The sequence below is a fragment of the Topomyia yanbarensis genome, chromosome 3, assembly GCF_030247195.1.
Source record: "Topomyia yanbarensis strain Yona2022 chromosome 3, ASM3024719v1, whole genome shotgun sequence".
NCBI lineage: Eukaryota > Metazoa > Arthropoda > Insecta > Diptera > Culicidae > Topomyia > Topomyia yanbarensis.
In genome coordinates, this window is record NC_080672.1 from 211,531,863 (window position 1) to 211,603,951 (window position 72,089).

General features: G+C 37.2%; 3 long non-coding RNA genes across 3 annotated transcripts; all 3 read left to right on the plus strand.

Moving 5' to 3' along the window:
* Positions 1-19,655: 19,655 nt before the first annotated feature.
* On the plus strand, positions 19,656-21,345 carry LOC131693711 (uncharacterized). Its single transcript, XR_009306304.1, has 3 exons — positions 19,656-19,780; positions 20,971-21,126; positions 21,184-21,345. It is a non-coding gene; the product is annotated as an uncharacterized LOC131693711 (long non-coding RNA).
* Positions 21,346-29,756: 8,411 nt separating this feature from the next.
* On the plus strand, positions 29,757-30,147 carry LOC131691632 (uncharacterized). The gene is made up of 3 exons (XR_009305820.1): positions 29,757-29,879; positions 29,939-30,020; positions 30,085-30,147. It is a non-coding gene; the product is annotated as an uncharacterized LOC131691632 (long non-coding RNA).
* A 6,281-nt stretch (positions 30,148-36,428) lies between these two features.
* LOC131691580 (uncharacterized) lies at positions 36,429-36,901 on the plus strand. The gene is made up of 3 exons (XR_009305809.1): positions 36,429-36,551; positions 36,611-36,692; positions 36,757-36,901. It is a non-coding gene; the product is annotated as an uncharacterized LOC131691580 (long non-coding RNA).
* Positions 36,902-72,089: the final 35,188 nt, after the last annotated feature.

Sequence of the window (72,089 nt, forward strand, 5' to 3'; positions counted from 1 at the left end):
TTCTGTTTGAGTAATACATCCTCTGTGTCTCTCTCAGCTTAGCCCTCTATATTAGAATATATATTTACTTTTGAGAGTGGTCGTACATTCTGAAAGGTAAAGGTTTGTAATACACTCAGGTTATCACCCAGTAAATGCCTGGGTGAAGTCTATTTCCAGAAACGTTAATTGTAATGCTCTGCGACTTTGGTAATTCTCAATTTTTTGGCCGAAAATTCGATAGTTACATGGGTCGACCTAATGTATATTATATATCAACAAAAGTATTTAAATGAAGAAAAATCCAGCAAAATCCAGGTTACACGACTCAACTGATTCGATACAGATATCGACACAGATTTTTCGAAGAATAAATACAGATGAAAAGATTTTTAAGGACAAAAATACAGATTTAATTTTGGCAACCCTGTTCGTCATAGCGGTCGTTCCGCTCCCATTAGGCAATCCATTAGACGTTTGTTTGACAATAAAGCGGTGGGTTCTGTCAACAAGTATACTCCTGCGAACAGAAAAACTCGTCCGACAAACAACTTTGTTAGTCCGATTCGTTTGATGTTGGATCGAATCAACGATATTGTCGGACGTCGCACCCCTCGGAGTAACGTCAGAATAAGTAAAGAAGAAATAATCAGCTGATCAGAAACGTCTCATGGATTGCCTAATTGAATCGTGTGACCGCTATGACGTCGACCCGTTGTGCTTCTGGATTGTTTACATATTTTTGGTTGCCAACACTAGCAAACCGTGTGTTCTGCCACACCAATATATACCTCATTGCATCAGGATAGGATACACGGAAACGAAAAACTACCTAAAATTGAGATCCTTTGACCCAATCTCGAGGTATCGTGGGGGAACCTAGGGGCAGATCACTTGTGATGCATTTTTAAAATCAGCAAAATTAAATGCATTTATTTCCATCAAAATAGAAATTCATAATGTATGTTGCGTTGCGTGCAATGTTGTTTGCGTTGCGTGTAAGACGTCAAAACCCTACAGAAAAACCTAAGAGAAGAGACGACAACAGGCTTCTTGCTCTTCTTAATTTTATCTACCAGGCCCTGTCGTAATTCCAAAGACAACCAGAATCCATCGTTGCCAGATTCTATTTGCATATTTTTCACAATTGCTGAAAATAATTGTACCTCAAATATCGACCCTCTGTCAGTATTATGAATTCACTAGCTGCATTTAAAAATTGAATTTTATGTTTATACGTGTCTTTCTTAACAATATACGTAGTTATATCACAGACTAACAGACATAACACTATGAGGGAATTCCTTCAAAAAACATCGATCCGACAATTTTCCCAGAACACTAGCTCCACCTTTTATTCACAGTCCCAAACACTCATTTACTGGTGGGTTATCCCTCAGGTTTGGGAATAATTTTTCACTAGTGATCTATCCCCCATATGCTTGTTCATATGTCAGTGGCGCCATAATTTCAAATGTGGCCACAGTCCCAACTATAAATATATTTAAAATGAACGTTAAAGCGGGCGAAGCTTTGTTTTTGAGTGTTATGTCTGTTAGTCTGTGGTTATATTGTCACACAGGGTATTTATTCAATTTGCATGAAATGTTCATGTGTATGAAAAGTAGCCAAAATAGATTCAGCAGCACTGTTTTCATCCCGTTTGAAAATATTATGTACGCTCTTGACTGGCAAAACGACCAATCAGAAGCTGGTTCAATATTGAGGTTAGGACTGGATCAAATTGGCTACGCGATTGTCTTCTCTTCTCTTAGAGAAAAACTAGCCCTATACATTTAACAAAACGTCGAACAAAGTGGATCAGTGTAGGACGTTTGTTAAACAAAGCTGATGCCAAAATGGAAATTAAATGCATTTTTTTTCAATTTGATGCAAATTTGTTATACATTCTTAGAGTGATCTGCCCCTAGGGGGGAACTCTAAGAGAAGAGACGACAACAGGCTTCCCACATTACCACGGCAGATGGATAGCTAACCGGAGGCGAGATGCCCCACCTGCCAACACCGATCGCCTCAATACATGCCGACCACAGTCTATAGAAAAAAAAGTTGCGCAAAGAGTGAAGTCCAAAAAAGCCTACCTATCGAGCACAATTGGAATCCATCTCTGATACCTCTGCAGCAAAGTTGGATTCTAATTGTGCTTGATAGGTAGACTTTTTTCGGCTTCACTTTATGCACGCTCTTTGTGTACCTTTATACTAGGGCCTTTAATGCCGACAAGTGACGGGCGAACGAAATGCAGGCTCAGATGCAACAACCAGGCGATGGCTGCGTTCTTTGCTATGAATATTAGCCCCGCCATTCGCATGCTTTTTGCCTGCCGTTCGCACGCCATCCGGTCGCCAGCATGCCTGCAGGCGGATGGTACCTTCGGGTGGGGCATCCCGCCTCCCATAGAGTAACAAATAATTCAAAGTTGTTCTAAATCGATGAAACGTGTAAAAGCTGTCTGTAAACGTCAAAATTTTCTAGTTGTTTAATTGTTTGATTTTTCAGTTGTACTTATTAACATTAGTAACAGTTATACAATGCTCTGCCAAGTGATGTTATGCAGCAAAGTTAGTGTGATGCAGCTTGGCCACACAGCTGAGGCCAAGTTTCCGATGGAGAACGTGTTTGTAAATCATCCGTCGGAAGTGCAATCAAATCTGTGATCCACTCGTTCGTCTGGTTTACTCAAACATGGTTTATGGCTAGTTTAAAGCTGACTAAGCGGCAGTGAAGATGGATAACGCACATAAATGCAATGTAACGTTGCTACGGATGTAGTACTTTGATATTTTGTATAAATGATATGCTTAGGCACAATCACAGTGCTTTTTTGTGGATACCAAGTTACTGCAGATCAAATCGATACCACTCAGTCGGCTTACCCGGTACCTGGTCAAACCATTCGCAATTTGGTTCGGAATCTTGAATGAATTCAATATGGAATCCAGTTGAAAGGCAACAACCGATTCCGAAACCTACTGAGTCAGAATAGGTTATTGCATTTGAGCTAAGTCGAAATCCTCATTGAATTAATTCAAGATACCGAACCGGTTTCGGAATCGGTTTGACTGAGTATATTTGAGTAAACCGAAGGCATTGGTACCCTCTAAGAACGGTTGGTTTCAAAATCGTCCAATAAAAGACGTTCGTTGGACCAATTTGTACAACGTCCAAATAACCGTTCAACAAACGTCCATCGTTGGACCCGTGTTGAACGATTTTACAACAATTTTTTGGACGTCTTAGTGGGTATAAAGGGGCGCAAAGAGTGTGCAGAGAGTGAAGCCAAAAAAGTCTACTTATCGAGCAAAATTGCTACAAAGACGGATTCCAATTGTGCACGATAGGTAGACTTTTTTGACTTCACTCTTTGCGCAATTGTTCTCTATAAACTGTGGAGTAAATCGGACAAATAAGTGAATCACAGGTTGGTTTGCACATCCGCCGGCGGGTTTGATAACACCTCTTCAGGTGGACCGTCAGCGGCTTTGTGCAGCTTGGTATCCTTCGCTGCGACTATGTGGTCCAGCCACACAACGCTAGCTTTGCTGCCTAACATCACTGGCAGAGCACTACGTCACTGTTACTAGTGTTATTAAGCACAACTGAGGAATGATAAATTCAATAATTTGTAAATTCAAAAACGGAACGAAATTCTAAAACAGGATAAATTATGTACATTATAAAAATCAGAAATACAAGACGTTGAGAGCGAAAAATTTATAGTTTTTTGAAAATAAATGACAAAAGTAACAAAAATATATAAATTGCTTGCTAAAAATATCTAACATTCAAGATATCTGTAATCAAAAATTTAAAAAAATTGAGATTAGAGTATTCCAATAACAACAACAAACATCCACAAAAATTAAAAAAAATGAATATTCCAAAATTAAACAATGTTATAATTAAAAAAGTCTAAAATTAAAAAAATCAAATCTTCAAAAATTCAGGAAAGTTGAAAAATTCAAATGTTAAAAATTATAAACTTCAAAAATCGAAATGTTCAAAAAGTAAGACCCAAAAATTCAGGAACACAATGATACAAAAATTCATGTAATGCAATTCAAGTAATACAAATCAATAGTTCTAAAATACAAAGATGCAAAAATTCCAAATCAAATTAATACAACCACAATAAAAATACAAATACAAAAAGAAAAAATTAAAAATACAGAATTACTAAAATTCAAAAGCACTAAAAATACAAAAAAAAAATAAAAACCCCTCTTAGCACAAAATTCTCAAATTCAAAAGATCAAAAATTGAAGACATCAAAAATTCAGAAATTCGAAAATTCAAGAATTCGAAGATTTTTAAAATCCAAAAATTTAAAAAAAAAATTAAAAAATCCGGTAATTCAAAGGTTCAGAAATTCAAAAACTCGAAAAATTAATGATTAAAACATGCAAAAATTTGAAAATTCTGGTTTCAAAAATACAAAAACTCCAATATTCAATTATTAAAAATTCCAAAATTCGAGGAACAAAGAATTCAAAAATTCTGTAATTCAGAAATTTAAATTCAAACATTCAAATATTAAAAAATATCAAGAATTCAGCAATTAAAAAATTCTTGCATTCTAACATTAAAAACTTCTGCAATTCAACGCAACAACACAAAAATTGCATTGTAAAATTGTAAAAATTGCGTTTGTAACGCAAAAACACAAAAATACAACAAAAACAAAATACAAAAATATATAAATGCAAAAATTCAAAGGATCAATAAATTAAAAATTCAAGATAACAGAATACTAATTATTCAGAAATTGAAAAAATCATAAATTCGAGCATTTAAAAGTTCAAAAAGTCAAAGATTCAAAAATTCAAGAAGATGAAAATTTTAGAAATTTCAATACCCAAAAATTCAATATTTCGAAAATTCAACCATTCAAAAATTCTAATGTTTAAAATTAAAAACCTCGAAAATTTATAAAAATCCGATATTGAAAAATTCTTAAGCTCAAAAATTCAAATTTCAGAAAAAAAACAAAATATATAAATCCAGAAATTCAAAAGCACAATAATGCAAACATACTAAAATACAGAAATACTAAAATTCTAAAAACATAAAAATTTCAAAAATACAAGAATCCATGAACACAAAAATATAAAAATACAGGGATAAAAAAATACAAACAGTACAAAAATGTTAAAAATACAAAATTATTGAAATACAGAAATACAACAATCCAACAATACAAAATTACTAAAATTCAAAAATGAAACAATACAGAAATACAAAAACCCATACAAAAATAGAAATAAAAAAATAGAAAAACTCAAAAATACCATAATACAAAATACTAAAACACAAAAATACAAAAGCACAAAAATACGAAAATGTAGAAATACAACAGATAGATAAATACTACAATATAAAAAAAATCAAAAATTGGAAAGTACGAAAATATTGTACTGAAAGCAAATATGTATTGTGCTGAAAGTAAGCGTTCGAATACAGGGGATGTGTGAATGGTGTCTGCTGTTTCGCGCTGTATGAGGTATTGAATCATTGCAATTCACATATATGTCTGTAGAAAAAGCAATACTTTCAAAATGCTTACAATGAAATTTAATGTGAACATAATTTATTTCCTAGAATAATGTTTTTATTGATAATGCTTCTCATAATTGCCGGTATTGTCATCCCCGTGCGGTAGAAGTCAAACCAAAACAATTGTCCCTCACTGGCGGCTGTTTCATTCATTTCGTATAGTCTAATTCATGCGTGGTTGTGTTAGTGCGACAGTTGAGGTTAAATGTTGTTGGACCTTGGGGGTTGAGGTTAAGTTAGCTGAAGGATAACATACTCATTCCACGCCTTTATGCATTATATCTGTGTGCAATTCACAGACAGTGAATGACTCGATTAATTTTTGACAAACTGGTTGACAATGAAGTGTCAGCGACTATTCTCGCGACTACTCGACCGAACGAATACTTTAACCGTCCGTGTTCAGATAGAGATTAAACGCACAATACAAAGATTCAAAAATACAGGAATACTAGAATACAAAAAATGCAAAATACAAAAATACAAGAATACTATACCACAAAAATACAAAAACACAACAATACAAAAACACAATAATATAAAAATACGAGAACACAAAAATACCAAAATACAAAAATACAAGAGCATAAAAATATAAAAATACAAAAAATTCAATGATACAAAAAACTAAAATACTAAAAATACAAGAATACAAAAATACTTAAATACAGAAATACAACAATCCAACAATACAAAAATACAAATATGTATAAATACGAAAGTGCCAAAATAGGCAAATACAAAAATTTTAAAATACATAAATAAGAAAATGCAAAAATACAAGAATGCAATAATAGAACACATACAAAAACACAAAGATACAAAATCACAAAAATATAAAAACTCTAAATCACAAAAATTCCAAAATACAAAAAACAAAAGAGTAAAAACAACGAAAATACAAATATACGAAAATACAAAAATGCGATATTACTAAAAATGCAAAAATACCAGAATACAAAAATACTGAAACACAAAAAAACGAAATGCAAAAATACGAAAATATGAAAATACAAAAATTCAATAATGCAAAAATACAAGATTACAACAATACAAAAATACTAAAAATCCAAGAATAAAATAATGCAAAAATACTCAAATACAGAAATACAACAACCCAACAATACATCAATTTAATAATATAAAAATAACAAAATACGAATATACTAAAATACAAAACTACGAATACGAAAATACAAAACTTAAAAAATACAAAAATACAAGAATAGAAAAATTCAACATACTGAAACCCAAAAATACAAGAACACAAAGATACAAAAACACAAGAATATAGAAACACAAAAGCACAAGACTATAAAACACAAAAATTCAAATAAACAAAAATGTATTTATGTAAACACAAAAATTCATAAATGCAAAAGTTCAAAGGATCAATAAATAAAAAATCAAGAGATGAAAATATCAAATATTCAAAAATCCATAAATTAAATTATTTAGGAATTCAAAAAGTTAGATTCAAAAATTTAATATTTCAAAAATTCCTGAATTTTAGAAATTTCAAAAATTCAACAATTCGAAAGTTCTAACATTCAATCATTTAAAAAATTAAATATAGAAAAATTTCAAAATTCAAAAATAAAAATTTCAGAAATTCACCATAATACAATACAATAGACCTTTCTCGTCCGACCTAACACCTGTTTTTCTTATTTTTAATCGAAAGATTACACATTTATAAGAACATTTCCGTAAAAATGAGATTTTTAGGAGCTATCATGATTTTTTAACGATTTTTTAAAATTTTAAATATGCAAGAATGTTGAATATTTTTTTCACCTCAGCAAGAATGGTGGGACTTAGAATGTGCGTTTGGGCAGCACTGCTTTGAATATTTTCACTTAAGTTCTTGGCAACGCGGTAAATGAAGTGGTGAATCGCGGTACAAAATTCATTAGCAATGTAAACAAACTAAAATGAACCTCTCGCTGTATGAACATTGGATGAAAATGTTTAACCTCACTTTTTTGACAGTTCGCAGAGCTTGTTTACATAGACTTTTTTGTACTCGACTACAGTATGAGAAACTTGATTTGGTTCGCTTTTAAATGCGAATATCTTGTATTAACAAGCTCGCTAGTCTTTCATTTTTATTTGACGTCATTAGGCAATGTTCCGTTAAATTTGGCATTTGGATTTTTCTTGTCCACGATTCGTTGAAGAAAGCGATTTTATTTGTTGCGATCAATTTAACTTTTGTTTTTTTTTTACTGAATTAGAAAGTTAGCCACGAAACATTTTGATGATCTCTGGTAAGTGCGTTGCAAATGTCCTTGAAATTATATACATCGCTTCATAGGTCCGCACCAATTGCAGCCGCTCCACCTCGCCGGAATCGAGCTAGCCGATGGTCCAGCCTGCGTTACACTCGGCTGTCGCTGCACCAATGGTAGCTCCCCACCAGGCATTTGGATTAATTGCTCAAATCGCAGCTACTGCTGGTAGTGTAGCGATCGGCTCCGTCGGTAATACCGTTGGACACACCCTCATCGGAATGTTCAGCGGTTCCGATTCACAAGAGGCAGCCTCGCTAGGACAGGCTGCCCCGGTATCGGGTAAGGCAAACACTCCGGCAGGACCATGCTCGTGAGAGATCAAGCAGTTATTATCTTGTACCCAAGGCCAGGCCGAGTGTGATTCGTAACAATTACCAAATTTAGAAGTCCATATACATAGTGTACACGTGATACTTTTTTTTAATAAAAATAGTACAAATGTTGGCAAAATCCTGCAGCACTAGGATCAAAGATAGAGTTTTAACACCAACTCACTGTGTTTTTTTTTTTGCAAACCATGGTCTATCAGGTCTATGTTTTTATTTAGTAAATGTTTTAATAAATATTAGTTCATTAGGAGTATGACTTATTTATATTTTGATGGCGCGGTGAAGGGGTGGTTAAAGTGCGAGTCGTATCTTGAAAATCGATCGATTGAAAGTAGTATAAATGATTATAAAATGCGACAACATAAACTCATAACCTTTCTAATGGTTATTTAGCCATAGGTAACGAGAAAATAGATATGTTTTATTCATGTACAACAAAAATTACTCAGCAATAATTTAATTTATTATTAATTGTTACGAGAGATTTTGTCTCCAGTGATTGGCCAAAATTGGTCGCTTTTAGAATCTGGTGCTCTAAGCATAACGGTCCCATATTAATAGCGAATCCCATAACAAATGGGACAGTATAGCGATCATACAGCTGTAACAGCGAATTTAGCGTTGACATCAATATCACCAGGTTGGTTCCAAGAAGAAAGAACAATACTCGCTGGCCTGCTAGCTGTTTGTGCTACTAATAACACTTGCAGTCTGTCAAATTAACATGATTCTATGATCTAGCTTCAATGACGATGGAATATAGCCGAATCCAAAGCCTAACCCATCAGCGCATTTGATCATGTAATGGATATTATCAACACTGAAAGAAATACATTTTATTGTTGTCTGTTTTTGAGATTAGAACTTAGAACTTTTATACTATTGTGAGAATGGTCCTCAGCAACTATCCTTCCAAATCAAAGACTCGTGCTAGCAATGGCTTTGTTCAGAGGCTGCTGCTGTACATTTGTTTTCTTTAGCTGGCCCATTACGATTCCCCGGACCGAACCACTTTTCCGCCGCCACAAGTGGGAAACGAACGATTCACATTTGATTTCCGTAGGCACAAATTACCGAACCACTGGTAGGTAGCATAATCTTCGGACTTAGTTGTGAATTGGAACAGTCAAGCCTGACTTCCCGAGCTACATTTCCAGTATTGTCGTCCCATACGACTAGTGAACCTAAATGTGTCCCACACACACATAGCACACCATCCTGGCAATGGCAACTAGATGCGCCCATCTCGGCCTGCTACAGGTCTATGAAAATACATGTGATAGGACGGTAAGGTGGAGATAGGTGAACGGTAAGTTGTTATGATATGCTTATTCCGCTTCATTAAATTAATATGCTTCGAAAATAAGTTAGATTTTTTGAGATCATAACCCGTTTTTCGGAGATTTTAATATATAAGAATGCTTTTTAGAAAGACAACACAGTCAACAAGTCCAGGTGACAATTTCACACATGCCACCGTACTGCAAACAACAACCTATGAGTGCGGAATGTGTGACCAATCATTCCCCAAGAAGAGACAGCTGGCAGTTCACAAGCGCGTACATGCCGGCACGCGACCGTACTCCTGTGATATTTGCGGTAAAGCATACACCAAGGGTATAAATCTAAGCCGGCACAAACGGATACATACAGGCGAACGACGGCACCGTTGTCGGATATGTGGCAGAGAATTTTTCGCTTCTGAGCAATTGGATCAGCACCGGCTTACCCATAAAGATCAGGCTTACATTTGCGATATCTGCAGTAGGAAGTTTACCGAAAACAGTAGTCTCACGCGACACAGACTTATCCATGCAGGTGAGAGATCGCACAAGTGCGATATTTGTGGCAAAGAATTCATAACTAGTGCTGAACTCACTCGCCACATGCGCATGCATACTGGCGAGCGTCCGTATAAGTGTGATACCTGTGGCAAAGGCTACGTAGAAAGCAGCAGTTTGAAACGTCATCAGCGTGTTTACATCGATATGAATCTTGCGGATCAAATATTTAGTTGCGACATCTGTGGTAGAAAGTGTCTTGAATCTAAAGAACTTACGCAGCACAAACTTATGCACAGCAAAGATCGAGAATACAGATGTGAAGTCTGTGGTGGCGGGTTTAAAAAATATTCTCACATGACTCGGCACATGCAAATCCATACAAACGAACGCCCGTACAAATGTGACCTCTGCGGGCAGGAGTTTCTTCGAAGAGCACATTTGACCCAGGCATGTTGGCGAACGACTCCATGGCTGTGAATAGTGTGGAAAAAGATTCGTTGAACGTAGGCATTTGATGGGACACAAGAAGCTGCACGAAAGGTCAAGTAATGGTAGCAGACGAAAAGGAAAAATTAAGGATTCTACCGTGACCGAAAGCATCCACGGGGGAAAATAGAAGAGGAAAAGCAAGTTCTAACATAAATTATCTGATTGAAAGCAATGTAAATAGAAGTCTTGTTTATTATCAAAATGTATTTAGTAATTTTCTATATTTAATTGCGGCGCCATTAAATGGCCCTGTTATCAACAATCGACACTATACAAATTATCCACTCCCTTACCAACGGCCTGCTGAACACTCTCGTAACCATGTTCTAGTTTAAGCCCCACACACATAGCACACCATCCTGGCGACCAGATGCGCCCATCTCGGCCTGCCACTGGTCTATGAAAATACATGTTACATCACCGAAATGGCCGTTTAGGTGGCTATCGAGTCGGAACACTTTAACAGTGTGGTCCTGGCTGCCAGTCATGACTGTACCGCCCGCCACTTCCAAACATGTCACCGGTAACCCTGCTGGTGAAACTCCAGAATACATCGAAGCTCCTCCTCGGATGCGTTATGTTGAGCTGGCAACGCTATGGACGGATTGCTGAAATAAACTAATGCTTCCTGCCGAACCGGTGCGTACATGGGCTAAAAAAGAATAAGAATTAAGGCACTTGATGGTATACTTATTGCAGACTGAAAATAAAATGACTTAGAATATACAGTATTTTAAAATAACAAATAAAATCTGTCTGTTCTGCGCCCTGCGTGAGCTTAAAAAATTGCTTGAAACATAGGACTTACTTCGCCCATATGCAGATGTAAACCCCAATCGATCTGACAACCTTGCGTGTACGTTTCTAGTCTCAGAGAATCGATTCGTCCACTCAACCGTGCGACTATCACTTTGTCACCGGCGAGCTTTATGTTAGTTACCCCATTGTTGTGGATGTTTTCGGCTTCATATATACCCTGCAATGAAACGTCCGTCAATAGTTGTAATAAAAAACAAGTGACTCCATACAATTTACCTTAAAGTTACCAGTCGTTCCCTCCCAGAATTCCAACCGCCCATCTGCACACCCAATCTCTATGAAATTATCAAAAAAAGTCCAGACACCAGATCGGCGATGTCTAGTAACATTTCTTCCGCGCTGAACCTCCTCCTCCAGGTGGCTGAGAACATTCGCCAGCGCTCATCTGCTGCCGGGGTGGGATGAAGGCGTATGATTGGACTTACTCTCCAACGCTGCTACATCATAGCCCTTGGTTGAATTATTCCACAAAAACCGGATTCGCAGATCCGCACAAATATGTACCTTTTGTACATACACGATTATCATTTGTAAAATGTTTCTCGTACTGAACGGTAAAATGAAAATATTTTCCTGCATCTCATTCTGATGATTGTGCCTAGTGAAGTTAAACTGTAGTTTTTTCTTCAGTTTGAAAGCAAAACTTGTCGGCGACCTCTCGGGAAACGGGAGACAGCTGATGTTTTTGGATTCTTTGGCAGGATGAAATACATGCACTGACGCAAATCTACTTAAGAATTCCATAAGTCGCAACTTATGAAGCTACACAATTTTGATTTCATTGAACGCTTATGCATTTCATAAGTTTGCCCCATGGAATTTATAGACGTATGTAAAGATGCTCATAATCGTATTATTGTGCAAATGTCATAATTTTACCATATGAAATCAATGGAAATAGGAAACATTTTTGGAAGTGAATGTTTTAAATTCGAATTTATTTTTTTTTCAAATTTGAGGAAATGAAATGTAAGTAAATATTCTTCGTTATTTTACATTACTTTCATAAGAAATGTATTGAATTTTCTCAAACTATCAAGACTTCTTTTCTATTCATTTGCAGCTTTTTAAAAATAACTAAAGACAAGTGCTCCTTATTCAGGCAAATTAATTCGTTTAAATAAAAAATATATGTTATAAAATGATGAATATGATGCTGAGTTAATATTTGCTCGAACTAGAGCTATATGATATATCTATGCATTTCATAACATCTCATATATTAAATTTATACTCAAGCATGATGATTTATTTAAGCACAATCGCATGAAAGGTATAAAGACGGCTTAAAAATTTCATTTTCTTGACTTATGAAAATTCTAAGTGACTCGATGGCCATTTTTTCCTGAGTCATAAGTCAAACTTATGATTTTCTTATGGGATACTTGTGGCGCCGAATCATAAGTGATTCTTATGGAATTCATTAGTTATTTTATCTCGGTGTAACAGATAGGTAGAGAAAACCAAAGAGAATAGTGAAAGAGACGCAGAGTGAAAATCAGTCAAAACGGCAACACTCCCTTTACGATGATTTCAACACTAGAATTTGGCAACCGTTTCCAAAGGCAGCACTTTAAATGACTCCTATTATATTTTGAAAACAAACCTTTTGTCGATCGTTGAATTTGTATATCAAACGATGTGCATTTCGAAACAAAGAGATGAAATAATTCTAAAACTTGTTTTTACTCATATATAGACTCTAGAATGCACCTTACAATCACGATTGCACTAAATTCTGACGAAAATTCAAATTTTTTTTTTGATAGATTTACAATACTTATCTCCTCCAACTCAGGCATGAGTAATGTTTATTTACATTGCACGATTGGTCTGCTCAATAAGGTATTTTTGGCTTCCCACTATTCGTCTCTTTTCCTATTCTCTTTGGAGAAAACCTAAGAGAAGAGACGACAACAGGCTTCTTGCTCTTCTTAATTTTCCCGACTGGGCCCTGCAGTAAATCTAAAGACAACAAACGTTCATCGTTGCCAGATTCCTTTTGTATGCTTTTCGCAATTGCTGAAAATAATTGTACCTCGAAAATCGCACCTCAACCAACAATTTACAATGCATAAGCTGCATTTAAAAATTTAATTTAATTTTTATTCGTGTCAGTATACGTAACTATATCGTCATTCATGACTTTTTTCAATTTGCATGAAATGTTGATGTGTATGAAAAGTAGCCAGAATAGATTCAGCAGCACTGATTTCCATCCCGTTGGTAAATATAATAAACGCTCATGATTAGCAAAACGACCAATCAGAAGCTGGTTTAATATTGAGGTTAGGACTGGATCAAATTGGCTACGCGATTGTCTTCTCTTCTCTTAGGAGAAAACAGGAAAAAAAAACAAAAAAAAGATGTCATCGATGTTTGAAGAGCATTTACCAATTTAGAGCAGCGTTGTCAGATGGTTTTGTATAAGTTTGTTCTAGTACACAGAAGTTGCTCCGGAGCAACAGAAGCAAAAAATGCTTACTTTTTACTCCAGCTTGCTAACGGAAGAAGAAAAAAGAGAAGAGAACATAGGAACGATTTTCTCTGTTTGCTCCGAAGTACTTCCACTTTCTACTGGTACTGGAACAAATCTAATATCGGTATAGTTCTAAATAAAAATAGGTATTTATCGGTGTGAAGATGTATGCCATGTATGCTAACCAAAAGTTACCAGCAAATAATTGGTTTTAAATAATAGATCATTCTAATGTTATGTAATCAAACCTACCGAGCTCAATCGATTTCAGAATCGGTTGTTGAGCTTCATTTGAAATTTTGATAGTAACCTGGCAGATTGCTGAATCAATTTCCGGATGATTTGATGTGGAAATGTGAGGACATTTTCTAAAAAGGCCCATACGTAATATTAATTGATCGTATTATATGAAAATCGTTATTTTTTGGCAAGAAAAAAGAAATCGGTATTTTAGTAACTTTATTGGTATTGAAATTAAAAATCGGTTTAGATATCGATGAATCGGTAAATTCTGCAACACTGTTTTGGGGTTCATCTACGTCAAAACAATGTTTTTGACAAATTGGAATGAACTCTTGGAGTTCATACCCAGTAAACAAAACGGCGAATAGCCAGATTAAAATAGATGCCGGCGAGCTGTAGGCTACTGGAACTTTGTTATAAGCTACCCGCCGTAACTTTATTTCATATTCCCCACACGAAGTTCATCCAAATGGTGTAAAAGTATGGAGAATCGAGGTAAAATAGGTCAGGGGAATACAGAGTAAAATGGGCAGTTCGAAGAATTTTTGATTTTTTCAATAGTTAGAGCCACCAAATTAACGTGACAGTATTCAGAATCGATCCAGCGATGAAAACGGAAGCTGTTCAGCATATAAAATTTTTTGACGAGAAAGGTCTATACAATACAATGAAAATAAAAATTCAAATTTGAAATGATTCAGAAATGCAGAAATAAAAAATACAAAAATATGAAGAAACAATAATACAAAAACACAAAAATGCTATAATACAGACAAAAAATCCAAAATTACAAAAATATTATAACAAAAATGCAATAATTCGGAAAGGTAGAAATACAGAAATACAAAATTTAAAAATACAAAAGTACGAAAACACAAAAATATAATAATACAAAAATAGGAAAACACAAAAATGCAATAAAACCCGTTTTAATCCACCTAGTGGTGTAATTGTGTCTTTCTCATTTATCAAAGCTGGTTACGTTCAGTATAACATTGAGGAAATGGCTATTACATTCTTATTACTCTTGGTAAGTATATATGAGTGCACGACTGCTACGAACCTGATGAGCAACATGTCGACTCTGACACACTTGAAACAAACAAAAATATAATATTTAATTAGCTTAACAGCGCGAGTTCAATGTTGTCTTCACTTTAACATATTTTGAAATGCGCAGTGGTGGGAAAGGGTAGGGGCATAATTAGTGGGAGGGGAGGATGCGTTAGGAAAAACCTAACATATTTGGGGTGAAGGGAATGCGGGTGTGAAGTTTGTCAAAGAGAGGGGGAGGGGGGTGAAGGTAAGAGAGTTGGAAAGGGGTGTGAGAGGAAGGAGGGGTAGATGGGGGGTGCAACTTCATACTATGCCTTCCATTTGAGACTAGGTTAGTGAAAATTGGTTCAGTCATCACCGAAGTGGCTTTAGTTCTGAAATATGTCCGGAACCCGGGACTTCCGGAATTATCGATAGTGGACAATATATTCCAAGAATCTAGGCCAGCGAATCGAAGTAATTTGATGTTCATTTCAATAGATTTTTAAACTATGAGGTGTTACGATTGTACCGGTTTATATGAGAAATTCCTTTGTAATCGCAATAACCAAACAGTAACTCCGGAACCAAAAATCAAGGCTGAATGAAATTCAATAGCAGTCAATGGAAGTATTATGTCTTTAATTTGAAATCAAGTTTGCAAAAATCGGTTAAGAGTTCGCTGGAAAATAGGGGGATATTAGCTTAGGAACTTGGCGGGGTATCAATAACCGTCATAGGTGGCCAATGTGGTCAAAACTACTTTGATTGGTTATTGATATAGAACCGCAAATCCAAGTAATGTTGAACCTATTTGAATATGTATTATATCACTCGGGCATCATGGTGTTACTACCAGTTTATAAGGGAATTTACTGTGTGACCGTACTCTTCAATTCGTAACTCCGGAACCGGACGTCGGATCAACTCAAATTTATATAGCAGCTTATGGGAGCATTATACCGTTTATTTGAAAGTTTATGTAAATCGGTTTAGCCATCTCTGAGAAAATTGAGTTAAATTATTTGACACACACATATATACACATACACAGTCATTTTGCTATCTCGAACTGAATCGAATGGTATAAGAGACTCGGCCCTGCTGGCCTCGTTTAATAGGTCTAAATTCCGACCGATTGCATAACCTTTCTATATAAGAAAAGCAAAAAGGTGCGAAATCAGCAAAGTTCCAAAAAGTCTATTTTTCTCAAAAACATTTTGAAGTAGAATACTTCTAACGTTTCAATACGGGGGTCCATTTTCAAAAATTTCTGCTGAGATATTTTCCCAATCTTCAAATGCGAATGACTTCCGTTGTATTGATCGAAATCGCTATATTTTTGCACTATCTGATCGGAAATATGTGCACGTATATTGTATTTGATCTCGTGAAATGTACGTCTATTATAGACTACGTTAATAATGTAATTTGTAAAGGTGGTAATTATCTGCGCTGATTGGCCCGTACAATTCAACCAAGCAGCGAGCGTTGTTAGGACTGCCTCTTTTTTATCAAATGAATTTCGCCAGGTATAAAAACGGCACATAAGAGAAAATTCGTCAGTTTGCTTTCTGACTTCGTAGTAGCTGCTACGTTTTGTGTCAGCTCAAACTCTTCAGTTGGAACATATTCAATGACTGCCGCCAGGTATCATTCCACCCAATGATGCACAGGTGTGGCGTGCATACAATGATCAGCGCACATCGCAGAAAAAGCAGAACGCTCTTTTTTCGGAGTTCAATATGCGGATTGCAAGTGTGCGCGTGCGAAAGGGTGGTTGAGTGCGAAAGACCCCACTTTCTTTCTCTTTAAATTATGCTTGGCGGGCTCAGATAAATTCATCATTTCCAGAAAAAAATTTCAATAGGACGTAAGCACAGAGAACAGACGTCCATCTTCAGCATTCAACTTGTGTAAAATCTCTAACGGTTTCGAAGGTAGTTTGGATATCTAAACCAGGTGCGCTACTGTCGTCATGAATTCCAGCTCAAATGCGTCAACCGATAGAGTCGGAATCGGTTGTTTTCTTTGAGCTAGATTCCATGCAGAATCCATCCAGGATTTCGAACCGGTTCCGGAATCGATTTGACGGATAGTTGGGATAGGTTGGTGTGGCGGCGCTGGTGTTTTTAGTATATTAATTCAAATGTTTACACACGTTTTTTAAATATTTTTGTTCGATCATGGATGTCTGTTCTCTGTGACGTAAGTAACAATGAGAGATTCTCTTTGGAGTCTTTCTCTTCTGTTCATTACTCGGCCATTTCAACATTTACTACTCTACTCTTTGCATAATATTCTAGTAAAAACCGTCGGCTTTCGATATGTACTGGAAAATTAGTGCAAAGTGTTGTAATGACGTCGTGATAAACGAAAGAGAAAGAAAACAAAGAGAGGCTCTCAATGTTACTTACGTCCTATTGAAAATTTTCTCTAGATTTGGTTAATTTTCTTTTGGCAAGCGGTAGTATTATTGACGATGACGATTTTAATAGCATTGGTTGTTATGTTGTGTGAAGGAGATGATGTTGGCTTATTAGATACTGATATAATATTTCTGCCGTTGATTTGATACTCGGGGCAAACTGGGATAACTTTTTACATATCATCTATGTATATGCTGTTATAAACACAGTTTAATTGTATAACTGCTACATGTATGACGGGATTTACAGACATGTCGGAATTCTACAGACTATTCAGCAAGTGAATGCATTTTGATCCCACTATACATATGTGTAATGAAATATTCAATAATCAGAGCCGGTGGGTAATATGAGTAGTAAAGGTAGTACTATCCAAGGTGCTTAGAGTAATAAGGTGATTCGTCTTTGGCAGTAACTAGGTGAGGAGTGAGGTAAGCGTGCAGCAAGCTGCGAAGTAGAAAAATGACGGCGAACAACTTTGTTTACATACTGAAATCCAAGCAAACATGCATGGGGATGTAGTAAACAATGTTGTTAGCTGTCGTTTCTAGAACCAAAATGGCTGATCGGCGATTTCGAGGATCGTATCACCTGAGAATAAAAGCTTCTTGGTACTATCCACTTGAAAATAATCGAGTTGGTAATTACCCACTCGAAACTTTGGAACAAACCTAACATTTGAATTTTGCAACGCATTTGTCTCGGGCACACGTTTGAAATTTTCAAGGTATGATCAAGATTCCATTTGCACAAACGCGTCGAATGTGATTTATGTGAATGTAATGCAAGCGTATGTAGAGGCAGATGAGATAAAATACACCCCTAAGCGACCATTCATAAATGACGTAGCATTTTTTGAGCGATTTTTAACACCCCCCTTCCTCATCGTAGCATTTCGTCACAAACCTCTAAATACCCCCTGTTAATTATGTAGCTTGGCGGTAACCCTGCCCCCCCCTTGTCACGGTAATTTTTTAAAAAAAAATCTATTCTATTCCCCTTTAAAAAAAGCTACGTAGCATGATATAACCCCCTACCCCCTGTCGTCACACATCATCACAAAATACAAAACTCCCCCCTCCCCATATAATGCTACGTCATTTATGGATGATCTCTAAGAAAATATAATCATAACTTAGCTAAAGACCATCAATTGGGAGAATTTAATTAATGATATCATTTAGCCAACATGATACCCTGAAATCAAAATCGCTTTGTAAAATATTCATGAACATGAAACAGTCGGTTGTCACGGTAAAGATAGATACGTCTAGCTTTATCAGGACACATGTTAGTGAACTCGGGTGATTCGTAGTTATACTGCCTATACTCGACCCTCATTAACAGAAGACAAAGATTAAGCCCGTACGATATTAAGCCTGTTCTAATGACCCTGCCACTTCTAGTTTTCCGATCTGTTTACTTCACATCCTTGCTCTCACTTGAGTACTATGGCTCTAATTTTCATAACTTTCCCTACCCAGTAATCTCTAGCTAATAGACCTTTCTCGTCAAAAAAATTTATGTGATAAAATTGTTCCTTTTTCCTATCAAAATCGACGCTGCATATTGTCGCGATGATTTGGTGCCTCTAACTATTAAAAAAATTGAAAAAACTGGGAACTACCCGTTTCACCGCATTAGGTTTTACACCAACCGACATAACCCTACAAAATGAGCCGGATGAACTTCGTTTGACAATTCTCGGTGGTTTGTTTACATGGAAGTTACGTTAGTTCGAATGTACCAGATGAGCAACCGTTGCGCTCGCACTCACGCATCTTACAAAGTGAACAAACCACCGAGAATTGTCAAACATGAACCTTATTCATCATGAGTTCATTCGTGTCGTCATCTTGTAGAACTCAATATGCTCTTGTCCTAACTTGCCTTGGTTCCTCATACTTTTACACCATTTGAATGAATTCCAAGTGGGGAATATCAAATAACTCAGGGTGACCAGACATGCTGATTTATCAGTAGCCGTCGATTTTGGGCTTTCCTACCGGGAAAGAAATATTTTTTAATTGCTTCTATGCATCATTTATTGTTTCAGTATATTAGTATTTTGCAATTTAATGTCAACAACAATATGATTTCCGATGACTACTGATAAACTTTTGATTGGTCTAACGACATTAAGAAATTTTATCTGGCTAATATATATAATATAAGTGTTGTTTTGATTTGGATGAACTTCCAAAAAATCAAAAGAAAAAGTCCCACGAGAACCAAATCCGGCTGGATATACGTAATCTTCCGTATCCCAGATGTGTGCCTTGTGACTGTTACAGTAGCCAGGAACATGGAGCGATTGGACCATCAGGTGAGTTAGTTATGGTAAAGTGGCCTAACTAGGGTTGCCACCTCTGGAGAGGCTTTGACCCGGAGATTTTCACTGATCTGGGGGGTGATGGATTTCGAGTGGAACGAGACAGAAATTGGAATCAAAGCGATTGCTAGGCATTTTAGAGCACTTTAATCGCTTTTTATAACCACGTTAAAGTAAAACTGTAAATTTTTCACGCTTGAGAACGGTTTTATCGGTTTAATGTGGTGTAGTATTTCACTTCCCCGATTAAGTGCCAATAATACAAAAGCACCAGCTACTCTCACTGTGGAGGTCGAACGAGCATTGATTTCCTCCACAACTAACAGGAGAAGGAGAGCAAAGGAGGCAGAGCTGCGACATCACACTATGTGGTGTCGGTTATTCGTCACCAACAAATTTTAATTTAGCAACAAAGGGGCAAAACTCACCTCCCTAGCCCAGTTAAAAATCGCTGCTGGAGTAGCAACAACACCGCAAGAACTCGTTTGATGTTGACCTAGTCAGTTAGATTAGAACAAATCTGCCAGACCTTAGTGCAGCTGGTGATAAACACCACTAAGAGTGAAATGATTTGGTAAAATTGCAGTAAAATAACTTTTTTACACCATTTTGAGCGACTTAGTGGAATGCAACATTTCAATTGTAGCACATAGCGAAATATTACTTTCCTTAACCCTACGGAAGTCGCGCATATGGTTTACCGAACGAGCAGCCGCTAGTTCCCTAAGACGATTTCGCTAGATTTTCAGAGCAGCGTGCACTCAGTACACTAGCGCGACTTCCGGTAGGTTAATTTCTAGTAAATTTTATTTGTTTTTCATTTTCATTGCTTTGTGAAAGAAATTAGTAATATTTGGTGAACTCTTCGCCACCTTGAAACGAAGGGGTACTTCGGGAAAAATAAATCTGAACCAGAGTAATAGTTAATTTAACTAAGACTTTTTAAATATTTTGTAAAGAATCAATTAATTTCAAAAAAAATTAACCTATGCTTCTTCCCATCAAACCCGGAGAAATTGATGTAAAACCTGGAGACCCGGAGATCGCTCCCGAAAACCGGAGTCTCCGGGTCAAACCCGGAGGGGTGGCAACCCTAGGCCTAACGTACACGATTAGGTGAGACAAAAGTATCTGAAAAATCTTCGTTAGGTTTATCGAGATAACTAATTATGTCTTGCTTACAGTACCTGATGTTTTTGCCGAATAACCAATCGGCTTCGTTTCAACATTTGTTCCGGATTAATGAAAGAAAACGGAAACAGCGTTTAGTTTGCTCACCGCCTCTGTTGTATGCAAAGGTTTAAATGAAAATGTTCGGAGTACCTGCAGCGTCAAAAACAGTAAGAAGTCGATGTGTATTAAAACGGTAGCAGTATAACGACAAAATCTTTATATAGCAGCTGAAAGAATAGCGGATGCTTGGCAATATCGAAACGGGAAAGGGACGTTAGTCAACTAAAGCAACGTGCGAGTGTCTGCTCAGAAAGTGTTATGTATCGGCAAAATAAGGAGTTGAGGTATGGCCAGTGAAACCAACAGTGGCTGAATCCAGTGGGCTTCTGGAGCAAAACTGGACAAGGAATATTATGTTCGAAATCAAACAGTTCATAGATATATAATAAAGAATCGCTAAAAATAGCAACAACAGAGGAATATGAGAAATTTCTGTGGTTTTGTAGAACGAAAACATTGTTTGTCTGCTTTGTCGATTTTTTATCATCAGGTGTAGATACTTATTCTGCAGAACGTATGGGTATATCTTCGGGTGAACGAGTTTCTTGGATAAGATGTACAAGTCAACGTTTCCATATATAAATTTAAACAATATATGTATCATCCTCCGTGAGGGGATAGTTTTTTAATGAAATTCTCTAACTTCTGTGAACTTACCAACCAAAATATCCAGCAACCAAAAAGCTCACCAACCGAAAAGCTTCTATAATTATGGCCACCACTGTAGCGTATTAGCCACCTGGTGTCGGATAGCTTAACAAGCTCATCTCACCAACCAAAAAGCTCATCTGTAAATTGATTGATGCTAGCATATTCGATAAATTCAAAATACCACTATTGCACATATAAACAATAATGAAAACGTTGCAGATTAAAAACAATTGTAAAGTACTATTAAACAATGACGATTGAATCAATGTAATAGCAGTAGTACCAATTCTGCCTCATTTTACTTTGATATGCGCCAATGCTTTTATATCTTTCTCCGAAACAGTAAATATTAGAGCAACGTGAAATAGAAATTCTAGTAGCCAAATGGGTCCTCTAAAATACCTATAGTAGCTCATATTGCCTAAATTGACTTTAGTATTTTTTATGATTTTTTTTAAAATATTCTCCCATGTGTCGGTAATGTAGGACCACTGAAGGAAAAAATTATTTTCTCAAAAGCCTTAACTACTAGAGCAACGTAAAATAGCAATTCTAGTAACCAAATGTATTCTCCAAAATACCTATAGTAGCTCATATTGCCTAAATTGACTTTAGTATTTTTTATAATTTTTTTTTTAAATGTTCTCCCACATACCGGTAATGTAGGACCACTGAAGGAAAAAAACATTTTCTCAAAAGCCTCAACTACTAGAGCAACGTAAAATAGCAATTTTAGTAGCCAAATGGGTCCTCTAAAATACCTATAGTAGCTCATATTGCCTAAATTGACTTTAGTATTTTTTATGATTTTTTTTAAAATATTCTCCCATGTGCCGGTAATGTAGGACCACTGAAGGAAAAAATTATTTTCTCAAAAGCCTCAACTACTAGAGCAACGTAAAATAGCAATTCTAGTAGCCAAATGGGTCCTCTAAAATACCTATAGTAGCTCATATTGCCTAAATTGACTTTAGTATTTTTTTATGATTTTTTTAAAGGTTCTCCCATGTGCCGGTAATGTAGGAGCACTGAAGGAAAAAATTATTTTCTCAAAAGCCTCAACTACTAGAGCAACGTAAAATAGCAATTCTAGTAGCCAAATGGGTTCTCTAAAATACCTATAGTAGCTCATATTGCCTAAATTGACTTTAGTATTTTTTATGATTTTTAATGTAGAATACATTTAAGCTTTCAATATAGGGGTCCCGTTTCAAAATATCGGCTGCGGCACCGCGTCAGATTTTGAACGTTAATAACTTTTATCATACTTAACAGAATGATTTGATTTTTAGGCCAATTTGTTGAAAATATGTTCCTCTATGCTGTATTAAAATTTTAAGTATGTATAACATGCACTAATAACAAAAAATTGTGTTTTGAAAAATCTTTCGAAAACGACTCGGAAAAGTGAAAATTTTCAGCCCATCCCGCACAGAGCCGTCAAAATGGTGGACCAACCGAACAATAAAATAGTGAAAAGTTTATATATAGGTCCACTACATGTTTGTTTTATGATTATTCGTATTTGGTTGCTTGACGAGAGCAGTTAGTGGGGGAAAGACGGCATACTCCTTTGGTTAGGCCATTAGAAGCCGGACGGAAAGGAAAGGCTCACGCACGGCACGAGAACGAGCGAGAAAGCGATAGTAGTGCATATTAGCGCGATTATATAAATATCTGTCGGTCGGTTTTTCTCATTCGTATTCGTTCAAGTACTAGCAAGCAGCCAGTCCACCGAAGTAAAGCAGTTGGCAATGACGACGGTCCGAAAAAGTGCCCCAGCTACTGGTGACTCATCGGAACTGTCGCCCTGCAAGAATTTCGCCCCAACTAAAGGGCAACTAATCTGTAGGCTATCGTTCCAGAGTCTATATAAGAAATACGATGTGTGGAACGAAAGAAAGAGAATTTAAATTATCCTCTCTCGCTCGTTTTCGTGCACTGCTTTTCCATTCCTTTCTGCTGCTAATACCATCATAACTTAAACGAATGTGCATGTTCCCCCACCATCTCATGGCCAGTGTTGCCACAATTGCTATTAATGTTGCTATTACACTTTGAATTATTTTATCGATCCTCTCTAGTATTGATAAAATATAGAACGTGCAAAGTACACTAGTCGCATGCTTTTATTCGAACTTTTTGGCAGCCTCCGTTGATTAACTGCATAAATCGATTTGTTTGTGCAGCTCCTTGCTAGTAGCAAACTAAATAGCCTTTATCAGCGCTAACAAATAACACAAAAGAATTTAAATTTGTGAAAATATTTTCCTTCCTTCTTTTCAAATCTGTAACATTCTTTGAAAATATTGTTTGAATGTTGTTATTGAAAAACTGAACATGCAAGTTTGCTAGCACTGGCCACTACATTGAAGGCGATGGAAAGACAGAATATTCGTTTTGGTTATGCTAGTATTGGTAGCCGAACGGAAAGGAAAGGCGCAGGAATGGAACGAAAACGAGCGAGAGAGCGATAGTAGTGCTTTCTCGTGTGTTTATATATGAATATTGGTCAGTCGGTTTTTCTCATCATTCGTATTCGTTCAAGCACTAGCAAGCAGCCAGTCCACCGAAGGAAAGCAGTTGGCAATGGCGATGGACGGAAACAGTGCCCCAGCTACTGGTGACTCATCGGAACTGTCGCCCTGCAAGAATTTCGCCCCAACTAAAGGGCAACTAATCTGTAGGCTATCGTTCCAGCGTCTGGTTCGTGAGATTGTACAGGACTGCAAAGTCGAGCTACGCTTACAAACCTCAGTCGTAATGATGCCCCGAGAAGCCAACGATGCCTACTGGTTCGAGAATGCAAAATAGTGCGCCTGGTTTGTTCGAGAATGCAAAATACTGCACCAAACGCATAACTTTCAGGCCAAATATATTAAACTGGCTCACCGTGTCGCGGGGAGTGCGTCTGAATTATGCTCCCGCAATAAAACAATAAACGGTTCTTTTCAGGACCAATTAATTGTGTTCTAATAAGAGTTAAACTGAAATATCCATTTGAGGTGTTTAACAATTTTCAGCAAGTAGGTTAGAAATACGATATGTGGATAGAAAGAGAATTTAAATTATCCTCGCTCGTTTTCGCGCACTGCTTTTCCATTCCTTTCTGCTGCTAATACATCATAAATTAAACGAATGTGCGTGTTCCCCACCATCCCATGGCCAGTGTTGCCACAATTGCATGTTGCTATTACACTTTGAATTTTTTTTTCGATTCTCTCTAGTGTTGATAAAATATAGAACGTGCAAAGTACACTAGTCGCGTGCTTTTATTCGAACTTTTTGGCAGCCTCCTTTGATTAACTGCATAAATCATTAGATTTAAATTAACGTCTCGAAGTGAAGTCACGATGCTCCGGTTATGTCACAGACATTACCCACCCATCTTTTTTTAGTTTAGTAGAGCGAATACGAATTACTATCGCTCTCTCGCTTGCTCGTTTTCGGGCCATGTTCCTTTTCATTCTTTCCTGCTATTAATACTAGCATAATCAAAACGAATGTGCGTCTTCCCATCATCCATTTAGTGAGCAGTGTTGCCAAACGCATTTTCAGTTTTTCATCAATAACATTTCAACAATATTTTCAAAGAATGCTGTAGATTCGAAAAAAAGAAAAATAGTTGGTGATGGAAAAGAATTCCCAATTAGAATTTTTAACCATAATTATAACGAATCATTTGAAAATTTCACATGCAAACGTAATTTCGTTGCATATCATTAGATTTGGATTAACGTCACAAGTGTAGTTACGACACTCCAGTTATGTCGCAGACATTACCCACCCATCTTTTAATGTAGAATATTTAGTCTAGAAATCAGAATGTTCCAATGGTCGTTTCAGGCAACTTCAACATAGATGTTTCAAAACAAGAGAATTTGAAATTTGTTTATTTTATGAATGAATGTTTCAAGCTTCGTTTGATCTCTGATCCATCACAAGCAACTACACTTGCAGGCACATGCATTGATCTTGTATTTGTCAAAAACGTCAATGCAGAAACCCGAAGATATATTTCGTACTTTTCATATCACAGACCAATACTTTTTTTAATTGATCCAGTGGTTTAATTTCAAATGTAAACAACGCTTGAAAAATTATAACCGGTTGACGACCTACACCTACACCAATCATGTCAGAATCACCTCCTGGACAACAGCTAAGCCCGGAAATAGTAGGAAGTCAGAAGCATCCAACGAAAATCGAAGCCAGCGCATCTCCCCACCAAGGCCAACAACGCCAACAAAAACGGTCCTTGTCAGGACCACCATCATTTTTGTAAAGAATAATTTGAAATATTCCTCGCCCAAATCACCTTTTGTCCGAAAATTCCAATGAATATCAACATATTTGAAGAACGTGTTCCTTATGTATTCTACATCTCTCCGGTTATGTCGCAGACATTACCCACCCATCTTTTTTTAAAATATTCTCCCATGTGCCGGTAATGTAGGAGCACTGAAGGAAAAAATTATTTTCTCAAAAGCGTCAACTACAAGGGCAACGTAAAATAGCAATTCTAGTAGCCAAATGGGTCCTCTAAAATACCTATAGTAGCTCATATTGCCTAAATTGACTTTAGTATTTTTTTATGATTTTTTTTAAATGTTCTCCCATATACCGGTAATGTAGGAACACTGAAGGAAAAAATTATTTTCTCAAAAGTCTCAACTACTAGAGCAACGTAAAATAGCAATTCTAGTAGCCAAATGGGTCCTCTAAAATACCTATAGTAGCTCATATTGCCTAAATTGACTTTAGTATTTTTTATGATTTTTTTAAATGTTCTCCCATATACTGGTAATGTAGGAGCACTGAAGGAAAAAATTATTTTCTCAAAAGTCTCAACTACTAGAGCAACGTAAAATAGCAATTCTAGTAGCCAAATGGGTCCTCTAAAATACCTATAGTAGCTCATATTGCCTAAATTGACTTTAGTATTTTTTATGATTTTTTTAAAATATTCTCCCATGTGCCGGTAATGTAGGAGCACTGAAGGAAAAAATTATTTTCTCAAAAGCCTCAACTACTAGAGCAACGTAAAATAGCAATTCTAGTAGCCAAATGGGTCCTCTAAAATACCTATAGTAGCTCATATTGCCTAAATTGACTTTAGTATTTTTTATGATTTTTTTAAATGTTCTCCCATGTACCGGTAATGTAGGACCACTGAAGGAAAAAATATTTTCTCAAAAGCCTCAACTACTAGAGCAACGTAAAATAGCGATTCTAGTAACCAAATGGGTCCTCTAAAATACCTATAGTAGCTCATATTGCCTAAATTGAATTTAGTATTTTTTATGATTTTTTTTAAATGTTCTCCCATATACCGGTAATGTAGGAGCACTGAAGGAAAAATTTTTTTTCTCAAAAGCCTCAACTACTAGAGCAACGTAAAATAGCAATTCTAGTAGCCAAATGGTTTCTCTAAAATACCTATAGTAGCTTATATTGCCTAAATTGACTTTAGTATTTTTTATGATTTTTTTAAATGTTCTCCCATATATCGGTAATGTAGGACCACTGAAGGAAACAATTATTTTCTCAAAAGCCTCAACTACTAAAGCAACGTAAAATAGCAATTCTAGTAGCCAAATGGGTCCTCTAAAATACCTATAGTAGCTCATATTGCCTAAATTGACTTTAGTATTTTTTATGATTTTTTTAAAATATTCTCCCATGTGCCGGTAATGTAGGAGCACTGAAGGAAAAAATTATTTTCTCAAAAGCCTCAACTACTAGAGCAACGTAAAATAGCAATTCTAGTAGCCAAATGGGTCCTCTAAAATACCTATAGTAGCTCATATTGCCTAAATTGACTTTAGTATTTTTTATGATTTTTTTAAATGTTCTCCCATGTACCGGTAATGTAGGACCACTGAAGGAAAAAATATTTTCTCAAAAGCCTCAACTACTAGAGCAACGTAAAATAGCGATTCTAGTAACCAAATGGGTCCTCTAAAATACCTATAGTAGCTCATATTGCCTAAATTGAATTTAGTATTTTTTATGATTTTTTTTAAATGTTCTCCCATATACCGGTAATGTAGGAGCACTGAAGGAAAAAATTTTTTTCTCAAAAGCCTCAACTACTAGAGCAACGTAAAATAGCAATTCTAGTAGCCAAATGGTTTCTCTAAAATACCTATAGTAGCTTATATTGCCTAAATTGACTTTAGTATTTTTTATGATTTTTTTAAATGTTCTCCCATATATCGGTAATGTAGGACCACTGAAGGAAACAATTATATTCTCAAAAGCCTCAACTACTAAAGCAACGTAAAATAGCAGTTCTAGTAGCCAAATGGGTCCTCTAAAATACCTATAGTAGCTCATATTGCCTAAATTGACTTTAGTATTTTTTATGATTTTTTTAAAATATTCTCCCATGTGCCGGTAATGTAGGAGCACTGAAGGAAAAAATTATTTTCTCAAAAGCCTCAACTACTAGAGCAACGCAAAATAGCAATCCTAGTAGTCAAATGGGTCCTCTAAAATACCTATAGTAGCTCATATTGCCTAAATTGAATTTAGTATTTTTTATGATTTTTTTTAAATGTTCTCCCATATACTGGTAATGTAGGAGCACTGAAGGAAAATTTTTTTTTCTCAAAATCCTCAACTACTAGAGCAACGTAAAATAGCAATTCTAGTAACCAAATGTGTCCTCTAAAATACCTATAGTAGCTCATATTGCCTAAATTGAATTTAGTATTTTTATGATTTTTTTAAATGTTCTCCCATATACTGGTAATGTAGGAGCACTGAAGGAAAAATTTTTTTTCTCAAAAGCCTCAACTACTAGACCAACGTAAAATAGCAATTCTAGTAGCCAAATGGGTCCTCTAAAATACCTATAGTAGCTCATATTGCCTAAATTGACTTTAGTATTTTTTATGATTTTTTTAAAATATTCTCCCATGTGCCGGTAATGTAGGAGCACTGAAGGAAAAAATTATTTTCTCAAAAGCCTCAACTACTAAAGCAACGTAAAATAGCAATTCTAGTAGCCAAATGGGTCCTCTAAAATACCTATAGTAGCTCATATTGCCTAAATTGAATTTAGTATTTTTTATGATTTTTTTTAAATGTTCTCCCATATACTGGTAATGTAGGAGCACTGAAGGAATTTTTTTTTCTCAAAATCCTCAACTACTAGAGCAACGTAAAATAGCAATTCTTGTAACCAAATGTGTCCTCTAAAATACCTATAGTAGCTCATATTGCCTAAATTGAATTTAGTATTTTTATGATTTTTTTTAAATGTTCTCGCATATACCGGTAATGTAGGAGCACTGAAGGAAAAAATTTTTTTCTCAAAAGCCTCAACTACTAGAGCAACGTAAAATAGCAATTCTAGTAGCCAAATGGGTCCTCTAAAATACCTATAGTAGCTCATATTGCCTAAATTGACTTTAGTATTTTTTATAATTTTTTTTTTTAAATGTTCTCCCATATACCGGTAATGTAGGACCACTGAAGGAAAAAAATATTTTCTCAAAAGCCTCAACTACTAGAGCAACGTAAAATAGCAATTCTAGTAGCCAAATGGGTCCTCTAAAATACCTATAGTAGTTCATATTGCCTAAATTGACTTTAGTATTTTTTATGATTTTTTTTAAAATATTCTCCCATGTGCCGGTAATGTAGGACCACTGTAGGAAAAAATTATTTTCTCAAAAGCCTCAACTACTAGAGCGACGTAAAATAGCAATTCTAGTAGCCAAATGGGTCCTCTAAAATACCTATAGTAGCTCATATTGCCTAAATTGACTTTAGTATTTTTTTATGATTTTTTTAAATGTTCTCCCATGTGCCGGTAATGTAGGAGCACTGAAGGAAAAAATTATTTTCTCAAAAGCCTCAACTACTAGAGCAACGTAAAATAGCAATTCTAGTAGCCAAATGGGTTCTCTAAAATACCTATTGTTAGGGACGGCGCCCATGGTTAGTAACGCAGCCACTATTGATTGAGAAGCGGTAGAATGATAGCAGGCAGCTTCAGACTGGCAACTTCATATAGTCAGGTAAAGACAGAGCGACGAGAACAAAGCAGAAGTTGAAGCCACGTTTTAGAAGCTATCAGATTGTTAAAATTGTCTTAAACCTAAACCTAACTCTAATATCACAGTTTATGATCACAGATTGGTTGAATAGGTAGAAATACCAGACTAATGTTTGAGGTTTAACATCGAATTATATTTACGTAAGTTTATCTGAATTGTTGAAGAATTTGTGAATTTAACCTAAAATTTAAAAGTACAGGTTGCAATTGATTAAACTAATCTACAATCCGTAAATCGACTTAATGCGCCAGTGGATTGGATACTTGCATTCATTCTAGAAGGTTGGTCAATAATTCATACATTTCCTAGCTAAAATATAAAGGGATCTAATTTATAACACACTAGTTGATAGATCACCGTAGTGAATCTACTGCCAGCCAGGGGCCACGTGAAAGAACACTAACTTTTGTAAGTTAAAATTAAATAATTAAAAATCTAATAAAATACCTAAAAGTATATTTACAGCTTCAAGCTGCTGAACACAGTTGCTCTGAGGATTAGTTTTCTTGGTTCGATCCGAACAAACTTGAAGAAAAGTTAATCGAACCTAACCTCGAAATGGCAGAAGAGTCCACGGGAATTGTCAATCACAACTGTATGTTTTGCGAAGATGTGGATAGCGTGGATGACATGGTCCAATGTGACATGTGTGATTGCTGGGCACATTATCGCTGTGCCGAAGTCACGGAGACGGTTAAAAATGAACAGTGGAATTGTTCAAAATGTAGTGGTTTGTTATACGTCCCGAAAGTGTCTAAAAAGGTGCCCACTAAGAAAGGACCTGCCAAGAAAACAACTTCGAAGAGCGAAGGTGGCTCAGATACGGGGCGTACTCAGACTGAAATACCCTCGGCAGGGGTTTCAGTTCAACAAATTGCTCATGAACAGATGTCGACTGAAAAGGAGCTAAAAGAGCAACAGGAGCTTTTTGAAAGGCGTCTCCAAATCCAAGAAGCGCTTATGGAAAAGAAGCGTAATCTACAAAAGGAGATGATGCAGAGAAAGCTAGCGCAGGAAAAAAGAATGCTAGAGCAGCAACTAGCCGATGAAAGGGAATTTCTGAGTAAAGTATTCGGGAACAATTTCAGAAAATGAGGACAGAACTCAACCAAAATTATGAAACTGCGGACGATTTCGCAGCCGGTGTAGACTACGATGCGAACACCAGTCGAAAGGACGTGCAGGAGTGGATTCAAAAAATTCCAAATGATCCCAGGGGTGCAGTCCCAAAGAAGACAGCGTGTTCTGGTCCAGACTACAAGAAACCTATAATTGAAAGTCGGGAGCACAGCAATTTAGAACGAGAGTGTCAGATGAATCAGCCATCGGGTTCGAAGGTACACTCTTCCGTGAGCCGCAAGTCTTTGCGAAGTCTTGTCGATTTCGAAGAAGGAAGCGAATACTCGTTCAGAGGAGATGCAAATGATCCAGATTTAACAGAAGATGAGGTAGCTGTAATTCGAAACATTCTAAATCGCAGACTACGGAATGAGCCAGGGCCGGAAGGACCGCAAGTAAGGTCATCCCGAGGACCGTCAAAGGAACAGTTAGCTGCTAGACAGGCCTCATCGAAACACCTACCGATTTTCAAAGGGGAACCGGAAGTTTGGCCCCTATTTATAAGTTGTTACGAATATACAACGTCGTCATGCGGTTTTACTAACACGGACAATTTAAAACGGCTCCAGGATAGCCTGCAAGGGCTCGCAAAAGAAGCCGTACAAGGTCGACTACTGCTGCCAGACTCCGTACCAGATGTTATTGAAGACCTGCGAAAGTTGTTTGGTAATCCAGAAAAGCTTCTTAAGAACCTAGTAGCGAAGGTACGCAAAGCTCAGCCACCGAGATTGGATAAGCTCGAAACGTTTTTATACTTCGGGATCACCGTAAAGCAGCTTTGCGATCATCTCGAAGCGGCCAAGTTGCAAGAACATTTAAGCAATCCCATGCTGGTCCAGGAGCTAGTTGGGAAACTACCTCCGGAGTATAAGCTCGATTGGGTGCGTTTCAAACGTGGCAAGCCCGGTACTCCACTACGAGTATTTACTGATTTTATCAACGATATCGTGTCGGAGGTCTCCGAAGTTGCGGATTTTACCGGAATCGAGATTAAAAATACAAATGGAACGGAGAAATACAAGCAAAAGAGGAAAGAATACGTGAACATCAACACGCACCATCAACAGAACGCATCATCGATGGCACATTTTTCTTCTTCCGATGTACCCACCCAGAAAAGTAAAAAGCCTTGCATAGCATGCAAGATATGGATGGATCACAAGGTTCGCTTTTGTGACGATTTCGCAAAACTCAATGTCAAGGATCGTTTGAAGCTTGTGAACAAAAATAAATTGTGTCGCATCTGCCTAAACGATCACGGAAAGACACGATGTACTTTCAACATACGCTGCAATGTCAGGGACTGCAAAGCAGCTCATCACTCTCTCCTACACCAAGAAGATGAAACGGACCAATCAATTCGTATCGAATGTAATGCTCATTTGAATGCTGGTCGCTCGATTATATTTCGAATTCTACCGATTACCCTTTATTGTGGACACGAATCGGTTGATGTTTTCGCATTTCTAGACGAAGGCGCATCCGCTACCTTAATCGAAAGTACGGTAGCAGATCAGTTGGATGCTCACGGTATACTGGAACCATTAGTTGTCGTATGGACGGCGAATATGAAGCGTCACGAAAATACGTCAAAAAGAGTTGACTTATTAGTATCTGCTAGAGGCTCAGGCATTAAATACGAGCTTAGGAATGCGCGTACGGTAAATGAGCTGGTATTACCGAAACAATGCGTTCGCTTTAACGAGTTAGCTCAACAGTATGGACATCTGCGCAGCATCCCAGTTTCAAACCACACCGGTGAAGCTCCAAAAATACTAATCGGTCTAGATAATTTACATTTATTTGCACCCATGGAATCCAGAGTTGGCGCACCAGGAGAACCAATTGCGGTACGATCGATTCTTGGTTGGACGATGTACGGTCCAGAGCGCGGAAGAAAATCCTCGGAAGTATTTATTAACCACCATCTTTCGAATCCCGTAACCAATCAAGGCCTTCATGAATTGCTTCGGACGCAGTACGCCTTAGAAGAATATTCAACGCAAGCTTTGATAGTCCCAGAATCAGACGAAGAACGTCGTGCACGGGATATTATGGAAAAAAACAACGAAACGAATTGGAAATCGTTTCGAGACCGGTTTGATTTGGCGATACGAAAACCCTTCGTTCCCGGATAGTTATCCCATGGCATTACGCCGCATGATGGCTCTAGAGAAGCGACTCTCTAAAGATCCGGCTCTGAAACAAAATGTTTTTGAACAAATCATTGATTATCAAAATAAAGGATATTGCCACAAAGCGTCTCTCACTGAACTGAATATCGTCGATCAGACTAGAGTATGGTACCTTCCATTAGGCATTGTCCTCAACCCCAAAAAACCAGGAAAAGTACGTTTGGTTTGGGACGCAGCGGCTAGTGTGAGAGGCGTTTCTCTCAACTCCAATTTACTAAAGGGCCCTGATATGTTGACATCTCTTCCGGTCGTTATAAGCAAATTTCGCGAAAAGTGCATTGCGTTCGGTGGGGATATACGCGAAATGTACCACCAGCTGCGTATTCGTGAAGACGACAAACAAGCTCAACGCTTTCTGTTTCGGTTCGACCCGAAAGACCCTCCAGATGTGTACGTTATGGACGTCGCAACATTTGGCTCGACATGTTCTCCTTCATCCGCACAGTTCATCAAAAACCGTAACGCCGAAGAATATAGTCACGTCTACCCGGAGGCTGCTGCTGCAATTGTGGATAGACATTATGTCGACGACTACTACGACAGCGTGGACAACGTAGAGGAAGCTGCGAGACGTGCAACAGAAGTCCGATGGATATATTCAAAAGGAGGTTTTGAAATCCGAAACTGGGCCTCCAACTCAGAAGAAGTTCTGCGACGTTTAGGAGAGCCAGCTTCGGAACGGTTGATCCGTTTTCATCAAGATAAAATAACAGACAATGAACGAGTCCTTGGGCTAATATGGGATACACGACGAGACGAACTAGCGTTCTCCATGCCCGTGCAAGATACGTCTCTTACAGGCTATCGTCCTACTAAAAGGCAAGTCTTAAGCACAGTTATGTCGTTGTTCGATCCACTAGGATTATTAGCACCCTTCACAGTATTAGGAAAAATGTTGATCCAAGACTTGTGGAGAACTGGCTGTGAGTGGGACGAACTCATCGACGAAGCAGTGTACGAGAAATGGAAACAGTGGATAAATATGCTGCCAGAAATCAGTAGTGTAAGGATTCCGAGAGCCTATTTTGGAAGTACGACGTCAGACAGATTTGGACCGGTGCAGCTACATGTATTTTGCGATGCTGGAGAAAATGCATTCGGCTGTGCAGCTTTGTTACGAATCGAGGTTGAAGGTTGTGTAAAATGTTCGCTGGTGATGGCACGTTCAAAAGTTGCCCCTTTGAAACTACTCACGATTCCGCGTTTGGAGCTGCAAGCAGCAGTCTTAGCGGCAAGGCTGATGAACACGATCCGGTCAAACCATTCGTTGGAAATTCAGCAAGTTTTCATGTGGACAGATTCGAGAACAGTCCTGTCTTGGATCCAGTCAGATCCGCGCAAATATCGCCAGTATGTCGGATTTAGAATAGGTGAGATTCTCAATTTGACTAAACTACCAGATTGGCGGTGGGTTCCATCAAAAAATAACATTGCGGACTGCTTGACGAAGTGGGGGCGTTTTCCAAACTTATCTCCGACAGGCTCATGGTTTCAAGGAGAGGGCTTTCTTTATCAATTGCCCACATCGTGGCCACAGCAAGAGCTTATCTCAACGAACATCGAAACGGAAATGAGAGCTATACATTTATTCCATGAAGTGAAACTCACCGAACCATTTGTAAAAGTCCACAACATTTCCAAATGGAATGTTCTGGTACGAGAATAGCCTGCGTGCATAGATTTATCTTGAACTGTCGCAAAAAAGCTAACGGAAAACCAATTGAATCACTGAAACCAACAGCAAATCAAGCTCGGTTGATAAAAAAAGTGATTCCATCTACACGAGTCCCATTACAGCAGGAAGAATTCCGTAAAGCAGAAAGTGTTTTGTTTAAAATAGCTCAAAGCGAATCGTATGGAGATGAAATCAAAATATTTCGTAAAAATGAAGAATTACCACATGGTGAGTGGATTTCTTTGGAGAGATCGAGTCCGCTGTATAGAATCACCCCTCTCTTCGATTCTTCGGGTGTACTTAGATTAGAAGGCCGAAGTGAGAAAGCAGAAAATTTACCGTTTGATCTACGTTTCCCGATTATCCTGCCCAAGGACCACGATATTACGGAGAAGTTAGTTCAGTATTATCATGAACAATTTGCCCACGCGTACCGGGAAACTATAATCAACGAAATCAAACAACGATTTCTGATTCGTGGTCTAGGTTCGCTTGTAGCGAAGGTAGAGAAGGGATGCATTTGGTGTAAAGTCCGGAAATGCGGCCCTCGAATTCCAAGAATGGCAGCGCTTCCCACACAAAGATTAACTCCTCCTTTCACATTTGTAGGTGTTGACTATCTTGGACCCGTGGAGGTGACAGTGGGCCGGCGAACAGAAAAGCGATGGATAGTGGTTTTCACTTGTTTGGTAGTACGCGCCATACATCTGGAAGTTGCACAAAGTTTGTCAGCACAGTCATGTATCATGGCGGTTCGTCGCTTTATTTGTCGGCGAGGACCAGCGGCGGAGTATTTTTCTGATAATGGGACTAATCTTCGCGCCGCCGGCAAAGAAATAACCCAGCAGATCAGTTCAATATTCACGGACTGTACCGAGGAATTTACGACCGCTAGAACTAAGTGGCATTACAACCCTCCTGCAGCTCCTCACATGGGAGGAGTTTGGGAGCGGATGGTGCGGTCAGTCAAGAGCGTCATGGAAGCACTAGACGATGGACGCAGATTGACAGACGAAATCTTACTGACGACTCTAGCTGAAACGGAGGATATGATTAATAGCCGCCCTTTAACGTACTCCTATAGAGACTCACCAGTTGAATCACTATCTCCCAATCACTTTATTCGTGGTATTGCGCCAAATGAACCAGCAGAGTCGTTGTTTCCGGTCAATTCCGGACTACGTATAAACGCTCACAACAATTGGCGAATGAAATGTGGAAAAGATGGATCAAGGAATACGTCCCAACGGTTAATCAGAGAACAAAATGGTTTGACGAAGCAAAACCTTTGCAGCAGGGTGACTTGGTCTACATTATCGATGGTGATCGTCGCAAGAGTTGGGTGAGAGGCATAGTTGAGGAGCCGATTATAGCCAGTGATGGACGAGTTCGCCAAGCAATGATTCGTACTAATCGTGGACTCTTCAAGAGAGCTACTGCCAAACTTGCAGTAATGGAAATGAACGAGAGCAACATTGGTAGTAACGCTGTTCCCGTCGGAGGCAGCAACCTCGACACCGGAACAGGATTACGGGCGGGGGAATTGTTAGGGACGGCGCCCATGGTTAGTAACGCAGCCACTATTGATTGAGAAGCGGTAGAATGATAGCAGGCAGCTTCAGACTGGCAACTTCATATAGTCAGGTAAAGACAGAGCGACGAGAACAAAGCAGAAGTTGAAGCCACGTTTTAGAAGCTATCAGATTGTTAAAATTGTCTTAAACCTAAACCTAACTCTAATATCACAGTTTATGATCACAGATTGGTTGAATAGGTAGAAATACCAGACTAATGTTTGAGGTTTAACATCGAATTATATTTACGTAAGTTTATCTGAATTGTTGAAGAATTTGTGAATTTAACCTAAAATTTAAAAGTACAGGTTGCAATTGATTAAACTAATCTACAATCCGTAAATCGACTTAATGCGCCAGTGGATTGGATACTTGCATTCATTCTAGAAGGTTGGTCAATAATTCATACATTTCCTAGCTAAAATATAAAGGGATCTAATTTATAACACACTAGTTGATAGATCACCGTAGTGAATCTACTGCCAGCCAGGGGCCACGTGAAAGAACACTAACTTTTGTAAGTTAAAATTAAATAATTAAAAATCTAATAAAATACCTAAAAGTATATTTACAGCTTCAAGCTGCTGAACACAGTTGCTCTGAGGATTAGTTTTCTTGGTTCGATCCGAACACCTATAGTAGCTCATATTGCCTAAATTGACTTTAGTATTTTTTATGATTTTTTTAAAATATTCTCCCATGTGCCGGTAATGTAGGAGCACTGAAGGAAAAAATTATTTTCTCAAAAGCCTCAACTACTAGAGCAACGTAAAATAGCAATTTTAGTAGCCAAATGGGTCCTCTAAAATACCTATAGTAGCTCATATTGCCTAAATTGACTTTAGTATTTTTCTATGATTTTTTTTTAAATGTTCTCCCATATACCGGTAATGTAGGAACACTGAAGGAAACAATTATTTTCTCAAAAGTCTCAACTACTAGAGCAACGTAAAATAGCAATTCTAGTAGCCAAATGGGTCCTCTAAAATACCTATAGTAGCTCATATTGCCTAAATTGACTTTAGTATTTTTTATGATTTTTTTAAATGTTCTCCCATATACTGGTAATGTAGGAGCACTGAAGGAAAAAATTATTTTCTCAAAAGCCTCAACTACTAGAGCAACGTAAAATAGCAATTCTAGTAGCCAAATGGGTCCTCTAAAATACCTATAGTAGCTCATATTGCCTAAATTGACTTTAGTATTTTTTATGATTTTTTTTAAAAATTCTCCCATGTGCCGGTAATGTAGGAGCACTGAAGGAAAAAATTATTTTCTCAAAAGCCTCAACTACTAGAGCAACGTAAAATAGCAATTCTAGTAGCCAAATGGGTCCCCTAAAATACCTATAGTAGCTCATATTGCCTAAATTGACTTTAGTATTTTTTATGATTTTTTTTAAGTGTTCTCCCATATACCGGTAATGTAGGAGCACTGAAGGAAAAAATTATTTTCTCAAAAGCCTCAACTACTAGAGCAACGTAAAATAGCAATTCTAGTTGCCAAATGGGTCCTCTAAAATACCTATAGTAGCTTATATTTCCTAAATTGGCTTTAGTATTTTTTTATGATTTTTTTAAATGTTCTCCCATATACTGGTAATGTAGGAGCACTGAAGGAAAAAATTAATTTCTTAAAAGCCTCAACTACTAGACCAACGTAAAATAGCAATTCTAGTAGCCAAATGGGTCCTCTAAAATGCCTATAGTAGCTTATATTGCCTAAATTGACTTTAGTATTTTTTATGATTTTTTTAAATGTTCTCCCATGTACTGGTAATGCAGGAGCACTGAAGAAAAAAATTAATTTCTTAAAAGCCTCAACTACTAGAGTAACGTAAAATAGCAATTCTAGTAGCCAAATGGGTCCTCTAAAATACCTATAGTAACTCATATTGCCTAAATTGACTTTAGTATTTTTTATGATTTTTTTAAAATATTCTCCCATGTGCCGGTAATGTAGGAGCACTGAAGGAAACAATTATTTTCTCAAAAGTCTCAACTACTAGAGCAACGTAAAATAGCAATTCTAGTAACCAAATGTGTCCTCTAAAATTCCAATAGTAGCTCATATTGCCTAAATTGACTTTAGTATTATTCAATCATTTTTTATGATTTTTTTAAATGTTCTCCCATATACCGGTAATGTAGGACCACTGAAGGAAAAAATATTATCTCAAAAGCCTCAACTACTAGAGCAACGTAAAATAGCAATTCTAGTAGCCAAATGTGTCCTCTAAAATACCTATAGTAGCTCATATTGCCTAAATTGACTTTAGTATTTTTTATGATTTTTTTTAAATATTCTCCCATGTGCCGGTAATGTAGGAGCACTGAAGGAAAAAATTATTTTCTCAAAAGCCTCAACTACTAGAGCAACGTAAAATAGCAATTCTAGTAGCCAAATGGGTCCCCTAAAATACCTATAGTAGCTCATATTGCCTAAATTGACTTTAGTATTTTTTATGATTTTTTTTAAGTGTTCTCCCATATACCGGTAATGTAGGAGCACTGAAGGAAAAAATTATTTTCTCAAAAGCGTAAACTACTAGAGCAACGTAAAATAGCAATTCTAGTAGCCAAATGGGTCCTCTAAAATACCTATAGTAGCTCATATTGCCTAAATTGGCTTTAGTATTTTTTTATAATTTTTTTAAATGTTCTCCCATATACTGGTAATGTAGGAGCACTGAAGGAAAAAATTAATTTCTTAAAAGCCTCAACTACTAAAGCAACGTAAAATAGCAATTCTAGTAGCCAAATGGGTCCTCTAAAATACCTATAGTAGCTTATATTGCCTAAATTGGCTTTAGTATTTTTTATGATTTTTTTTAAATGTTCTCCCATATACTGGTAATGTAGGAGCACTGAAGGAAAAAAATATTTTCTCAAAAGCCTCAACTACTAGAGCAACGTAAAATAGCAATTCTAGTAGCCAAATGGGTCCCCTGAAATACCTATAGTAGCTTATATTGCCTTAATTGACTTTAGTACTTTTTTATGATTTTTTTAAGTGTTCTCCCATATACCGGTAATGTAGGACCACTGAAGGTCCTCTAAAATACCTATAGTAGCTGATATTGCCTAAATTGACTTTAGTATTTTTTATGATTTTTTTTAAAATATTCTCCCATGTGCCGGTAATGTAGGAGCACTGAAGGAAAAAAATATTTTCTCAAAAGCCTCAACTACTAGAGCAACGTAAAATAGCAATTCTAGTAGCCAAATGGGTCCTCTAAAATACCTATAGTAGCTCATATTGCCTAAATTGACTTTAGTATTTTTTATGATTTTTTTAAATGTTCTCCCATATACCGGTAATGTAGGACCACTGATGGAAAAAAATATTTTCTCAAAAGCCTCAACTACTAGAGCAACGTAAAATAGCAATCCTAGTAGCCAAATGGGTCCTCTAAAATACCTATAGTAGCTCATATTGCCTAAATTGAATTTAGTATTTTTATGATTTTTTTAAATGTTCTCGCATATACCGGTAATGTAGGAGCACTGAAGGAAAAAATTTTTGTCTCAAAAGCCTCAACTACTAGAGTAACGTAAAATAGCAATTCTAGTAGCCAAATGGGTCCTCTAAAATACCTATAGTAGCTCATATTGCCTAAATTGACTTTAGTATTTTTTATGATTTTTTTAAAATATTCTCCCATGTGCCGGTAATGCAGGAGCACTGAAGGAAAAAATTATTTTCTCAAAAGCCTCAACTACTAAAGCAACGTAAAATAGCAATTCTAGTAGCCAAATGGGTCCTCTAAAATACCTATAGGTGCTTATATTGCCTAATTTGACTTTAGTATTTTTTATGATTTTTTTTTTAAATGTTCTCCCATATACTGGTAATGTAGGAGCACTGAAGGAAAAAATTATTTTCTCAAAAGCCTCAACTACTAGAGCAACGTAAAATAGCAATTCTAGTAGCCAAATGGGTCCTCTAAAATACTTATAGTAGCTTATATTGCCTAAATTGACTTTAGTATTTTTTATGATTTTTTTTAAATGTTCTCCCATGTGCCGGTAATGTAGGAGCACTGAAGGAAAAAATTATTTTCTCAAAAGCCTCAACTACTAGAGCAACGTAAAATAGAAATTCTAGTAGCCAAATGGGTTCTCTAAAATACCTATAGTAGCTCATATTGCCTAAATTGGCTTTAGTATTTTTTATGATTTTTTTAAATGTTCTCCCATATACTGGTAATGTAGGAGCACTGAAGGAAAACATAATTTTCTCAAAAGCCTCAACTACTAGACCAACGTAAAATAGCAATTCTAGTAGTCAAATGGGTCCTCTAAAATACCTATAGTAGCTCATATTGCCTAAATTGACTTTAGTATTTTTTATGATTTTTTTAAATGTTCTCCCATGTGCCGGTAATGTAGGACCACTGAAGGAAAAAAATATTTTCTCAAAAGCCTCAACTACTAGAGCAACGTAAAATAGCAATTCTAGTAGCCAATTGGGTCCTCTAAAATACCTATAGTAGCTCATATTGCCTAAATTGACTTTAGTATTATTTATGATTTTTTTAAAATATTCTCCCATGTGCCGGTAATGTAGGAGCACTGAAGGAAAAAATTATTTTCTCAAAAGCCTCAACTACTAGACCATCGTAAAATTGCAATTCTAGTAGCCAAATGTGTCCTCTAAAATACCTATAGTAGCTCATATTGCCTAAATTGACTTTAGTATTTTTTATGATTTTTTTTAAATATTCTCCCATGTGGCGGTAATGTAGGAGCACTGAAGGAAAAAATTATTTTCTCAAAAGCCTCAACTACTAGAGCAACGTAAAATAGCAATTCTAGTAACCAAATGTATCCTCTAAAATTCCTATAGTAGCTCATATTGCCTAAATTGACTTTAGTATTTTTTATGATTTTTTTAAATGTTCTCCCATATACCGGTAATGTAGGACCACTGAAGGAAAAAATTATTTTCTCAAAAGCCTCAACTACTAGAGCAACGTAAAATAGCAATTCTAGTAAACAAATGTATTCTCTAAAATACCTATAGTAGCTCATATTGCCTAAATTGACTTTAGTATTTTTTATAATTTTTTTTTAAATGTTCTCCCATATACCGGTAATGTAGGACCACTGAAGGAAAAAAATATTTTCTCAAAAGCCTCAACTACTAGAGCAACGTAAAATAGCAATTCTAGTAGCCAAATGGGTCCTCTAAAATACTTATAGTAGCTCATATTGCCTAAATTGACTTTAGTATTTTTTATGATTTTTTTAAAAATATTCTCCCATGTGCCGGTAATGTAGGACCACTGAAGGAAAAAATAATTTTCTCAAAAGCCTCAACTACTAGAGCAACGTAAAATAGCAATTCTAGTAGCCAAATGGGTCCTCTAAAATACCTATAGTAGCTCATATTGCCTAAATTGACTTTAGTATTTTTTATGATTTTTTTTTAAATGTTCTCCCATATACCGGTAATGTAGGAACACTGAAGGAAAAAATATTTTCTCAAAAGTCTCAACTACTAGAGCAACGTAAAATAGCAGTTCTAGTAGCCAAATGGGTCCTCTAAAATATTTATAGTAGCTCATATTGCCTAAATTGACTTTAGTATTTTTTATGATTTTTTTAAATGTTCTCCCATATACTGGTAATGTAGGAGCACTGAAGGAAAAAATTATTTTCTCAAAAGCCTCTACTACTAGAGCAACGTAAAATAGCAATTCTAGTAGCCAAATGGGTTCTCTAAAATACCTATAGTAGCTCATATTGCCTAAATTGACTTTAGTATTTTTTATGATTTTTTTTAAATATTCTCCCATGTGCCGGTAATGTAGGAGCACTGAAGGAAAAAATTATTTTCTCAAAAGCCTCAACTACTAGAGCAACGTAAAATAGCAATTCTAGTAGCCAAATGAGTCCTCTAAAATACCTATAGTAGCTCATATTGCCCAAATTGGCTTTAGTATTTTTTATGATTTTTTTAAATGTTCTCCCATATACCGGTAATGTAGGACCACTGAAGGAAAAAATATTATCTCAAAAGCCTCAATAACTAGAGCAACGTAAAATAGCAATTCTAGTAACCAAATGTGTCCTCTAAAATACTTATAGTAGCTCATATTGCCTAAATTGAATTTAGTATTTTTTATGATTTTTTTTAAATGTTCTCCCATATACCAGTAATGTAGGAGCACTGAAGGAAATTTTTTTTTCTCAAAAGTCTCAACTACTAGAGCAACGTAAAATAGCAATTCTAGTAGCCAAATGGGTCCTCTAAAATACCTATAGTAGCTCATATTGCCTAAATTGACTTTAGTATTTTTTATGATTTTTTTAAATGTTCTCCCATATACCGGTAATGTAGGACCACTGAAGGAAAAAATATTTTCTCAAAAGCCTCAACTACTAGAGCAACGTAAAATAGCAATTCTAGTAGCCAAATGAATCCTCTAAAATACCTATAGTAGCTCATATTGCCTAAATTGACTTTAGTATTTTTTATGATTTTTTTAAATGTTCTCCCATATACTCGTAATGTAGGAGCACTGAAGGAAAAAATTATTTTCTCAAAAGCCTCAACTACTAGAGCAACGTAAAATAGCAATTCTAGTAGCCAAATGGGTCCCCTAAAATACTTATAGTAGCTTATATTGCCTAAATTGACTTTAGTATTTTTTATGATTTTTTTTAAATGTTCTCCCATGTGCCGGTAATGTAGGAGCACTGAAGGAAAAAATTATTTTCTCAAAAGCCTCAACTACTAGAGCAACGTAAAATAGCAATTCTAGTAGCCAAATGGGTCCTCTAAAATACCTATAGTAGCTCATATTGCCCAAATTGGCTTTAGTATTTTTTATGATTTTTTTAAATGTTCTCCCATATACCGGTAATGTAGGACCACTGAAGGAAAAAAATATTTTCTCAAAAGCCTCAACTACTAGAGCAACGCAAAATAGCAACTCTAGTAACCAAATGTGTCCTCTTAAATACCTATAGTAGCTCATATTGCCTAAATTGAATTTAGTATTTTTTATGATTTTTTTTAAATGTTCTCCCATATACCAGTAATGTAGGAGCACTGAAGGAAAAAAATTTTTTCTCAAAAGCCTCAACTACTAGAGCAACGTAAAATAGCAATTCTAGTAACCAAATGGGTCCTCAAAAATACCTATAGTAGCTCATATTGCCTAAATTGACTTTAGTATTTTTTATGATTTTTTTAAATGTTCTCCCATATACCAGTAATGTAGGAGCACTGAAGGAAAATTTTTTTTTCTCAAAAGCCTCAACTACTAGAGCAACGTAAAATAGCAATTCTAGTAGCCAAATGGGTCCTCTAAAATACCTATAGTAGCTCATATTGCCTAAATTGACTTTAGTATTTTTTATGATTTTTTAAATGTTCTCCCATATACCGGTAATGTAGGACCACTGAAGGAAAAAATTATTTTCTCAAAAGCCTCAACTACTAGAGCAACGTAAAATAGCAATTCTAGTAGCCAAATGGGTCCTCTAAAATACCTATAGTAGCTTATATTGCCTAAATTGGCTTTAGTATTTTTTTATGATTTTTTTAAATGTTCTCCCATATACTGGTAATGTAGGAGCACTGAAGGAAAAAATTAATTTCTTAAAAGCCTCAACTACTGCAGAGTGCAGTGAAGCGCAGGACCGTCAGTTGTCTTCTACAAATTCGTCGTGTTTTTATTGCTTTTTATCGGTGTTTTAAGTCGTTTTGGGAGGAGATTATTAGTGCATTTGGAAGCTCGTCAAACGAAGATTCCTGTGATATTTTTGGTGTGTCGGTATACGTGAACTAACTTGCACAGGAGGTGATTAAAGAAACGTTATAGTTACACCCAAGCGAAGTGATACTATTGTGCTGCTTGGCGGGCGACCTACGGGTCAGCGGCCGCGGGGATGACCACAACGCTACAATGCGGTGCCTGTACGAGAGCGATAAGCGAAGAGAATGAAAAAGTTTTCTGCTACGGCCCGTGTGGAGTGATATTGCATTTAAAGTGTACAGATGATATCGATAAGCATGGGCTGAAAGCAATGACAACAAATCGCGGGTTAAAATATTTGTGCCATGGCTGTCGGAAGCATCAAAGCGGTCACAACGATATTCTGGCCAAATGTAATAGCATTCTAGTGGAAATAACTGAAAGTATGAAGTTGTGGAAAAATGAAATGAGCGAGAAGATTGAGTCATTGGAAGATGCTATTGGGTCACAGATACAACGTGCAGTTGAAAGTGTCAAGCTAGAAATCTTGCGGGAATTAACTGAAAGCAGAAAATTGGTCGAACAGAAATCGTGCACATTTGCTGAAGTTTTGAAAAACGGAAGTGTTGCTGGCGAAAAAGATGCTACACCGGCTGGTCCGAGCAGGAATCTCAGGCCTAGAAAACGGCCCAGAGTTGAAAATGAACGAAAAATTGGTGAAAGCTCTAGTTCGTTGGAACCATACTCGCAAGTTAGTGAAAAGTGTAACAGTGAAACCCCGAAACAGCCTCGTAAGAATGAACCCGTTATTTTAGTGCGCCCTAAAGAATTGAATCAAAGTGCTAGGAAAACAAAAAATGAATTGCGTAGCCAAATTGACCGTGCATCGAATAAAATTCAAACTGTTCGAGAAGGCAATGGTGGCTCAATCATTCTCGGTGTGAAAAGTGCGGAGGCAATAGAATCAGTTGTGGCAGTGGTGAGAGAGAAGTTTGGGGAGAATTATGAAATCTCAGTTCCGAAACCGGCAAAACCAAGATTGAAGATTGTGGGGATTGCGGAACAGTTGTCAGAGAGTGAACTTAAAAATAGCCTGGAAGAACAAAATGAAGCAGTGAACTTAACAGAGTTAAAACTCATAACGTTATTTAAAACTAAACGGAATGATTACACAGCATATAATTATGTGATTGAAGTGAATGCTGATTCGTTTGAGACCATGCTCAAGTTAGGGCGTGTAAACATTGGCTGGGAAAGATGTAGAGTGGTTGAGTGTTTTGCAATAGTTCGTTGCTTTAAATGCTGTGCGTATGGACATAAGAGTACTGAATGTAAAAACTCTCAGGTCTGCTCTAAATGCGCAGGGGACCACATTACAGCAGAATGTGCATCAGAATTACTTTGCTGTGCTAATTGCGCTCAGATGAATAAGGACCGGAAGCTGAATCTGGAGACAAAACATGCAGCCTACGACGAATAGCAATTACCGTTGACCAGCATACCAGGATATCTGAACGGATTACTTTCTGTTACTCCAGGTAAAGCCAAAGAGGGTATATGTCCTCTCGAAGCTACCCTTGATACTGCACCCCCTCAAAATAATTTTCGGTTCCAGTCTTCTGTTGGACAACATACTCCCGGCTCCGTAGCTGATATTCATCCAGCAATCTGCAATCCAAACGATGATGAACTCGCAACTGTTTCTCCAGGTAAAGCCAAAGAGGGTATATGTCCTCTCGAAGCTACCCTTGATACTGCATCCCCTCAAAGTAATTTTCGGTTCCAGTCTACCGTTGGACAACACACTCCCGGCTCCGTAGCTGATATTCATCAAACCATCTGCAATCTAAATTATGATGACCTCACGACTGTTTCTCCAGGTAAAGCCAAAGAGAGTATATGTCCTCTCGAAGCTACTTTTGATACTGCACCCCCTCAAAGCAATTTTCGGTTCCAGTCTACCGTTGGACAACACAATATCGGCCCCATAGCTGCTATTCAACAAACCATCTGCAATCTAAATTATGATGACCTCACGACTGTTTCTCCAGGTAAAGCCAAAGAGAGTATATGTCCTCTCGAAGCTACTTTTGATACTGCACCCCCTCAAAGTAATTTTCGGTTCCAGTCTACCGTTGGACAACATACTTCCGACTCCGTAGCTGACTTCCACCTAGCTATCCATGACTCAAATTATGAAGACACCACGACTGTTTCTCCAGGTAAATGCCAGGAATGTATATGTTCCTCCGAAGCTAGACATACAGATACTGCCTCCCTTCAAATGAATTCCCGTTCCCAGCTCAGAATATACTACCAAAACGTGAGAGGACTACGCACAAAGATCGATGAGCTGTTCGTAGCTGTAACCGACGCAGAGCACGACGTCATTATCCTGACAGAGACATGGCTGAACGACGAAATCAATTCCCTGCAGCTGTTTGGACCTAGATATACGGTCTATCGTAACGATCGTGACCCAGTCGTTTCTGGTAAAAAAAGGGGCGGGGGTGTACTTATAGCTGTTTCTAATCGGTTAGCGTCTAAACAAAAAAGTTTTAACAATAACGGCGTAGAACAACTCTGGGTAAACCTTAATAGCCATGGTATTAACACATGCGTGGGCGTCGTATACCTCCCTCCGGACTCCGCAGATAACATAAACGTTATTCAGAACCATATTCAATCCGCACTTGACATTGCTAATTCGCTAGAACCCCAAGCTTCTCATTTGTTATTTGGAGATTACAACCAGCCTGGTCTTGTATGGAAAACGACTTCTTTCGGTTATGCTTACGCCGACCATTCCGACTCATCCCTTTCGAGATCTAGCGTTGCTTTACTAGACGGGATGTCATTACTCAACATGCTGCAAATGTGTACCATCACGAACAGACTAAATCGCACGTTAGATCTTCTGTTTGTAAATGAAGATGCATACAAGAACTGCCATGTCTATCGTGCAGATGAGCCGCTCGTTGAAATAGATTCGCATCACCCTCCCCTCTTAGTTGAGCAGACCTGTCCTGGACAGGTTATTTTTGACGAGATTCTTGACGATTTGAAGTATAACTTTTCAAAAACCGATTTTCCTGGACTCAACAACTCACTGCAAACGATTGACTGGGTGACTTTGCTCAATAACGCAACCGATGTAAATGACGCAGTAGAAGAGTTCTCATCGATCCTGACCAAACTGTTTGAAATATATGTCCCAACCCCGCGTCCTAAACCAAAACCACTTTGGTCCAATCGACGTCTCCGAGAACTTAAACGACTGAGGGCAGCCGCGCTTCGGCACTACACCAACCGAAGAAATCCCAATACAAAGCGGGAATTCATATATGCTAGCAACAATTACAAAGCTTATAACCGCTTCCTATACTCTCGGCATGTATTACAAACGCAATCTGACCTTGAGCGAAATCCGAAACGTTTCTGGTCTTTTGTAAATGAGAAGCGTAAAGAGAGTGGACTTCCTTCTAGTATGACTCTGGCAAATGAAACTTCTAGCACGACTCGCGGTATCTGTAACCTGTTTGCAAAACATTTTTCGTGTGCATTTGAAACAGTTCCGACTACTCCAGAACAGGTCGAAATCGGACTACGAGATGTTCCCAGGGGTGTGATGGACCTAGGTAACATCCATTTTACGGAGGAAGACATTGTTGCTGCTACTGATAAATTGAAATCTTCGACTTCGGCTGGTCCTGATGGGATTCCTGCCATTATTTTAAAAAGATGTGCGAGTGCCCTTTCCGCTCCCCTAAAGCTGATTTTTAATCTATCTTTGTCGCAAGGGACGTTTCCTCTTTGTTGGAAAAAATCGGTTATGTTTCCTGTTTTTAAAAAAGGTGATAAGCAGGACATAGCAAATTATCGGGGCATAACCTCTCTCTGTGCGGGGTCCAAGTTTTTTGAAATTCTAGTAAGCAATGTATTGTTCCGGGAAGCCAAAACATATATATCAACAGATCAACACGGGTTCTTCCCAGGTAGATCAACATCCACGAATTTAGCACAATTCACTTCACACTGTATTAAAAGTTTTGAATGCGGAGCACAAGTGGATACTATTTATACAGATCTCAAAGCAGCATTCGATCGTGTTGATCACTCGCTCCTACTGGCGAAGATAGAAAGATTGGGTGCCTCACTCAACTTCACCAAGTGGCTTAAATCATACCTTGTAGGTCGTACCTTATCTGTCAAACTAGGAAATGTTGAGTCACATAACTTTATAAATTTATCAGGTGTGCCCCAGGGTAGTAATCTTGGACCCTTGCTGTTCTCCTTGTTCTTCAATGACGTTTGTAATGTCCTTCCACCAGGATGCAAACTTATCTATGCAGATGACCTTAAACTGTTTCTTATTGTACGATCTGAATTGGACTGCATTGAACTACAGCGACAACTAGATGAATTTTGTAACTGGTGCACTCGAAATCGGTTGACTATCAGTGTATCCAAATGCTCAGTAATTTCTTTCACGCGCAGAAAAAATCCAATTTTGTGGTGTTATACTATCTCAGGGAAACTACTGGATAGAGTGTCAGTTGTCAGGGACCTTGGTGTACAGCTGGATTCTAAATTGACGTTTAGAGATCACTATTCCCACATCATTGCGAAAGCCAATCGGAACCTTGGTTTTATCATTAGAATAGCCAAAGAGTTTACTGACCCATACTGTCTGAGAGCACTGTACTTCTCTCTTGTACGCTCCATCCTGGAAGCTTCAGCTATCATTTGGTGCCCGTACACAAATGTCTGGATTACCAGAATTGAATCTATACAAGCTAGGTTTCTCCGATATGCCCTTAAAACCTTGCCATGGCGCAACCCGATAGAGTTGCCACCTTACATTGAACGCTGTCGTCTGCTCGACATGGACCCTCTTTCAAAAAGGCGAAATATATCCAGAGCCGTGTTTGTAGGGAAAGTTCTAACAGGTGAAATAGATGCCCCAAATATACTTTCTCAGATTAATGTAAATGTGCCCGCTAGAAGTATAAGATCGTGGAATTTTTTAAGACTTGACTATCAAAGTACTGATTATGGACAGAATGAACCCATAAGGGCGATGTGTAGCGTATTTAATAATGTTTATGAATGTTTTGACTTCTCTGTATCAAGTGACGTTTTTAAAAATAGGCTTAAACGGCTAACTTAGTGCATAAGATGTGATTTAGATAGTGATTTTGATTTGTTAGATGTATTATTAGTAACACATTGTAATGTAATGTAATGTTATGTAATGTAATGTGTAATATTGTTTAATATGTATATGTGAAAAGATAATGAGGTTTTTACGCGCATTTGGAGGTTGTTTGATGGACTCCAAATGGGCTTTTCCTCATTCTATATTTCATGTAGACCATTAGGTCAGATGAAAAATAAAATAAATAAATAAATAAATAAATAAATAAAACTACTAGACCAACGTAAAATAGCAATTCTAGTAGCCAAATGGGTCCTCTAAAATACCTATAGTAGCTTATATTACCTAAATTGGCTTTAGTATTTTTTTATGATTTTTTTAAATGTTTTCCCATGTACTGGTAATGTAGGAGCACTGAAGGAAAAAATTAATTTCTTAAAAGCCTCAACTACTAGAGCAACGTAAAATAGCAATTCTAGTAGCCAAATGGGTCTTCTAAAATACCTATAGTAGCTCATATTGCCTAAATTGAATTTAGTATTTTTTATGATTTTTTTAAAATAATCTCCCATGTGCCGGTAATGTAGGAGCACTGAAGGAAACAATTATTTTCTCAAAAGCTCCAACTATTAGAGCAACGTAAAATAGCAATTCTAGTAACCAAATGTGTCCTCTAAAATTCCTATAGTAGCTCATATTGCCTAAATTGACTTTAGTATTTTTTATGATTTTTTAAATGTTCTCCCATATACCGGTAATGTAGGACCACTGAAGGAAAAAAATATTTTCTCAAAAGCCTCAACTACTCGACCAACGTAAAATAGCAATTCTAGTAGCCAAATGTGTCCTCTAAAATACCTATAGTAGCTCATATTGCCTAAATTGACTTTAGTATTTTTTATGATTTTTTTTAAATATTCTCCCATGTGCCGGTAATGTAGGAGCACTGAAGGAAAAAATTATTTTCTCAAAAGCCTCAACTACTAGAGCAACGTAAAATAGCAATTCTAGTAGCCAAATGGGTCCCCTAAAATACCTATAGTAGCTCATATTGCCTAAATTGACTTTAGTATTTTTTATGATTTTTTTTAAATGTTCTCCCATATACCGGTAATGTAGGAGCACTGAAGGAAAAAATTATTTTCTCAAAAGCCTCAACTACTAGAGCAACGTAAAATAGCAATTCTAGTTGCCAAATGGGTCCTCTAAAATACCTATAGTAGCTTATATTTCCTAAATTGAATTTAGTATTTTTTTATGATTTTTTTAAATGTTCTCCCATATACTGGTAATGTAGGAGCACTGAAGGAAAAAATTAATTTCTTAAAAGCCTCAACTACTAGACCAACGTAAAATAGCAATTCTAGTAGCCAAATGGGTCCTCTAAAATACCTATAGTAACTCATATTGCCTAAATTGACTTTAGTATTTTTTATGATTTTTTTAAAATATTCTCCCATGTGCCGGTAATGTAGGAGCACTGAAGGAAACAATTATTTTCTCAAAAGTCTCAACTACTAGAGCAACGTAAAATAGCAATTCTAGTAACCAAATGTGTCCTCTAAAATTCCAATAGTAGCTCATATTGCCTAAATTGACTTTAGTATTATTCAATCATTTTTTATGATTTTTTTAAATGTTCTCCCATATACCGGTAATGTAGGACCACTGAAGGAAAAAATATTATCTCAAAAGCCTCAACTACTAGAGCAACGTAAAATAGCAATTCTAGTAGCCAAATGTGTCCTCTAAAATACCTATAGTAGCTTATATTGCCTAAATTGACTTTAGTATTTTTTATGATTTTTTTTAAATATTCTCCCATGTGCCGGTAATGTAGGAGCACTGAAGGAAAAAATTATTTTCTCAAAAGCGTAAACTACTAGAGCAACGTAAAATAGCAATTCTAGTAGCCAAATGGGTCCTCTAAAATACCTATAGTAGCTCATATTGCCTAAATTAGCTTTAGCATTTTTTTATAATTTTTTTAAATGTTCTCCCATATACTGGTAATGTAGGAGCACTGAAGGAAAAAATTAATTTCTTAAAAGCCTCAACTACTAAAGCAACGTAAAATAGCAATTCTAGTAGCCAAATGGGTCCTCTAAAATACCTATAGTAGGTTATATTGCCTAAATTGGCTTTAGTATTTTTTATGATTTTTTTAAATGTTCTCCCATATACTGGTAATGTAGGAGCACTGAAGGAAAAAAATATTTTCTCAAAAGCCTCAACTACTAGACCAACGTAAAATAGCAATTCTAGTAGCCAAATGGGCCCTCTAAGTTACCTACAGTAGCTCATATTGCCTAAATTGACTTTAGTATTTTTTATGATTTTTTTAAATGTTCTCCCATATACCGGTATTGTAGGACCACTGAAGGAAAAAATTATTTTCTCAAAAGCCTCAACTACTAGAGCATCGTAAAATAGCAATTCTAGTAGCCAATTGGGTCCTTCAAAATACCTATAGTAGCTCATGTTGTCTAAATTGACTTGTCTTTATGATTTTTTTAAATTATCTTCGATATGCCGCTTCTTCTATTCGCACCCTGGTGTCGAATATCTGAACAACCAGCAACCAAAAAGCTTAACTCACCAACCAAATGGCACATCTATAAATAAATTAACGCTCCTCGAATTCTGTATAAATTCGAAATACTATTAGTGCACATATAACACATTGTAGATTTCAAAAGCAAAAACAGATTTCTATGAAGTAATAACGATTAAAACAATGTAATGTTGCAATGGGAGTAGCGTTCAGATGCTAATTTTTCTGTTTTGACTTATATTGGCCAATTTTATATAAAATTCTGTTTTAAACTGATTTTATATGGGCAATATTCGAAGCACGATAAAACGGCGATTCTAGCAGTCAAATGGGCCCTTTACAATACTTACACAGTGATCCATGTTTCCTAAATTGAGTTTGGTTTTTTTTAATATTCTTCCATATGCTACCATAGTGTAATTAGCAAAAAACTCACTTATCGCTTGTTTGCATTGCAATATAGAATGGAATCCACACCAGGAAATAATAATACAGTTGACATAAACAAGATCGCATCGTAATTTTCTGGCTGATCATTTTACATGATTTAACCTATAAAATTATGAGCTGCACTCAGTAAGCTTGTGATACATAGTACTTAGGTGAAGCATATGTGTGCCATTTTTCGACCTAGTAACTCTATGTCGGTATGGCCCAATTAGTAAAGATGCGTGCTCAGTGAGCAAATGGTTGCTGATGGTTGTAGGTTCATACAGAAGCAGCAAGCAAAACCAACCGGTTGGTAGTAAAGTAAAAGTAGTGTACCGCCACCGAGCCCCCACCAGGGTTTATACCACCACCATATTCACAGATTTTTCTGTAATGTCACAGATTTTGTCCTAATTTTTGATCACAGATTCTTTTTTACAGATGACAGATTTTTGGCATTTTGATGAAAATTTCACAGATTTTTGGAAATATTATTGTTTCACTGCTGAGCACGCACGCTTAGCATTCCATCAAATCAAAATGCAAACCATAAAAAAATATTTTAGCGCCGCCGGGTAATATTTTCCAACGTTGGCTTTTTGTTACATCCGTTTCAATGGAAATTTACAGGTTTCGTTCAAATGGCGTCTGTAAGGCGGGTGTAATGTGTATTTTTTCGCGTTGTCATTTGTTTGAAATTCCACTTAGCACTACATTCGAATTTTTGTTTCGCTCGAACACATTTACAAAACCCTATCATTTTATTAAACTCGCAAAAAAAAATCGGCAAATATAATTAGTTGTCCAGAGAGCGAACTATCGATTGATTGAAGAAATTACGTTTTTATTCGTCCATCACATGCCAGATTAATTTTTAAACATTTAATCCAAAATGGTATTTCCGGCACATACGATAAGGTTATACAGTTTGAAAGAAACCTGTAAATTTCCGTTGAATCAAATATAATGAAATGTTACGACGAGTGATATGAATATTACACGACCATAGAAAAAAATCTCTACTGGCAATACCGGGTGGGATTCGAACCGACGACTATCAGTAATCATTTGGTCACTGAGCATGCCTCTTTGCTTACAAGGCCATACCAGCATATAGTTACTTGGTTTACAAATGGCATACACACTAATAAAATATTAGCCCAGGGTACTCCAATGAGAACCAAATGAAGTGATACCTTCAATTCCATAAAAAACATGTTTCAAGGGTTGTGGAAAACGCAAGCGCATATTTCTTCGGATTTTCTGACAGCAAACTTTTCTTTTACACATCTTGTAACGTTTTGTAACATAATGGCATTATTAGCACTAATTTCAACAATAAAATTCAATGAAATTGTTTACGTTCCAACCGCCCTTTGCCTCACCTATATACGGTTCAAAAATATAATTAACATCGACAGCTGTCTTATCACACAAAGAAATTCGAGGTGTAATGTTCCCATTGGTGTAATAATAAAGCTGTTATATGGGGAAATTTTAAGTCAATACGCATTAAACAATGGATGATTACGCTGGGATATAACAATGTATGATAGACTAGAACGGCCGCACTCCATGAAACATCGCGCTTAGCCGATCTGTCTTTTTAGATTAAAGGATTGGAAAAATTAGTTAAATGAGTTAAACTAATCCATCAAATTCTGTTTAAAAAAATGTTCCTGCGATTAAACTAAAATGGGAGGCTGATTACTACCGCTACAATACATAATTTCAAGCGCAAATAGCAAATACAAGTAAACCAAAAAACTTACTGGCAACCTTACAGCGGCATTTATGAAGCAGTTCTTGCGGCTTGTACGTTTCGGTGAATGTTTCAATAATTTTCTGGCTGATTATAGAACCTACGAGCCACAATTTGCTGAGCTTGTGATAGATAGCACTCAGGTGTAGTTTATGTATGTCATCTATCGACTAAGCAACCATCTGTTAATATGGCCCAGTAAGTAAAGAGACGTGCTCAGTGAGCGAGCAAATGGTTGCTCGATAGTCGGTTCGAAGCTCGGTGTTTACCGGTTGTCATTTTTTTCTAATCACACGCTATGGTCATGTAATGACGTGTTCAATGGCAGGTGCAAACCCCACCATTGTTTAGTAGATTTGAGTGCACTGTTTTATTGCACTTTCGAGCATAAGCGTTCAACTATCGAAAAGGTAATAATTTTCATATCGCACGTAATATTATGCCTTTTGTTACATCTGATGCAATGGAAATTTAAAGGCATCTTTCAAACTGTTTCGTTTGACATACTGGTTATCTTTTTTTTTTGGATCGTCATATATTTTCAAGGGGGTTCAAATCTTGACAATGGAAGACCAAGAGTATAGAATTACCACATTTTGCGTGATGTATTAAGGGTATTTCACAAGTTCTACGCAACTTTTATAATTTCGTTGCTTACGAACGAAAGCAAAGACAATAATGTGAATTTTAACGCTTTTCAGCGATTGTAATTAACGAAATATGGCGGCACCCACCGTAATAGTGTGAACATAGGCACATCACCCGACAATCATTCAACTGATCCGATTGTATTGTGTGATAAATAACCAAAAAAATAAATTTTTATTAGACTCTCTCCTCTTTTTTCGGGCTTGAGACCGACTACAGTAATTTTTATCCAAAATTTATAGCTTGCTATCTATGAGGTATGGAGTTCACAAACAAAACCCAAAGGAAGCAGTATTGCATTATATTATCAACAATTAATCATGATTCAAAAATAATTACTGCAGGCAGATTTAAATCTAACATGTTTAGCTATCACAACATAATGTGATATATTGATTCGTTTTCTGTACGAACGTGAGATCGTTTAGTTGAATATAGCACAAATCTCACAAATGGAATTCCAATTTTTTATTTGAATTTTAACATTTCAGATGCAAGTATAATCTATTTAACTATAACACATAATGTGATATATTGATTCGTTTTCTGTTCGAACGTGAGATCTTTTAGCTGAATATAACTTAAATCTCACAAATGGAACTTTTATTGTTTAGTTGAATGTAGCACACATCTCGCAAACGAATTTTCTAAAATTCCAATCTACTGTACAATCGTCATTTACACATGTTGAATGATACCATTTTGTGCATGTATCACAAGCAACCCAGTCTTGAGTGTTAGTAGCTTCGACCCTGTTATCGCCACACTTAGGACATAGGTTTACAACGTTATCAGAATGATCAATAATTCCTTTATGATCAAAATCTTGATCATAAAGGAATTCGTTCCGAAGATATCGTTCAGCATTATTAACCACGTAAGGTCCACAATGATTGCCATCATTTTGACAGTTTATTCTCATTTCCCCGACTGTTAGGGTTTTGAAAATACTGATTATCTGTAATAATAGATCATTCGTGAACTGTCTTTCGACTTTTTCCAATGTACTCAACAACTTGCTGTATATATATTGAGGTGAATGCCTGAATTGAGAATCAAAATAGTGGAAAACCTTTTTTTCCGTGTCAATTATAGCAATTGAAAAATGATGATTATATAACAGTGGCAGTAAAACTAGTGAATGGTTCAAATTTTTAATAATGATGTCTTTCATGTCCTCATTTGAAATATTATTGCACTGCTTTTGTACCAGATGGTCAACCATTGCGAATAATAAACTGGTTTGAACATGCGATACAACCTTAGTGGGAATACCATAGTGAATACTGAAAAATTTAAGGAGAAATTCGATCAAATAATTGGAAAACCAACTGCTCCAGTTATTTTCCCAAAGAGTTTTTAAATCACCATATAAAAGCTTATATCTGCTTTTTAACAAAATCCATAAATCATCACAGGTTCTTGGTCGATCTCTAGTGTAGTAAAGTGGATCAGAAATGAGCTTATTTTCTAAAATACTACCAAATCCTTTAAATGTGGTGGAGTCGAAACCTTCAAATGCCTGATCGAAAGGAATTGTACTTTTATCGTAGACTGACTCAACATGTCTAATTTTCGAGTCAAATGGTTTGAGTATCGTTGTAGTAATATCATTACATTTTTCAACATTTCCACCTGATTTGGATGTAGCAATATTTGAAATGTATTGGCTACTTTCCTCAGCAATTGTAGACAATCGAGTTTTGGTGGTATCATCAGATACATTTTTCAATTGACGGGGGGATAGTTCATTTCGTTTACGAAATAGGCAAGCTGGCGTTGACACAGCGATCGGGCTTATTCCAGCTAAACCAAAGTTTGGTTGATCGGGTACTCTTTTTGGTGTCTTGTTTGTCTCGAAATATGACTCCATTTCTTTTGCGGAAAAAAGATCCTGTCTGTATCGTGTTCTTTTGTTTTTGGAACCTTCAATTTCACTTTTAAGCGATCGCTTTTTGAAAGTTTCTTTGGTTTTTATGATATCTGAAATATGCATAATTGTAATTTTAATTTGCGCATCACTTATGAGGCCTGTGTTAAAGGGTCCAAAGTCTAGGAACCCTACCTGATCAGAAATACATAACAGAAATATTTCAAAACTATATCTCGCATTGTTACTTGTTATAAATTTTTGTTATTTTAACTACTAACGAGACCTAATTTATAACACAATATGATACATAAATTGTGTTCTGATATAATCTTGTTATTTCATTCTGATCGGGTAACATGTCATTTTCTAAGTAAATTTTGGTTAGTGCAACCCATTGGTCACTGTCTCTTCTAAGTTCGTTACGTATTTCAGAGCCAACTTTTCTAACTACTAACTACCTATGTAGTTATATTTCTCATCTTGACGCACTATAGAAAAGAAAAATATAAATGAACATATGTTTTACCTAATGAATTGTTTATCTTTTGGTGTACGTAGTCATATAGTCTACGTATGTAGTCATATTTGTTGTCTTGAGGCACCAAAGAAAAGAAAAAAAATATGAATGAACTTATGTTTTACCTGATGGGATGAATGTAATTAATCAACATGGACTAGCTTGGTGTAAAGTGTGCTGCATAGAACAAAGATCACACAGGCAGCCATGCAAAGGGTAATGCTATTTCTCTTTCCTTCGAATACTACGTATTCGAATGAAATTAGAACATGTAAGTTGAAAACTAGTATAAAAACTCCGCGGAAATATGAATGAATAAGCAGTCTTTGGAACACTGTTGAATTTGGTTACTTTTTCAAAACTTCCTTCTTGGCAATCTAACGTGAGTTCTTCAGATTTGGCATTTTCTAAGGTTTGTAGTAATAATAATTTGATTTTCACTCGAACTTCTGAATTTGTCCTCACTCGTTGATCCTCTCGCTTAGATAGTTCTTGAAGGGTTATAACTAGCTTCCGTTCCGTACACATTCCTTAGGGAATTTGTACGTGCACGTTAGCGTGTTTTAGCCCGCTCAAGGAGTTTGATGTAACTTTTTTGATAGCCAAAAACGCTTTAAAACAATTTCTTTCGTACGGCCAAGTTTGGACTTGAGCAAATTTAAACTTGAATATCTTCATAAAAAAAATCATTCTTTATTAAAATCTATTGTCCACAGAATATTTTTAAGCACGTATGTAAGATTCCTGTAGTTTTTATTGATGAACTATTATATTTCCATTTGTTTTCATTGAAATTTAAACCAAGCAGTTATTACCGCAAGAACAAAATGTATACAAATAAAACATCGAAAAGGTTGCGACATCGACCAATTGATTTCTTTTCAAAAGAAACTGTAGAGATTATTGCAAATGCTGTGGAGCAATTTCGCTTCGACATCAATTCAATGACTCTAACAAGAAATTCAGAAATTTACACTTTTCTTAGAGATAAATTATTTATGAATAAAGCGAAAAGCTTCGAGCGAAAACAGCTCAAAGAATTACGAAACCATATAAAAAGACTAATGAATGGCAAAGACAGGTCGGATATTTCAAAATCTGCCGCTTTCACCAACGAAGCCATCATCTCTACAAATATAAATCCATCTATGGTACTAGAATTCCAAAATTCACAACCTAGTTTCAATTCAGATGATATTGCACCTTCAGAAGAATTAGAGCGATTTTCTCCAAAATCAGCGAGAAATATCCCAGATAACAACGAGCCTCAATCAATTTCAAATAAAGCCATCGTTTGCTCCCACAAAGTTTTGACCAAAGAAGCCATCATCCCTACAAATTTAAATTTATTTATGGTACGCGAGTTCCAAAATTCACAACTCAGTTTCACTTCAGATGATGTTGGACCCTCAGTTGAATTTGAGCAATTTTCTCCTAAATATACGAGAAATATCCCAAACAACATCGACCATCAGTCAGTTTTCGATAAAGCCATTGTTTGTTCTCCAAAAGCAATTGAGAAGACACAAAGTCTCACTGACTTGAATTTAACAGATATGTCACTTAAAAAGAAGTCCTCAGAATGTAAAGATATGATCGCGATAAAATTATCTTTTATTTAAATGAAGATTACGATAACGAACTAGCATCTATCCCTTTAAATGATAGAACTAATTTGGAAGTTGCACCTAGTTTCAATACTATAACGCCTCCTGGAGCAAAATTTAATTCAGAAGTTTATCGCGATAACAGACAGTTGAAATTTTATTTGAAAGATTTTCAAGACTCTGGAAATAAGTTCACGATTACAAGGAAGCAATTCAATGAAATGATTGATCCTGTAACGAAAAGGTTGATTGATTACAGATCAACTAATGCTGTCAGAAAAGTTGCTAACTTGGAGGAAAAGAAGTTAATTACCAGCTATCATGACATTATTAGAGATGTTGCACCTCCATGTCATATGTACGTTGTACTTAAAAAGGACAATGTTCCCGAAACGAAATCTAAGAGAACAGTTCTCATTTATACAGTTTGCAAGTTTATGCAATGCAAAAGATTTATACTGAAAGCTACTTTCTTGACCCATGGATCGCATGACATCACTTTTAATATCTTGCATGACATGGACAGTATTGAGCATCCTGATGGAATGTGTAATCAAGTACGAGGAAAAGACCGCGCTCGTATCAAAGAACGAATGATGCTCGAACGACCTAAGGAACTAATTCGTTCTGAAATTGTTGGTGTAGGAGAAAGATCACATCAATTTTTGATTGACAAAGATCTGAAGCTCTGTACATCTGAAGAAGTAGTTAGAAAAGTTGGCTCTGAAATACGTAACGAACTTAGAAGAGACAGTGACCAATGGGTTGCACTAACCAAAATTTACTTAGAAAATGACATGTTAGGGTTCCTAGACTTTGGACCCTTTAACGCAGGCCTCATAAGTGATGCGCAAATTAAAATTATTATAGATGCAACCGAACGTGGCAAAAGAGCGTTAGATTGCTATTTTGATGCCACAGGAGGAAAAAAATGATTTAAAAAATAAAACAGTCTACATGTATAGTTTGGTTACCAGAATCAAATGTCATGATGCGGACAAAAGTTTGATGACATTTCCAATCGCTGAAGTGTTCACAACAGATCATACTACTGGTAACATTCACATTTTCTTGTTAAAAATTGTACACCGCATAAGAATAAAGTCGAACAGAGAACTCCACACAATTATTCGATCGGTTACCTCTGATTTCGCAATGGCTGGAATAAATGCATTATGTCTGTCTTTCAACTCCATGAGCGTTGTTCAATATTTGCATGCCTGTGCTCAGTATATGGCCAATATGACTAAAGATTTAGAAAACGATATTAATATTCATTCGTAACCCAACTTTGTACCGGGAAACAAGTGCTTTTTGTTCTCTCCGGTGTGGTTTAGTTTTTTCGGTGGTACGAAGGTGCTTGCTGTGGCAGAGGCTGCAGTAAAGCATTACTAATAAACAGTCCCGCGAGTGATAATTGTTATCTGCGATATCAGTTAAAGTAGTGCAGTGAAGTGCGTTACTAAACATTTTTCTTGCCTGAAAGACGGCTTTGTTTAGACGAGCTATATCAGCTCTACTGTGTGAAGGTCACGCGGGTGACGGATAAAAGAAACGAAGGATCAATTCACCTACCAGCTCGTCAGGAACCAACTGGTGAAGTGTTTCGTTTTTTACTTTTCTTATCGATTTTTTTCTTTTTATTGCTTTTGATTTTTTATTTTGATTTAAGTTAAACAGTGCGGTCGAGCGTGTTGCTCCCGCAACAAAATGGAACAAACAGAAGGATCACCCTCCGAAGAGGAATATTATGAAGAAGAACGTATATCTGATACTGAGACAGATAATGTTATGGTCGATCCACTTCCCCCACTTTCCCCCAATGTCTCACAGCCCCCCCGAGTCAAGGTTTACCAGGATGGATCCGCTGGTCCTTGGGTGGTATACTTTCGGCCCAAAAATAAACCGTTAAACAGCATAACTGTTGCACGGGAGCTGACAAAACGTTACTCGGCCGTAACCGAGATTAAAAAGGTTCAGTCAGATAAACTGCGCGTAGTCGTTACTGACTTGAAACAGGCCAATGATATCGTTAGCAATAGCCTCTTTACGCTGGAGTATCGCGTCTACATCCCTTCTCGTGATGTGGAGATCGACGGGGTGGTAAGTGATGCGGGTCTAACTGTCGATGATCTGATGAATGATGGGGCTGGCCGCTTTAAGGACCCTAACCTTCAATCAGTTAAGATTTTGGAGTGCAAGCAATTGCACTCAAAGTCCATCGAAGATGGTAATTACTATCCATCAGACTCGTTTCGCGTAACCTTCGCCGGATCTGCACTTCCGAGCTACGTTGAAGTGGGAGGAGCTCGTCTACCTGTACGCCTGTTTGTACCGCGGGTCATGAATTGTTCCAATTGCAAGCAGCTAGGTCACACGGCCACCTACTGTAGCAACAAGCAACGGTGCGGTAAATGTGGGGAACGCCATGCGGATGATACTTGCAGTAGGCCCGCTGAGAAGTGTGTTTACTGTGGGGAGAATCCGCATGCACTTTTGACATGCCCAACGTACAAACTTCGCGCGGATAAACTGAAGCGATCCGCCAAAGATCGCTCCAGACGCTCTTACGCAGAAATGCTTAAAAGAGCTGTTCCACTTATCTCCGAAAACCCATTCGCTCTCTTGCCAACTGACGATAACGCCTCTAACGACCCTTGCGAGGGGCATTCTTTGGCTCCGCTTGGAAACTCTAGGAAAAGACCTATTCAAAACTCACCTGAACTTCCTCGTAAGGGTCCTAGGTTGTCCCAAACAAGGGTACAAAATAAAAATAATTCATCAACTGGAAGTGCTGGTACAAATCCGAAGATAATACCTCCTGGTTTTGGGAAATTGAGATACAACCAGGAGTTCCCAGCACTCCCCGGGGCACCAAAAATCCCAAATGCTCCAATTTTACAGTCAGAAACTCAACCTAAAACGGGATTCCTTAAATTTTCTGACATTGTGGACTGGATATTCACAGCTTTCAACATTACCGATCCTATGAAAAGCTTGCTGGTTGCTATTCTACCAACAGTAAGAACATTTTTAAAACAGTTGACTGAACAATGGCCCCTCCTTACAGCGATCGTATCCTTCGATGGCTAACTTATTAGACGGAATCAGGGATCTGATCACTGTTTTACAGTGGAACTGCAGAAGTATTATCCCCAAAATTGATTCATTAAAACACTTGCTAAATTACAATCATTGTGATGCATTTTCCCTATGTGAAACATGGCTAACTTCTAATATAAACCTCAACTTCCACGATTTTAACATTATCCGCTTGGATCGAGAAGACTCATATGGGGGGGTACTTTTAGGGATCAAAAAGTGCTACCCCTTCAATCGAATCAACCTCCCTTCGACGCCAGGCATTGAAGTTGTCGCTTGTCAAACAACAATCAAAGGCAAAGATCTTTGCATTGCTTCTATTTACATTCCTCCTAGGGCCATGATGGGATATCGAAGATTCTCCAACGTGATTGAACACCTTCCCTCGCCCCGCCTGCTTCTTGGAGACTTTAACTCTCACGGTACGGGGTGGGGCTGTCTATACGACGATAATCGATCTTCGACAATTCAAGACCTTTGTGACAACTTCAATATGACAATTCTGAACACAGGGGAAATGACACGAATTCCTAGACCACCTGCGCAAGCAAGTGCACTGGACATATCTTTATGCTCGACATCACTACGGTTAGATTGCAAGTGGAAGGTAATATCTGATCCCCACGGTAGTGACCACTTACCAATTGTAATTGCAATCAACACTGGTTCAAGACCATCGACACCAATCAATGTTCCCTATGACCTCACACGAAACATTGATTGGAAGAGCTACGCTGCTGAGATATCCAAAACTATCGATTCAACACAGATACTTCCCCCGGAGGAAGAATATAAGTTTTTGTCCAACTCGATTCTCGATAGCGCGATTCAAACTCAGACGAAACGAGTACCCGACGTGAACACCCAAAAACGTTCTCCCAACCCGTGGTGGGACAAAGAGTGCTCAGACGTGTACGCGGAGAAAGCTGCCGCGTATAAAACCTTCCGGAACGACGGGTTAGTTGCTAGTTATCGAGTGTACGCGATATTAGAAAAGCGAATGAAAAATTTAATGAAAGCTAAGAAACGCAGTTACTGGCGCCGGTTTGTCGACGGGTTAACAAGAGAAACATCGATGAGCACTCTTTGGGGCACGGCCCGACGTATGCGAAACCGAAACAGTACTAACGAGAGCGTGGAATATTCAAACCGTTGGATATTCGATTTCGCCAAGAAGGTTTGTCCGGATTCCGCCCCGGCACAGAAAATCTACCGCGCCGCGTCGCCTTACAATACCGCGAACGAAACACCGTTTACGATGGTGGAGTTCTCACTTGCTCTCTTATCATGTAACAATAAAGCCCCGGGGCCAGATAGAATTAAATTTAACTTATTGAAGAATCTGCCAGACTCTGCCAAAAGACGCTTGTTGAATTTATTTAATAGGTTTCTTGAGGGTAACATTGTCCCACATGACTGGAGACAGGTGAGGGTCATCGCCATCCAAAAACCAGGAAAACCAGCCTCCAACCACAATTCGTATCGTCCGATTGCAATGCTGTCCTGTATCCGGAAGTTGTTCGAGAAAATGATCCTGTTTCGGCTCGACAATTGGGTCGAAACAAATGGCTTACTGTCAGATACACAATTTGGCTTCCGCAAAGGCAAAGGGACGAACGATTGCCTTGCGTTGCTCTCAACAGAAATTCAAATGGCATATGCTAACAAAGAGCAGATGGCATCAGTATTCTTGGATATTAAGGGGGCTTTCGATTCAGTTTCGATCAACATTCTTTATGAGAAGTTGCACCAGCATGGTCTTTCGCCAATTTTAAATAACTTTTTGCTAAACCTGTTGTCTGAAAAACAAATGCATTTCTCGCATGGCGATTTATCGACATCACGATTTAGCTACATGGGCCTTCCCCAGGGCTCATGTCTAAGCCCTCTCCTCTACAATTTTTACGTGAATGACATTGACGAATGTCTTGTCAATTCCTGCACGCTAAGGCAGCTTGCAGATGACGGTGTGGTCTCTATTACAGGTCCTAAAGCCGTCGACTTGCAAGGACCACTGCAAGATACCTTGGACAATTTGTCTGCTTGGGCTCTCCAACTGGGTATCGAGTTCTCCACGGAGAAAACTGAGCTAGTCGTATTTTCTAGAAAGCGTGAACCAGCGCAACTACAGCTTCAATTAATGGATCAAACTATTGCTCAGGCTTCAACATTCAAATATCTCGGGGTATGGTTCGACTCTAAAGGTACCTGGGGATGTCACATTAGGTATCTGAAGCAGAAGTGCCAACAAAGGATCAACTTTTTCCGTACAATAACTGGAACATGGTGGGGTGCCCATCCAGGAGACCTAATCAGGCTGTACCAAACAACGATATTATCAGTGTTGGAGTACGGATGTTTCTGCTTTCGCTCCGCTGCGAACATACACTTCATCAAACTGGAGCGAATCCAGTATCGTTGCTTGCGTATTGCCTTGGGTTGCATGCACTCGACCCATACGATGAGTCTCGAAGTGCTGGCGGGCGTTCTTCCGCTGAAAAATCGATTCTGGGACCTCTCATATCGATTGCTCATTCGATGCGATATTCTGAACCCATTGGTGATTGCAAATTGCGAAAGGCTTGTCGAGCTTAATTCTCAGACCCGATTCATGTCCTTGTACTTCGATTACATGGCACAGAACATCAATTCATCTACATATAACGTCAACCGTGCTCATCTCTTAGATACTTCTGATCCAACTGTATTTTTCGATACATCCATGAAGGAAGAGATTTGTGGAATTCCGGATCATATTCGCCCACAAGTGGTCCCAAATATTTTCTATAACAAATACCATCAAGTCGACTGCGCCAAAATGTTCTACACTGACGGATCAATTCTCGACGGGTCCACAGGCTTCGGTATCTTCAACGAAAATCTTGCTGCCTCATTCAAACTCAATGATCCTGCTTCAATTTACGTCGCAGAATTAGCTGCCATTCAGTATACTCTCGGGATCATTGACACCCTGCCCTCAGACCATTACTTCATCGTTTCGGATAGTCTCAGCTCCATTGAGGCCATCCGTGCGGCGAAGCCTGGAAAGCACTCACCGTATTTCCTGGGGAAAATACGGGAATATCTGAGTGCTTTATCTGAAAAATCTTACCAGATTACCTTGGTTTGGGTCCCGTCACATTGTTCTATTGCGGGCAATGAGAAGGCGGACTCTTTAGCCAAGGTGGGCGCATTAGAAGGCGACACTTACGAAAGACCAATTTGCTTCAACGAATTTTTCAGTATCTCTCGTCAGAGGACGCTCGATAGTTGGCAAACCTCATGGAGCAATGGGCATCTGGGACGGTGGCTACATTCCATTATCCCGAAGGTATCAACGAATGCTTGGTTTAAGGGGTTGGATGTGAACCGGGACTTTATTCGTACGATGTCAAGGATCATGTCCAACCATTACTCGTTTGACGCGCATCTCCGTCGTATAGGGCTTGCTGAAAATAATCATTGTGTTTGTGAGAACGGCTATCACGACATCGAGCATGTTGTTTGGCTGTGCGCAGAGTACTGTGTTGCCAGGTCCCAACTAATAGATTCCCTTCGGGCCCGAGGTAGATCACCCTATGTGCCAGTCCGGGACGTCCTGGCAAGCCGTGACCACCCCTATATTTTTCTTATCTATATCTTTTTGAAAACCATTGATGTCCAAGTTTAATACATATTCCCCTCTCTCATTCACAGTAGAATCTCACCAACCTATCCCTGTATCTACAATATGGCATTGCTTCACGAGTCTTCGGTGCACACTCTTCTTGATAACCGTCTATCCAGACCATCATGACATACCGCACATGCAGATGATATAGAGTGCCAATAATTATCCGAAATATCGACCCTCCCCTCGCCCCTGCGATTACAGGCTGGAAACTACAACACTACAACAAAGTGTGCGTATCCGCCACAATGATCAATCAGCAAACGACGATGTCAATTACACAATATGTATCCCACTTCCTACCTTTTTCCTTTACTTACATAAGAGGGGAGCAAGCCGCCCCTAAATACGGCTTTCCCTTCCCCCACTAACATGTGACATGTAATATAAAAAAAAATGAATTATCGGCCTCGTTAAGCTACAGCATTTGGGCCTAAATAAACGTATTTTAAGATAAAAAAAAAAAAATAAGATATTAATATTGTTATAATACGCCTTTGCACATCACATGTAGCAAAAATTATTTATGCTCTTGTTGACACGTACATAACTGATTCAGCTGATCCAGATAGAATCAATCTACGCAGTCTTCTATCAGCTATACATGACATAAAAGATTGCAATGAAGTTTTCGCTCTTTTTTCACATTTGTGGAGATACTTGATTGCTGAAACAGTAGATGAAAAAAAAATAAAATACGCATCCCTTGAGATCTTCTTTAGAAACTGTACTGAAATAGTAGCTTCTGAAAATCAAAGCGGCTTAGTTGAAGCTGGAATTAAAGCAGCATCTGAAATTGAAAATGAAAAGTCGAAGACAATATACTCACAAAGTCCATTCTACCAGAGAGGTTTTAACGATAATTGCAAGAAAAATTTGAAAGCATGTTTGAGTTTAGCCGGAAACAACCAGCTACATATAAGTTCGTAACAACATATCTACGTCGAATTGTTACGTATCTTCCCATGCTGATTCCAACCCTCTGGTATGAAGAACATAGTGAGTTGAGCAATATAGATAATAAAACTGCGAACAGAGCAAATAACGGCGTAATTGAGGCCCATCACAAGAATGTTAAAGAAGATATAAGACTGTCCAAAGCGGTGGGAAAAGTTCCAATACGTATAGATGATTATATCGAGTATATCTATAAAAAGGAGATGGCACCTAAGATTATTTCAGCTCGACTAAAAATTCCCAAAAATCGATCAACGCGTAACGTTCGACCTTCAGACAAGCGTATTCGGTCCAATAGTAAACTTGAAACTCCAAAATCACAGCGAAGTGATGTTGGAGAAATGTACAATCAGACACCATCTCTCGCAAGTACAATATCGTCCTGGAATGACGACAAAATTACAAATATGCATATTTCAGATATCATAAAAACCAAAGAAACTTTCAAAAAGCGATCGCTTAAAAGTGAAATTGAAGGTTCCAAAAACAAAAGAACACGATACAGACAGGATCTTTTTTCCGCAAAAGAAATGGAGTCATATTTCGAGACAAACAAGACACCAAAAAGAGTACCCGATCAACCAAACTTTGGTTTAGCTGGAATAAGCCCGATCGCTGTGTCAACGCCAGCTTGCCTATTTCGTAAACGAAATGAACTATCCCCCCGTCAATTGAAAAATGTATCTGATGATACCACCAAAACTCGATTGTCTACAATTGCTGAGGAAAGTAGCCAGTACATTTCAAATATTGCTACATCCAAATCAGGTGGAAATGTTGAAAAATGTAATGATATTACTACAACGATACTCAAACCATTTGACTCGAAAATTAGACATGTTGAGTCAGTCTACGATAAAAGTACAATTCCTTTCGATCAGGCATTTGAAGGTTTCGACTCCACCACATTTAAAGGATTTGGTAGTATTTTAGAAAATAAGCTCATTTCTGATCCACTTTACTACACTAGAGATCGACCAAGAACCTGTGATGATTTATGGATTTTGTTAAAAAGCAGATATAAGCTTTTATATGGTGATTTAAAAACTCTTTGGGAAAATAACTGGAGCAGTTGGTTTTCCAATTATTTGATCGAATTTCTCCTTAAATTTTTCAGTATTCACTATGGTATTCCCACTAAGGTTGTATCGCATGTTCAAACCAGTTTATTATTCGCAATGGTTGACCATCTGGTACAAAAGCAGTGCAATAATATTTCAAATGAGGACATGAAAGACATCATTATTAAAAATTTGAACCATTCACTAGTTTTACTGCCACTGTTATATAATCATCATTTTTCAATTGCTATAATTGACACGGAAAAAAGGTTTTCCACTATTTTGATTCTCAATTCAGGCATTCACCTCAATATATATACAGCAAGTTGTTGAATACATTGGAAAAAGTCGAAAGACAGTTCACGAATGATCTATTATTACAGATAATCAGTATTTTCAAAACCCTAACAGTCGGGGAAATGAGAATAAACTGTCAAAATGATGGCAATCATTGTGGACCTTACGTGGTTAATAATGCTGAACGATATCTTCGGAACGAATTCCTTTATGATCAAGATTTTGATCATAAAGGAATTATTGATCATTCTGATAACGTTGTAAACCTATGTCCTAAGTGTGGCGATAACAGGGTCGAAGCTACTAACACTCAAGACTGGGTTGCTTGTGATACATGCACAAAATGGTATCATTCAACATGTGTAAATGACGATTGTACAGTAGATTGGAATTTTAGAAAATTCGTTTGCGAGATGTGTGCTACATTCAACTAAACAATAAAAGTTCCATTTGTGAGATTTAAGTTATATTCAGCTAATAGATCTCACGTTCGAACAGAAAACGAATCAATATATCACATTATGTGTTATAGTTAAATAGATTATACTTGCATCTGAAATGTTAAAATTCAAATAAAAAATTGGAATTCCATTTGTGAGATTTGTGCTATATTCAACTAAACGATCTCACGTTCGTACAGAAAACGAATCAATATATCACATTATGTTGTGATAGCTAAACATGTTAGATTTAAATCTGCCTGCAGTAATTATTTTTGAATCATGATTAATTGTTGATAATATAATGCAATACTGCTTCCTTTGGGTTTTGTTTGTGAACTCCATACCTCATAGATAGCAAGCTATAAATTTTGGATAAAAATTACTGTAGTCGGTCTCAAGCCCGAAAAAAGAGGAGAGAGTCTAATAAAAATTTATTTGTTTGGTTATTTATCACACAATACAATCGGATCAGTTGAATGATTGTCGGGTGATGTGCCTATATTCACACTATTACGGTGGGTGCCGCCATATTTCGTTAATTACAATCGCTGAAAAGCGTTAAAATTCACATTATTGTCTTTGCTTTCGTTCGTAAGCAACGAAATTATAAAAGTTGCGTAGAACTTGTGAAATACCCTTAATACATCACGCAAAATGTGGTAATTCTATACTCTTGGTCTTCCATTGTCAAGATTTGAACCCCCTTGAAAATATATGACGATCCAAAAAAAAAAGATAACCAGTATGTCAAACGAAACAGTTTGAAAGATGCCTTTAAATTTCCATTGCATCAGATGTAACAAAAGGCATAATATTACGTGCGATGTGAAAATTATTACCTTTTCGATAGTTGAACGCTTTTTGATTCTCAATTCAGGCATTCACCTCAATATATATACAGCAAGTTGTTGAATACATTGGAAAAAGTCGAAAGACAGTTCACGAATGATCTATTATTACAGATAATCAGTATTTTCAAAACCCTAACAGTCGGGGAAATGAGAATAAACTGTCAAAATGATGGCAATCATTGTGGACCTTACGTGGTTAATAATGCTGAACGATATCTTCGGAACGAATTCCTTTATGATCAAGATTTTGATCATAAAGGAATTATTGATCATTCTGATAACGTTGTAAACCTATGTCCTAAGTGTGGCGATAACAGGGTCGAAGCTACTAACACTCAAGACTGGGTTGCTTGTGATACATGCACAAAATGGTATCATTCAACATGTGTAAATGACGATTGTACAGTAGATTGGAATTTTAGAAAATTCGTTTGCGAGATGTGTGCTACATTCAACTAAACAATAAAAGTTCCATTTGTGAGATTTAAGTTATATTCAGCTAAAAGATCTCACGTTCGAACAGAAAACGAATCAATATATCACATTATGTGTTATAGTTAAATAGATTATACTTGCATCTGAAATGTTAAAATTCAAATAAAAAATTGGAATTCCATTTGTGAGATTTGTGCTATATTCAACTAAACGATCTCACGTTCGTACAGAAAACGAATCAATATATCACATTATGTTGTGATAGCTAAACATGTTAGATTTAAATCTGCCTGCAGTAATTATTTTTGAATCATGATTAATTGTTGATAATATAATGCAATACTGCTTCCTTTGGGTTTTGTTTGTGAACTCCATACCTCATAGATAGCAAGCTATAAATTTTGGATAAAAATTACTGTAGTCGGTCTCAAGCCCGAAAAAAGAGGAGAGAGTCTAATAAAAATTTATTTGTTTGGTTATTTATCACACAATACAATCGGATCAGTTGAATGATTGTCGGGTGATGTGCCTATATTCACACTATTACGGTGGGTGCCGCCATATTTCGTTAATTACAATCGCTGAAAAGCGTTAAAATTCACATTATTGTCTTTGCTTTCGTTCGTAAGCAACGAAATTATAAAAGTTGCGTAGAACTTGTGAAATACCCTTAATACATCACGCAAAATGTGGTAATTCTATACTCTTGGTCTTCCATTGTCAAGATTTGAACCCCCTTGAAAATATATGACGATCCAAAAAAAAAGATAACCAGTATGTCAAACGAAACAGTTTGAAAGATGCCTTTAAATTTCCATTGCATCAGATGTAACAAAAGGCATAATATTACGTGCGATATGAAAATTATTACCTTTTCGATAATTGAACGCTTATGCTCGAAAGTGCGATAAAACAGTGCACTCAAATCTACTAAACAATGGTGGGGTTTGCACCTGCCATTGAACACGTCATTACATGACCATAGCGTGTGATTAGAAAAAAATGACAACCGGTAAACACCGAGCTTCGAACCGACTATCGAGCAACCATTTGCTCGCTCACTGAGCACGTCTCTTTACTTACTGGGCCATACTAACAGATGGTTGCTTAGTCGATAGATGACATACATAAACTACACCTGAGTGCTATCTATCACAAGCTCAGCAAATTGTGGCTCGTAGGTTCTATAATCAGCCAGAAAATTATTGAAACATTCACCGAAACGTACAGGCCACAAGAACTGCTTCATAAATGCCGCTGTAAGGTTGCCAGTAAGTTTTTTGGTTTACTTGTATTTGCTATTTGCGCTTGAAATTATGTATTGTAGCGGTAGTAATCAGCCTCCCATTTTAGTTTAATCGCAGGAACATTTTTTTAAACAGAATTTGATGGATTAGTTTAACTCATTTAACTAATTTTTCCAATCCTTTAATCTAAAAAGACAGATCGGCTAAGCGCGATGTTTCATGGAGTGCGGCCGTTCTAGTCTATCATACATTGTTATATCCCAGCGTAATCATCCATTGTTTAATGCGTATTGACTTAAAATTTCCCCATATAACAGCTTTATTATTACACCAATGGGAACATTACACCTCGAATTTCTTTGTGTGATAAGACAGCTGTCGATGTTAATTATATTTTTGAACCGTATATAGGTAAGGCAAAGGGCGGTTGAAACGTAAACAATTTCATTGAATTTTATTGTTGAAATTAGTGCTAATAATGCCATTATGTTACAAAACGTTACAAGATGTGTAAAAGAAAAGTTTGCTGTCAGAAAATCCGAAGAAATATGCGCTTGCGTTTTCCACAACCCTTGAAACATGTTTTTTATGGAATTGAAGGTATCACTTCATTTGGTTCTCATTGGAGTACCCTGGGCTAATATTTTATTAGTGTGTATGCCATTTGTAAACCAAGCAACTATATGCTGGTATGGCCTTGTAAGCAAAGAGGCATGCTCAGTGAGCAAATGATTACTGATAGTCGTCGGTTCGAATCCCACCCGGTATTGCCAGTAGAGATTTTTTTTCTAATGACGCTATGGTCGTGTAATATTCATATCACTCGTCGTAACATTTCATTATATTTGATTCAACGGAAATTTACAGGTTTCTTTCAAACTGTATAACCTTATCGTATGCGTTGCGTTGCGTTGCGTTGCGTTGTGACGATGATTTTGGCGGATTGCACACTGACTTCATCATGTTTGACTGCTGATTATCTAATAAGAGTTGCTTAGGAAGTGGTAAGTAGGAATTCATACCAATCCGACCCATATTAAAACCTCAACAGCATGATAGCCATCATTGCCGGCCGCCCCCATCTCCATCGTTCACGGGGAAGGATAAAGGATAAGGTAGACAGGAAGTGTTGATGCTCCACCTACTTAACGGAAGGACGACGATTCATCAGACTCTTCCATAGGTGTCGCGGAGTTGGTGGTTTGGAAGGGTATCAGGTCTAGGATTCGCTCCAAGCAAACGATGCGACCTGTAAAGCATATTTTATTAGGTAGTTGTTTAGTTAGTCTTCGAGTGCACGATCACTCGAAAAAGAGATGATCTTGTTTAGTTTTTGGTTATTTTTAAACTCTGGGCAGCCGGCTACCGAGAGTATACTATGTTCCCTAAACAAAAACAATTTGAACTCCACACAGCCGATCGTGGGAGTATTGCCTGGAAAAGCTAATCTTATCTGCGTAATGGGCCG